At 34.4% G+C, this 72089-nt stretch overlaps 1 pseudogene; it reads right to left on the reverse strand.

The window, feature by feature from the left end:
- Positions 1–8493: 8493 nt before the first annotated feature.
- LOC106848598 (ATP-dependent RNA helicase DDX3X pseudogene) lies at positions 8494–17053 on the reverse strand (annotated as a pseudogene).
- Between the last annotated feature and the right edge of the window lie 55036 nt (positions 17054–72089).

Raw genomic sequence — 72089 nt, forward strand, 5'->3', positions numbered from 1 at the left:
ACTCCTAAAAAAACTGTGAAATATTTTCCTTTGCCAATCAATATTTCTTGAATAGGTAGGAGGAAGGAATAGTTCTGGGGACTCTATTTGGGGCTCCCCCCCCGTGGTTCTTGTTCAACATAAAGACAATTAAATTTTATTTACTGTCTTCTATCCATTTTTCTTTTTGACTTTCAATTGGTTTTTGTTTAATTAATTTTTTTATTGAGGTAACATTGCTGTCTAGCTTTATATAAATTTCCGGTGTATATTTTGAGTTCAAAGTCTAATTTCCATCCATTACCATACACATGTGCCCTTTTACTCCTTTCGCCCTCCTTCCTTATGCTCTGGTAACCACCAATCTATTCTCTGTATCTATATTTCTATAGGTATGTGTTTCTATCTGTATCTATAGATATATCTATCTATATCCAAATATACAAACACACATACATATGTAGACACGTATATGTATATATACAGACACATCTATATACACACACACACATATACACCACATCTCCTTTATCCATTCATTCATTGATGGGCATTTAGGTTGTTCTTAAGTCTTGGCTATTATGAATAATGCTGCAATGAACATAGGGTGCATATCTTTCCAAATCAGTGTTTTTTATTTTTTGGATAAATATCCTGAAGTGGATAGCTGGATCATATGGTAGTTCTATTCTTAATTTTTTGAGGAATTTCCACAATGCTCTCCACAGTATCTGTGCCAGTTTACATTCCCACCAGCACTGTATGAGGGTTCTCTTTTCTCCACAGCCTCTTCAACACTTAGTATTTCTTGTCTTGTTAATTATAGCCATTTTGAGGGGCATGAGGCGATATCTCATTGTAGTTTTGATTCCCATTTCCCCAATAATTAGTGACATTGAACATCTTTTGACATGCTTGTTGACCATCTATATATCTTCTTTAGAAAAATATTTGTTCAGATCCTCTGCCCATTTTTTAATTGGGTTGTTTGTCTTTTTAGTTGTTGAGTTATAGGAGTTCTTTATATAATTTAGATATTAACCCCTTATCAGTTCTATGATTTGTAAATATCTTCTCCCAATTGTTAGGTTGTCTTTTCATTTTGTTGATGGTTTCCTTTACTGTGTAGGAGCTTTTAGTTTGATGCAGTCCCATTTGTTTATTTTTTCTTTTGTTTCTCTTGCCTAAGGAAACAGAGTATTCAAAACGATACTGCTAAGACCCATGTTGAAGAGTGTACTGCCTATGTTTTCTTTTAGGAGTTTTATGGTTCCAGATCTTGCACTCAAGTCTTTAAGCCATTTTGAGTTAATCTTTGGGTATGGAGTAAAATAGTAGTCTTTATCTAAAATAGTGTAAGGAACTGATATTAGGCATGACGTTGTCACCTCTGAAATATCTATGGCACCAGGAAGAAGCACAACCATTAATTGAATCTCTTTCCGTATTTGCCTCTATTGTACTACTACCTCTAAATGAATATAGGCTTTCTTTTAGTGTACATAAATTATACATATTATATAATATATATATTTCACTATATGTATAAAATATATATTAAAGCCAGGTAGATATTTAAAGAGTCTTTGCAATATAGTAAAAGTAATACAGCTCTATTGAAAGGAAGACAGCTCTTTAAGAATGTCCTAAATACGTTAGCTAGTATATTGAGGAGTTTCAAATCAGAAGAGAATGAATGAAACAATTTTTTTCCATTTACTAAATTTAATCATGTTCTTTCAAATCGCCATGTTTTATCTCTTAACTAAATCCTGAGCAGATTCCACAATTCTTTAGTGACTTGAAGCTTTTAAAGATCAAACCTATTGAGAATAAATTGATTTAATTTTTCCCCTTCCTCAGGTTCAGGCCCTAGTTCATGTTTTATCTGGGACTCTAAATGGTAGGAATTAAAAGGGAAGTTTATGATTGGCTTTGAGTTACTGTTTCCATTTTCCCTCTTTAAGTCTAGGTTTTTCTAAATTATTGAGAAGAAAGGAAAAGGTGGGAAGGAAGTGTCTGTTTATCCAGCTGACACTTGCCTTATTCTACTTTGCTGTCTTTCATTCTCTGGCTGACACTGATTGCCCTTTAATGCCCTCTGTGCAGCACAAGTTCAAGTGCTTGCTCTTCAAAGGGTTCATGTGTGAGTTTTTTGGAGGGCCCTGAGGTTCCCTGCTATGAAGACCCAACTCTACCTAGACCTCCTCTACCAATCCCCTTACCTCCTGTCACCTCATGCATCCAGAGGCTTGTGCTGTTGGTTTTTGTCTTCTAGAAGACAACCCTCTTGGAAGAAATAATGGAAGCTCAAGCTCTTTTAATTTTGGGTGTGTCCACTTGCCCTCTGAAAAACTCCCTCCTTCTGACCTAGAAACACAATGCGGAATATTGGCTACTACTTTACAGTTTTCCTCCCTGCTCTGTGATCTCTCTCCAATCTCTTCTTCATTGCTGAGAAATGCACAGGAGGAGGTCAGCAAACCTTTTGCTTAAGCGGAAGTCCAGCTGACAGAAGAACTTTCAGTCTCTCCTTTTAGAGAACCCACATCCTCACACACATACATAAACTTGGCTAATGGGAGAGAAAACCATGCTCTTCTCTGAAGCTTGGACAGTACACCCTTCACAATTTAACTGCACTGATGGTGCATTTGTGTCTCCCTCTCTTCCACACTCCCCTCGGTCCTTTTCTCTTTCCTGGTATTTTGATAGAGCCTGGGAATTTAAGGAGTGTATCGTGATCACCTCTTAGTCCTAATAAAATTCCCTGACTCCAACTGACTCTTTATAAATGTGGTTAGTTTTGACACTTTATTGGCCTCAATTGTGTTTCAATGAGAAAAGAACTATTAAACACCCTGCTTTCTTGTGGAGATCAATATGTATTCTGGCTTTTACTTTGAACTATTCTAATTCGAATTTATATTTCAACTTTCTAAGTTTCTTATATCCCAATTAATTACAATGTACTGAAGATTTATTTTCTTTTTTAGAAAGTTTGTTTCATATAACCATGAATAAATAATGTATAATATGTGAATATATTATTGGCATTATCACTGAATTCTAGATTAGCAGGTTGAATTTATATTGCATAATTTAATATACTGGCACATTTCTTCTTTCTGTGAGAATTATTATGGTGCATAAACTGTTTAGTTTTCCCCTCTTTTAAGCTATCTTTGGCATCAACATAGATTTTTTTAAGAAACTTTGAAGTAATTTCTCTGTGTTGTGTAAGGAGATATCTGTTATTTTGATAAGTAAAACTCATATGATATTTAGTTTACAGAAATCATATAAATATGTATATATATATGTGCTTTCTCTGTAGATGTAATTTTCTCATTGCAATTAATTTTAACTGTTAGTTTATTTTTCAAGTAACATCATTAAGAATCATATTTTCAGTTTGTTGTTGTTTTATTGACCCCTCCTTTGGAGGATTTTGTTTTCATTGAGGAAAATCTAATTGCATTTGATAACGTGGAAGAAGAAACATACATTTTAATTTGAAAAAATCGATTTATTTCTGATAAATAATAGAATTTTAAGGCCTTAATGTTTGTATGAAAATGAATAGAGTTGATAGGTTATAAAAATATCCTAGTCTGCATATTTCTGATTAGTTGATATTTTAGAATTATAACTATAACACCTTATCACTTCAAATTAATAATGCCCAAATCAAATTTTACTTGAAGCTTCCTTAGCTTGAGATATGAATTGAAACCAACACTCAGTGATACTTGAGCCAAAAATCTTGTAAATCTTTAGAATTTAGCAATTTAATTCTATGTTCTATATTCCTTCAGTATACCAGGATACTTATGGGAATGAAATGATGATTATTTCTATGAGTGAAGATGCTAATTCTGAGAACATTTAAAAATCTCTTTGGATCTTTGTTTCTTTGAAATTGAAATTTTAGCATAAAATGAAACATTTCAATGATATTATATTAATGAATCTTTTATATTACTCATGACAAGGTGTTATATTTTCCCAGTATAAGAGCCTGATGTAGGCTGGTCATGCGTTTTAGTGAACTTATCTAGTGCAATGGTAGACTCAAAGATCTGAGTCGATTTTGTACACCTTTAGAGAGTTGACATGTTCATATGTTCATGTGTTGTTTTGTGTTTTTAGGATGTAGTTCCTAAATTTCAATCTGTTCAGTTTCTGATATTTGAAAAACCTTCAAAATCATTCATCTATTTATTTACCTGTCTATAACCTAACTTCTTTTGTAATCAGAAGTACTGGTTTTATAGTGTAGTATAATTCTGCTTAACAGTTTTAATATTGCTACTTTCTTAATATTAATCAATTTTATCATTATATTGTAAAGTCCATAGAAGTAGGTTAAATATATATTTTTCCAATTATTTTTCTTTTGGACTAATAATTTTCGATATACTTTATCCATTCACTTACTGTGCATTGTAAAACAGTTACATTTTCTTAAGGAAATCTTTCATTTAAAATCTATTTGAAAATAATACTTTAATCATCACATTACTTTGCAGAATTTTCTATGTATGACACACTTAAATAATACTAAGTCTACAACTGAAAAAAAAATCTTCACTCTAGAAAGGGAAAAAAACTAAAATTAAAACCAGGATCAAAACAGACAACCCAAAAAGTGGGAGAAAATATTTGCAAATCATATATCCAACAAGGGGTTAATCTCCGTAACATATAAAGAACTCACACAACTGAACAACAGAAAAACAAACAACCGATCAAAAAGTGGGCAGAGGGTATGAACAGACATTTCTCCAAAGAAGACAGACAGATAGCCAACAGGCGTATGCAAAGATATTCAACATCACTAATCATCAGGGAAATGCAAATCAAAATTACACTAAGATATCACCTTAGACCTGTTAAAATGACTATAATTACTAAGACAAAAAATAGCAAATGTTGTAGAGGTTGTGGAGAAAATGGAACCCTCATACACTGCTGGTGGGAATGCAACCTGGTGCAAACACTATGGAAAACAGTATGAAGATTTCTCAAGAAACTAAAAATAGAAATACCATATGGCCCAGCTACCCCACTACTGGGTAAATATCCAAAGAACTTGAAATCAACAACTCAAAGTGACTTATGCACCCCTATGTTCATTATAGCATTATTCACAGTAGCCCAGATGTGGAAGCAACCCAAGTGCCCATTGACTGATGATTGGACAAAGAAGATGTGGTGTATATATATATATACATATATAAAAATAAACACAATGGAATACTACTCAGCCATAAAAAAGACAAAATTGTTTCATTGGCCACAACAGGATGGACCTGTAAAGTATTATGTTAAGTGAAATAAGCCAGATGGAGAAGGACAAACACCAGATGATTTCACTCATATGTGGAAGAGAAACAAACACACAGACAAAGAGAACGGTTCAGTGGTTACCCAGAGAAGGGAGCCTGGGGGGAGGGCACAGGGGGTCAAGGGGAGACTTAGATGGTGACAGACAAGTAATAACGTACAACTGAAATCTCACAAAGTTGCAACCCATTATGAACCCCCAAAAAAGTCATAGCTAATGTGCATAAGAGCAGGCCTAGAAATACTCTGGTTTCAATGAATATGGAAACAATATGCCTTGAAGCAAAGATAGACAAATAAAAAATTAGTGAGTCATGTAAAAAACAAGACAAAAAAATTCCTCACTATAGAAAGGGAAACAAACTTAAATTATAGGTAAATAAGACATGCGCTAAAACAGTAACTTAGAAACAAAGGATATAATCAACCATTTAATGACCAATACTTAGGGAAATTTTATATTTATATTTGCTACAATAAGGGAAATCTGTTATATCTTAATACTAAACTTTTTTAATAAGACTGTGCTCTCAGCTCTTCACATGAATTCATTCATTTAATCTTCTCCATAATCCAGTGAAATAGATATTAAATCTCCCTTTTACAAATGAGAAAGCTGAAACACAGGAATATTATGTAATTTGTCTGAGTTCACATAGAGGGAAAAAAGAGCTGAGATTCACTCCCACATGGTCTGTGTCCCTAACCATTGCTCTATACCATCCCTCCATGAGGTCCTCAAGTAGATTTTATTCTTTATGTTTCTGTTAATTTTCAAATTGTTTCTTACAAGTGAAAAATACAGTCTCAAGCTTAAGGTTGTGTAATTAGTTCAGCCACAATTCAGCAAGTAAAGTCTGTTGATCTTTCAGACTCATAGAAAAAGTTTTATGACTTTGCAGAATATACATGAAAATAAACTTGTGCAATTGAGAAAAATTGCTTTTATGTCTATTACTACTTTTTGAGTTTACCTAACACTTTACTATAATTACTAGGGAAACAATATGTCCCTATTTAATGTAACAAAGTTTATCAAATTGATCATAAATGCCAGTGAGTCATTTATCATTTGTAATTCAATCTGTGGTTGGTTTGGGAGCTCATTGCACCCTGCATTTTTTATTTTTATTATTTTATTTCATTAAATTGTTTTTTCTGTAGTGAGAATGGAGGATCAAATAACAATGACAACTATGTTACAAGTAGTTTATAATCTTTATTTGCTTATTTATTGTCTTGGAAAAAGAATGCTGTCCTTACTAAAGTGTTTGTAGCTTGTAACGCACTGGCTCATTTTAGCTGGAACCTGTGCAAGATGCCAGCGCTGCATGGCTCTCTGCTCTCAATCAGGCAGCGAAATTTACCCAGGACCTTCTCCTAGGCGCTTCAGCAGTATCTCCAGCTTCTTCCAGGATTCAAATTAAGTCAAGTTTCTTTAGACACATTTCCCATTCCAACTAAAAAGGAAATAAGTATAAAAAGTTTTTAATTTTAGGTTTCCCATTCCTCAGTTTTAATTATAAAGGAAATTACATTTTAGTTCTCTAATATGAACAAAGAAAAGAAAAATTTCAGCTGAAGAATGATTTGGTATATATTCCAGACATGCCTGACCAAAAAATAAAAATAAAAGCTGGATAAAAAATTATACCTCTCATCTTATTCATGATGCAGAAGCAAGATAAGCCAGTGAAGCATTTGATCATTATGCATGAGGCTTTCTTTTTTCTTTCACTCTCTCTTTTTTCAGCTTCCGCTTTGTGGAATATTTTCTAAAATACTTAAAATGGAAACTAAAGCTGAAATATTTTTGAAGTGCCATTTAAGAAAGGATATTTGAAAATCATTAATAGCTCTAAATGCGGTTAACAGGGTGTATGTGATCAGAATAAGCAGACATCGGTGAACTTTTAGCTCACGATTAAGAGTTTTTAACTTCTGTCCTTGAATCTCACAATAACATCTCATTTCTTTTCATCCTCCTAGATTTAGCTCCTTGAGCTCTTTTCTGTAAACACCAATCACTTGAAATTGAATATCCAGAAGATTAGCCATTTCAAGAGTCATATGTCCTGCCTTACTAAAATATGCTAATATAGGAAATTCTAAGGGATGTAGTTTTTTTTTAATCTTTTGCTCTTTTCCATTCAAGGCAAATGTCACCACTAAATACTGACGCATTATTGCAGGTGTATTTTACACATATAGCAAACATTAAAAACTGTGATTTAGTTGAATTTTTCTTAGACTCCAAGATTGCTTCTAAAAATCATATAAGGCTAACTCACATTCATGACAGATTTATTAAGGACAAGTGATATATTAAATCCTTGGAAGTTATATTTTACATTAAAGGTAAATTAAAACCATAAATTAAATGTGTGCACAGATGAGCCCAGCCTTAGCAAACAGTAATCAGGTACTGTCTAATTTCCCTGTACTGGATAGATTCATCAGGACCCGCGAAATCTCTCTAGTAATTTTCTGTCTCCCCCATACGTCTGACATTTGCTTCGTTAGAATCAAGTCTCCCTATAATCACAAGGCAAAGCACATTCTTATATTAAGGAGAAAGGATGGCATTGCCATCCTAGTATTTTAATCTGGAAAACATATATCTGCTGTTCTCTACAATGACATACCTGAGAAGTCAAATAACCTCAAGAGAGAGGCTGACTTGAATAGAATTAAGTCAGTCTACTCCTTCAATGCTTAAATGGTGAATAGAGTTTTGTGTGTAAATGTGTGCTTAAGTTTAAAATGTATAGACTTTTAAAAAAAATTTTAGCCCAAGTTCAATAAATTTTTTTTTGTCAAAACAATTGATGTCTTGAGCATTACTGAGCCAACAGGATATCAAAATAAAAAGTGGCCTAAAATTAAAGGCACAGTACATTAACAAACACATGCTCTCCTCAGTCACAAAATTATAAACACAGTTTGGGATGGGGGTAGACAGGAGGGGAGTTTATCCAAACTACAAATCTTCAAACTACCCTCAGAACAGGGCTGCTGATTGTTCCTTCCATCTCTTCTTGTGACCATGACATCCCTTTAAAACAATCACTGGCGTATCATAATTGGCAATTTGCTGCAAGTTCTAAAATCCCCATAGCCATCTCCACTAAACTCCCTGTGGCTGCCGTGGCCTCCTCTACCACCCTAGCAATTGCCAACACAGCTGCTACTGAAGCTGACATTGCTAGCACCACAACTATGTAGATAGGCACCAAATCTTCCACTGAATCTGCTACTCTTAGAATGCCCAAGACTGCTACCCTTGCAGTGGTGTTCATGTGCCATATTATCTAAGGAAGATGGTACTTCTTGTTAACCTCCACAAGAAGATCCGACAAATCTTTATTAATATTTATGTTCCTCTTATTAAAGAACAAGGTGGCAAGGCCAAGTTTTCCTATATACCCTGTACAGCCATGAGATGTATATTTTCTTCAATATCACTTGGCAAGTCAAAATTGATAACTTGTTCCACGCTTGAAATGTCCAGTCCCCTTGCCACTACTGCTGTAATCACTAGAATTGGGCTTTTTCCTGAGGGCAACTGGAGAGGGCCTCTTCTCTACATCTCTGAGATCATTATCCATGGATACTGGTACAAGCACATCCTTCATGGGATAAGACATCTTCCAGAGAATATGCACTCTTTTTGGTCTCCATAAACACTAAGGTTAGTGAATCCTTTCCTGTTGCATTTAGGAGGTCAAACTGAAATGATTGTTTGTCTGACTCTTTGTATGTGATGTTCTCAGAGGTAAAGCCAATCTTCCCACAGCCAAAAAGATATATTCACCCAAGAAATCATGAGCAAGCATCTGTATTTTCTTAGAGAAAGTAGCACTAAACCCTCATAGTGTGGAGAACTTCCTTTGGTGGCATACTACTTGTTTAAGTTTTCTACTTATCTGAGCTTCAAAACTCACATCCAATATAAGATCAGCTTTACCCAACACCATGTATTTTCACAAGTCTTATCCAAAATTTCCTCTTTTCCTCATATCTACTAGGCCTCCTAGAGTGGCTACTAACAAGTGACATCCATGTTCTAAGTCACACATCTGTTGATCAATATCAGCACCACCATATACAATGTAAGGACTAACTCTAGATTGATAGGAAAATTTTCTGGCTTCTTCATAGATCGGTACTGCCAATTCTCCCTTTGGTGCTAATACCTAGGATATTAGGGATTGTTTGCAGCACCCCTACCTTCCATTCCCCTTTATGGCCCTCAAAGTCTCTCCTGGACTATCTGAATAAATCTAACTCAAGATGGGCAAGAGAAATGCTGTAGTTTTTACAGACCCTGTTTGGGTACAAGTCATCAAGCATGTTTTCTCTTTGATAATAATCATAGCATCCTTTTGCACTGGAGTCAGGTGAGTATAACAAATAAGCTTTATGTTTCCCACGATAATTTCTCCCATCTCAACATCACTGACACTTTCAGTATGTGGGGGATAGTTGTTGCCTATTGCCTCAATTGGAATATTGTATTTCTCAAAGTTAATCCCAGTGTTATTTCCTGAAAAAAGTCCCTGTACCAAGCATTCACTTGGTTAGAGTAGTTTTGGCCAATCATCTTACTCTGATCTGTTACACTGTGACTGTTTCCACCACGTTCAAATTTGCCAAAGCCACTTCTGTCACCATGACTGCCAATGCCATCATAGTCACTCTCCCAACGATCATCAAACTTCTCCTTTGATCCACTTTCACAATCACTGAAGAAGCTGGAATTTTCTCTTGAATCACTATGAGACTCAGAACTGCTCTAGGTATCCTTATCTTCATTAGAATTCCACCCTGTAGTGTCTTCATCGTAGACTCCTTTTGTAGCTTCTCTGTCCTTAGGTGAGGAGAAATATACACCCCTTGATGGCTGTACTTCCTCCACTCTGATTACTTCAAGACTTCAGGTGTGAGCCAGCAAACCGCTGGTCCAGCCTGGGGGCATTTTCCACCTCCACAGGATCTATCCCTGAACAGCATGGAGAACTCAGAACCTTCTACTGCTGCTAAGTGAGTGGTTTTGATTCACAGAGAAACCCCTCTCACCAGAGGGCTGTGGCTCTCTAAAACATGCAGAATTTTCTCCAACAAATGAGGTCTCCAGATATATAACTGTGTTCAAAAGAAATGTCTTTGAACAACTTAGGAGTCAAAAAAAGTTTTAAGACATTATCACTCAATGATTATACGCATGGCTAAGCAAATGATTTGATATAGGTGTGTTTTAATGCTTCATATGTTGTCCAAATGAATTCTATATTATTTGATTTAAAAATCATCTCTTCAGATTTGTTTAATTGATAATTCTCTAATCACTCTATCATTTCAGATTAAAATTGTTGTATATATTTCAGTCAGAAAGACTGATTGAGATTTTCAATTTTGTTTTTTGTTTGTTTGTTCCATTCTGGGTTACAGAGTGAATTAACAGTTTATACTTTTCCCTGTGATAAGGAGTTAAGTTTTTGGCTACTAAGTAAAGAATTGTGAATTCACTTAATAGTTTGCAAGTAGTACAATGCCACAGTGTAATACTCTAAATTCAAAACTATAATTTTAGAGATTGTTCTGAATTCCAATTTTGATCATATGGATTTGTATCAAATCACCACAGCAATATGGATTTGAGAATACATTACACAAACAAACAAACATCACGGCTAATGCTTCTTGATATATTCAAGGGTAAGTGTTGACAAGGGAAATGCAAATTCTTCACTCTCCTCCTTTTAAATACTGCATGTAAAATATGACATGTATAAATGTCATAGGTGAATAGATTTCCATAATCTTGATTTTATAGACAGAATTTTTCAGGTCTTAAGATACAATGCAAATAATCTATTTCTCAGAAATGATCACAGCAAAAGGCCTAAGGAGAAGACAAGCCATATACTTAGAAATTTGGTGTTTGAGGGCAATTAAGCATTCTTCGTAAAGAATATTTAAGCATGAGAATGATACACACTACTTCAGCATGTAGATTACCTCTGAGAAAGGAGAATGAGAGGGAGAAGAAAATCAGGTTTCCATTGTATACCTGAAACACTCATCTCCTTCCTTTTTTCTTCTTTCCTTCCTTCCTACCTTCCTTCCTTCCCTTCCCTTCCTCCTTCCCTCTCTCTCTCCCTCTCTCCTCCTTTTTCTCTTTCTTTTCTTTTTTCCTTGCATTAAAATAATAATCCAAAGAAAATATGATGATACATACTAGAAGTTCTGTTTATTTTTTCTAATTTTATGTATACTTCAATATAGCATGATATAAGTAAATAATCAAAATATTTAAATGAAAACAATGTATCCTAATCAGTATCTACTGAAATTGGCAGATTAACAAACAATATTTATATAATTTTAGGAGAGATACTCAAATGAGACTACCTTCACTACGTACTTTAGCTTAAGTTTACGTTCTGAACCCTAAACCCCCAAGTGAAACATCAAAACTTTCCTCCTTATGTTTATTTCAATGGATAACAAACATTCTGAAATCTGTATAGTGCAGGATTTTATTGGGAGGGATTAGTGGTCCCTTGGTCCCTTGAACTGACTAGTTTATTCTCCCAAACTTAGAAAGATGGAAAACTAGGTCCTCGGGCTTTAATTCTTCAAATTATAAAAACTCCCAAAACAAGCATACTAGCTATAAAAAAAATTAGCAGAGACAATAAAAGTCTACAAATTCTTCAAATACTTGCATTTCTAATCCAGTGAGTAATTAGACTACTGGTCCTCATATTATCGCTGAGTGGGAAGTGGATCAGTGAGGCTGTCTCCTAGAGATCTGCATATGGCCAAACTATTAAAACTATTTTCTTCACAGTCCCAGGACTGAAAGCTATGTCATCAGGTGCATATTTTTTTAAATTATGATTTCATAATCTTTTTAATCATTTCCCTCCCACTCAAAAATAAAAGGAAACTATCTGAATGCTAGATAATGGCTATGCAGCATTATTTAGGTTATCATTATTATATTAATATTATTAATACATAACAGATTAGTCTATGCTGAAGAAAAACTCCATAACATAAGTACTCCCAGGGCAATCGGTCAACTCCTGCTCTGAGCTATCATATTGTTAGTTTAATTCAATTTATTTGTCAAAATCAATTAAGTAATGTAGGGTTTTATCTTTTCTCTTCATTTCTATATCTCCTTGTTCGTGTCTTCCCTTTTGTTTTTTCGAGTTCCAGCTCCATTGATTGTCACTAACTGTTTGATCAAGTAGGAAATGCTTAAGCATTTTTAAAGCCCCTACTGTGCGCTACACAATGTGCCAAATGACTTTTACAAACATCTCATTCTTTTTCACTATTACAGGAGTTTCTTGGACTGCATAATCATCCAACATTTCAAATGAAGAATTTGAAGTTTAGAGATATAAAGAGTGTTGATCAAGGTTAAATACAGCAAGTTCTAGATGAGGGTTTGAATCCAGACTTTCTGGCTATAAATCTGTTACAGCATAGGCACCTCTCTTAACTTGTGTGCCTTTGTTAATCTTTTCATTTATTTCTGTCTTTCTATATAGTGATATAATCTGTTGTCCCAGCATTTGGTCTTTTAATTTCTTCCTTCCTTCCTCCTTTTTTACCTCCCTTCCTTTTTCTTTCTTCTTTTCCTTTTTTTTTCCTCCCTAAAGCCCCAGTACATAGTCGTGTATAGTAAGTCCTTCTAGTTCTTCTATGTGAGCTGCTGCCACAGCATGGCTACTGACAAATGAGTGGTGTGGCTCCATGCTCAGGAACTGAACTCAGGCCGCCGAAGTGGAGCATGCAGAACTTTAACCACTAGCCCATCAGGGGTGGCTCTCTTTCTTCTTTTCACCAGTCCTGACATGATAATAAATTTGTCTTCAAAATAAAAGTCTTTAGTATATGAGCTCTGCAGAGTATTTAGTGTATTTATAAAGAATTCTTATAGCATATGCACCACAAAATCCTGGTTCTTGATGAAGGGTTATTTCTACTAACTGCGTGATTTTACTGTCTTCTGAGCATTTGACAGAAGTTCATCAGCTGAATCACATAAACTGTATACACTGTGAGGTCAGTATTAGTATCCAATTTATTACACAGTGAGTGGGCACACAATCATAACATATAAATAATTTGTCTGAGGTCAGGCAGAGAGCCTGAATGTCAGTTGCAAAAGTAGTAAGAATGAAATGTGTGTCCTAGTCTTTCTGTTAAGCACTCACTTCCCCTTAATATTGATATGTAATTGATTTGGACTCCCAGGATTCATGAATTTTATGCCAACATGAATTATAATATAATATCTCTATGATATATTAAAACAATTTACTGAAGTTTACACAAGTCATTTACGCTCTGAGTCTATTCAAGATCCTATAACAAAATACCCCAGACTGGGTAGCTGATAAAAAATAGAAATTTATTTTTCACAGTTCTGGAGGCTGGAAGTCTGAGATCAGGGTGCTGGCATGGTCTAGTGAAACTTCTCATTGTGTTCTCACATAGCAGAAGGGGCTAGGGATCTCTCTGGAACCTCTTTTCTAAGGCACTAAACCCATTCATGAGGGTTCCACCATCATGACTTGAGCACCTTCCGAAAGTCCCACCTATTAATACCATCTCCTTTAGGGGCTAGGATTTCAACATATGAGTTTGGAGGGGAGAATAACACTCAGACCATAGCATCTACTTATACTCAAAAAAGCTAGAGGCAGGGCCAGCCTGGTAGCATAGTGCTTAAAGTTTGTCACACTCTGCTTTGGTGGTCCAGGTTCACGGGTTCAGATCCTGGGCGCAGACCTACATCACTCATCAGCCATGCTGAGGTGGTGTCCCACATACAAAATATAGGGAGATTGGCACAGATGTTGACTCAGGGCAATCTTCCTCACTAAAAAAAAAAAAAAGAATAAGGATTTGAATTCTCACTTACCTTATACTTAGTTACCTATAAGAAAGTTACTTTAACTCTTTGATGTGCTTCTTAGTATCTTAAAGATTTTTTTTCCTTTTTCTCCCCAAAGCCCCCTGGCACACTGTAGGTCCTTCTGGCTACAGCACGTGGGACATCACCTCAGCATGGCTTGATGAGCAATGCCATGTCCATGCCCAGGATCCAAACCGGCAAAACCCAGGGAGGCCAAAGCAGAGCAGGCAAACCTAACCACTCAGCCATGGGGCCAGCCCCTGATTCTCAGTATCTTAATCTAGTATACTACAATAACTTTTTTTATCTGGAGAGGTTGTTATTAAATGAATTAAATTACATAAATACCAGAATTTTAGCCAAATAGAAGGTATTCATTGATGGGAAGATTAGATTTTGCCTCTGTCTAATGACTTGTGCTTCTCTTTTTAGATCCAAAATTAAATCAGGTAATAGTAAATGCCTTTTTCATTGTCAATTGGTAAATTACAAACATCTGGAAAAGAAATTTTGTCTTTGTTAGTCATCCCTGAACAAATAATAAACAAATAATAATTGTGAGATTTCCAGTTCTGCATGTAAGGAGCCTGGAAGCCCCCCTCCATCCTAACAAGTAAAACATTTCTCACAAAAGTAAGCATGCTCTTACATAAGATTCAGCAATTGTGCTCCTTGGTATTTACCCAAAGGATATGAAAACTCATATCCACATAAAAACTTGCATATGGATGTTTACAGCAGCTTTATTCATAATTGCCAAAACTTGGAAGCAACCAAGATGTCCTTCAGTGGGTGAATGGATAAATAAACTGTGGCACATCCAGACAATAGAATATTATTCAGTGCTAAAAAGAAATGAACTATCAAGCCGTGAAAAAACATATAGGAAACTTAAAGACATATTACTCAGTGAAAGAAGCCAATCTGAAAAGGCTACATACTAAATGACATTCTATAAAAGCATAAAACTATGGAGACAGTAAAAAGATCCATGCTTGTCAGGAGTATCAGATGAGGAGGGATGAACAGGTTGAGCAAAGAGGACTTTCAGGTCAGTGAATATCATACTCTGTATCATATTATAATGATGGGTACGTGTCATTATACATTGGTCCAAACCCATAGCATGTACAACACCAAGAGTGAGCCCTAATGTAAACTATGGACATTAGGCAATAATAATGTGTCAATGTCAGTTTATCTATTGTAATAAATGTGCCACTCTGGTGGAGGAAGTTCATAATGGGGGGGGCTATACATGTGTGAGGACAGAGGATACATGGGAAATCTCTGTATCTTCTTCTCAATTTTGCTGTGAACCTAAAACTGCTAAAAAATAAGTGCTTTAAAATAATAATAATAATAATTCTGAAGCACATATATTTCTTTCTATATCCTACTGCCAATACAAAATAGGTAGCATCATGCTTACAAATTTAAGAATGAATATATTGTTATGAAAGTTAAAAGGATAAACTAAATTTTTTATACTATCACATTAAAGAAACTGAAAATCAATTGTAAGTAAATTTAGTAAAATATCAATATACATTTAAGATTCACTTTTCCAAAGTTATAGCTACTTATACATTTACAATTATCTTCATTTAAAAACATCTGAAGAGATTGACATATACTTATGTCAAAAACAGTGGCAGAACTAAGATTTGAGCTGTGGGTATATGTCCAAACTCAACTGCGCCCCTGCCCACAATATTGCACTGAATCCAGTGAAGTTACTTGAATTCATATGTTTACCACAGAATATACCCCATTTTCTTAGTTCCCAGCTCAAAGATAAATAATGCTCTCACTACCGAAGTAAAATTTTGTATCACTAAGTTTAGATTTTAACTACATTTTATTCTGGGAATTGAGTTATAGGCAAACCTTTACCTAAGCATTTCATTTATGAACAGTGTTTTAGCAGAGATTTCATTCACTGGTTGTTTCTCTATATCTGCAGTGTGAACACTACAGTGTCTACGTCAATACACTATAGATCTCCATAGGACAGAATTTAATAAAGAATGAGTATATTTTGGCTTCTGATACAAATATCAAAAAATGACTATGATGAGATCTTACCTATGAGATGGCCTTTAGAATGGAGGCTTTGAGAATTTGCTATTGTTTTTTATAGTGGTACTATTGTAGTAAACAAATGTGAAGTAGAAGGAGCAGAGAAACGGCATGATTGGGGGATCTCGTCAAGATGGCGCTGTGAGCAGACATTGAACTCACCTCCTCCCACGAACACAACCAGGTTACAACAATTTTGGGAAGAATCACCCTGGATTGAAAACTGAAAACTGGATAAAAAGAACCCCCACGACAAGGGACAGTCCTGACAAAGGCAGAAGAGGCAGTAACTCTGGCCAGAGAGGAAAAAAGCCACCTTTGGGAGCAGCGGAGCTTCTCAGCTGGCCAGGTGGGAGCCACACCAAGGTACACAGCCCTCCCTGGAGGAGTGAGGTCAGAGTGGGGGCAATACTGCTATAATCATCCTTCGGACTCAGCCCAACGGAGGCGGGGGGGGGGGGGGGTTCTTTCTGTCTGGCTTTGTTGGCTATCAACTGCCTGGAGGAAACCCGCAGAAAAGCTGTCCGCTGGCCGGAAGCCGAAAAGATCCGGGTCTTAAAGGGCCCACGCACAAACTCACTCATTGCAGCAACCTAACATCACCAGAGAGAAGGCTGACTGTCCTTTGGTGAAACAAGACTCACCTGGTGGGCTCTGGGGGCATCTTGGTGAGAGGAGGGTCCTCTCGGGAGACTGAGACATTGGTGGGGCCAGTGTTCTAAGCTGGTCCAGCTACACTGATAGGGACACCGGTGGGGACTACTGAGGTGCATCCCTTGGGCTGTTAGCCCCAGGGGTCTGCCACACCCACTAGCGCACAGATTTAATCCAGTTCTGCCAGGGCAGGCAACCCACCCTAGGGACTGGCCCCACCTAACAGCAAGCCCTCAGGCTACTTCTCAGCCTGCATTGACTGAGTGCCTTGATCCTCTACAGGCAGGCAAGGGTGTCTGCCTATGTGTGGCAGGGCCTGTGTGAGGACCAGGTGAACTGTGGGGGGCATTGAGGGAGAGGTGGAGGCCTCTGCAGTGGCATTGGGGTACACTCTAGGGAGCTGGGAAGTGTGCACGGACCAGGACTGTGTTGAGAGTGTAGGTGGTCCAGTGGTGGGTGAGGCTTATCAGGAGCAGAAAACCTGTGCTTCACAAATAGCCATAAAAAGTATCAGCCCCACCTTCCAAAGCCTGAAATAATTGAGTGCCCCCATGCCAAGGGCTAGCCCCACTCAGCTGCACTCCCAATAGAACTGACAACAGCCTTGTTGGCCTCAGGCCTATCACAACTGTATGCCCCTGAGCCTAGCAACCAGCTACACTGGGTACAAACCCAATTAAGAGGACAATTGCAATAAGAGTGTGCTGATAGACTTTGTAGCCAACAGTGCTGAGGCCCCCCCAAACTGGATCTACAAACAGCTGGCCAGGGAAGGAAAGATCACACTCCCTGGGTACCTGCAGTGGGAGCAACCCTGCCACAGCAGAAGGACACAAGTAGCCCACAAAGGGGTCACTGCTGGTTCTTATGGACTGGTGACGAGAGGGAAGCACACTGCTGGGCCTCATAAGGCATCTCATACATAAGGCCACTTCTCTAAGGTCAGGAGACATAGCCGACTCACCTAGTACAAAGAAAATAGCACAGAGAAAGAGGCATAATGAGGAGGCAAAGGAATACTTTCCAAGCAAGGGAACAGCACAAAACCCCAGAAAAAGAACAAAGTGAAACAGAAACTAGCGACCAACTTGACAAAGAATTCAAACAAAATATAATGAGTATGCTCACAGATATGCGGAGAAGAATGGATGAACACAGTGAGCACATCAGCAAAGAACTGGAAGATATAAAAAAAACCCAATCAGAAATGAAGAATACAATACTCGAAATGAGAAATTCACTAGAGGGACTCAATAGCAGAGTAGAGCAAGCAGAAGAATGGATCAGCGAGCTAGATGAAAGACTAGCGGAAATCACCCATGCAGAACAGAAAAGAGAAAAAAGAATTAGACAGAATGAGAACAGTGTAAGGGAACTCTGGGACAATATCAAGTGTGCTAACATTCGGATTATAGGGGTCCCAGAAGGAGAAGAGAGAGACAAAGGGGCAGAAAACTTATCTGTTGAAATAATAGAGGAAAATTTTCCTAACCTGAGGAAGGAAACAGACATCCAAGTTCAGGAAGCAGAGAGCTCCAAACAAGAGAAGCCCAAAGAGGCCCACACCAAAACATATTATAATCAAAATGTCTAAAATTAAAGACAAAGAGAGAATCCTAAAAGTATCAAGTGAAAGGCCACAAGTGACATATAAAGGGAAGCCCATCAGGCTGTCAGTGGAATTCTCAGTTGAGACCCTACAGGCGATAAGAGAATGGCACGACATATTTAAAGTGCTAAAAGGAAAAAACCTACAACCAAGAATACTCTATCCATCAAGGCTGTCATTCAGAATGGAAGGAGAGATAAAGAGCTTCCCAGACAAGCAAAAATTAAAGGAGTTTATCACCAAGAAACCAGTTCTACAAGAAATGCTGATGGGACTTATTTAAGTGGGAAAGCAATGACCACAAATAGAGATAAAAAAAAATTATAAAAAAAAAACCCAAAACAACAACAACAAAAAAACAGGCAATAAAATCTCTTGTAAGGTAAAAGTATAGTAAAGGCAGCAGATCAACTACCTGTGAAGGTAATATGAAGGTTAAAAGACAAATGTGCTAAAATCACCTATTTCAATGATAAGAGGATAATGGGTAGACACATACTAAACAGAAGACTATATAGGATGTGAAAAACATATAATGTGGGAGGAGGGGAGTGAAAAAGTAGAGCTTTTAGAAAGAGGTCAAGCTAAAGAGTCTATCAACTCAATATAGACTGTTATATGCATAGTATATTGAATAGGATCCTCATGGTAACCACAAACCAGAAACCTATAACAAGCAGGAAAAAAAGTAAGATTAAAAAAATCAAACATATTACTAAAGATAGCCCTCAAACCACAAGGGGAGAGAGTAAGAGAAAAAGAAAGGAACTGAGAAGAACTACTAAAACACCCCCAAAAAAGAAAAGGTGACAAAATGGCAATAAATGCATATTTATCAATAGCTACTTTAAATGTCAATGGACTAAAAGCTCCAATCAAATGCCATAGGGTGGCCAACTGGATAAAAAAACAAGATCCATGTATACGCTGCATACAAGAGACACAATTCAGACCTACAGCCACTCACAAACTGAAAGTGAAAGGATGGAAACAGATATTCCATGCAAATCACAAAGAAAAGAAAGTGGGCGTAGCAATACTTATATCAGACAAAATAGACTTTACATCAAAAACTGTAATAAGAGACGGGCACTACATAATGATAAAGGGAACAATCCAACAAGAAAATATAACACTTGTGAATATCTACGCACCAAACATAGGAGCACCTAAATATATAAAGCAATTATTAACAGACATAAGAGGAGAAATAGACAGTAACACAATAATACTAGGGGACTTTAATACTCCACTTACACCAATGGATAGATCATCCAAACAGAAGATCAAGAAGGAAACACTTGCCTTAAAAGACACATTAGACCAGATGGACTTAGTAGATATATACAGAACATTCCATCCAAAAACCACAGAATACACATTCTTTTCAAATGCCCATGGAACATTCTCCAGGATTGATCACATATTAGGCCACAAAACAAGTCTCAATAAATTTAAGAAGATCGAAATAATACCATGCATCTTTTCTGACCACAAAGGTATGAAACTGGAAATCAACTACAGAAAGAAAACCAGAAAAGCCACAAAAATGTGGAGATTGAACAAAATGCTACTGAACAATGATTGGGTCAATGAAGAAATCAAAGAAGAAATCAAAAAATTCCTGGAGACAAATGAAAACAAAAACACGACATGCCAAAATCTGTGGGATACAGCAAAAGCGGTTCTACGAGGGAAGTTTATAGCAATTCAGGCCTACCTCAACAAAAAAGAAAAATCCCAAATAGACAATCTAAAAGCGCACCTCAACATACTGGAAAAAGAACAACAAACAAAGCCCAAAATCAGCAGAAGGAAGGAAATAAAAATCAGACCAGAAATAAACGAAATAGAGAATAAAAAAACAATAGAAAAAGTTAACGAAACCAAGAGCTGGTTCTTTGAAAAGATAAACAAAATTGACAAACCCTTAGCTAGACTTACCAAGAAAAAAAGAGAGAAGGCGCAAATAAATAGAATCAGAAATGAAAGAAGAACGATTACAACGGACATCTCAGAAATACAAAAGATAATGGAGAATACTATGAAAAACTATACGCCAACAAATTGTATAATCTAGAAGAAATGGATAAATTCTTAGAAACATACAACCTTCCATAACTGGACAAAGAAGATGTAGAAAATTTGAGTAGATAGATCATCAGTAAGGAGATCGAAACAGCAATCAAAAACCTCCCAAAAAATAAAAGTCCAGGACCAGATGGCTTCCCTGGTAAATTCTACCCAACATTCAAAGAAGACTTAATACCTATCCTTCTCACACTCTTCCAAAAAAGTTGAAGAGGAGGGGAGGCTTCCTAACTCCTTCTATGAAGCAAACATTATCCTGATACCAAAACCAGACAAGGACAACAAAAAAAGAAAATTACTGGGCAATATCACTGAGGAACATCGATGCAAAAATCCTCAACAAAATACTAGCAAATTGAATACAGCAATACATTAAAAAGATTATACATCATGATCAAGTGGGTTTCATTCTGGGGATGCAGGGATGGTTCAACATCTGCAAATCTACCAACGTGATACACCACATTAACAAAATGAAGAATAAAAATCACATGATCATCTCAATAGATGCAGAGAAAGCATTTGAAAGATACAGCATCCATTTATGATAAAAACTCTAAATAAAATGGGTATAGAAGGAAAATACCTCAACATAATAAAGGCCATATATGACGAACCCACAGCAAACATCATTCTCAATGGAGAAAAACTGAAAGCTATCCCTCTAAGAACAGTAACCAGACAAGGATGCCCACCGTCACCACTCTTATTTAACATAATATTGGAAGTCCTAGCCAGAGCAATCAGGCAAGAAAAAGAAATAAAAGGGATCCACATTGGAAAAGAAGAAGTGAAACTGTCACTCTTTGCAGACAACATGATTTTATATCTAGAAAACCCTAAAGGGTCCACTAAAAAACTTTTAGAAATAATAAAGGAATACAGCCAAGTTGTGGGATACAAAATCAATGTACAAAAATTGGTTGTGTTTCTACATACTAACAACGAAGTAGCAGAAAGAGAAATTAAGAATACAATCCCATTTACAATTGCAACGAAAAGAATAAAATACCTAGGAATAAACTTAACCAAAGAGGTGAAAGATCTGTATACCGAAAACTATAAAACATTGTTGAAAGAAATCGAAGAAGACATGAAGAAATGGGAAGATATTCCATGCTCTTGGATTGGAAGAATTAACATTGTTAAAATGTCCATACTTCCTAAAGCAATCTATAGTTACAACGCAATCCCTATCAAAGTTCCGACAACAGTTTTTACAGAAATAGAACAAAGAATCCTAAAATTTATATGGAACAACAAAAGACACCAAATAGCCAAAGGATTCCTGAGAAAAATGAACAAAGCGGAGGTATCACACTCTCTGATTTCAAATTATACTACAAAGCCATAGTAACCAAAACAGCATGGTACTGGCACAAAAACAGACACACAGATCAATGGAACAAAATTGAGAGCCCAGAAGTAAACCCACACATTTATGGACAACTAATATTCGACAAGGGAGCCAAGAGCATACGATGGAGAAAGGAGAGTCTCTTCAATAAACGGTGTTGGGAAAACTGGACAGCCACATGCAAAAGAATGAAAGTAGACCATTCCCTTACACCATGCACAAAAATCAAGTCAACATGGATTAAAGACTTGAATGTAAGACCTGAAACCATGAGACTTCTAGAAGAAAACATAGGCAGTACGCTCTATGACATTGGTCTGAGCAGCATATTTTCAAGTCCCATGTCTGACCGGGCAAGGGAAACAAAAGAAAAAATGAACAAATGGAACTACATCAAACTAAAAAGCTTCTGCACAGCAAAGGAAACCATCAACAAATCCAAAAGACAACCTAACAATTGGGAGAAGATATTTGCAAACCATATATCAGATAAGGGGTTAATGTCCAAAATATACAAAGAACTCATACAGCTCAACAACAAAAAAACCAACAATCAAATTAGAAAATGGGCAAAAGTTCTGAACAGAGATTTCTCCAAAGAAGATGTACAGATGGCCAACAGGCATATGAAAAGATGCTCAACATCATTAGCTATCAGGGAAATGCAAATCAAAACTACAATGAGGTATCACCTCGCTCTGGTCAGAATGGCTATAATTAACAAGACAGGAAACAACAAATGTTGGAGAGGGTCTGGAGAGAAGGGAACACTTGTTCACCACTGGTGGCAGTGCAAACTGGTGCAGCCACTGTGGAAAGCAGTATGGAGTATCCTCAGAAAATTAAGGATAGATCTACTGTATGATCCAGCAATTCCGCTGCTGGGTATTTATCCAAAGAACTTGAAAACACAAAGGCACAAAGATACCTGCACCCCTATGTTCATTGCAGCATTATACACAATAGCCAAGACATGGAAGCAACCTAGGTGCCCATCAAGGGACAAATGGATAAAGAAGATGTGGTATTTATACACGATGGACTACTACTCAGCCATAAGAAATGATGAAATCCGGCCATTTGTGACAACATGGATGGACCTTGAGGGTATTATGCTGAGTGAAATAAGTCAGAGGGAGAAAGTCAAATACCGTATGATGTCGCTCATAAGTAGAAGATAAAAACAGCAACAACAACAACAAAACACATAACATTGGAGATTGGACTGGTGGTTACCATTGGGGAAGGGGGGGAGGGGGCAGGGTAAAAGGGGTGATTAGGCTCACGTGTGAGGGGATGGACTATAATTAGTGTTTGGGTGGTGAACACGATGTGATGTATACGGAATTCGAAATATGATGTACATCCGAGAAAAATAAAAAAAAATATAAAAAAAGAAATGGCATGATTTAAACTATAATATTTTTGTAAGACTTTACGTTAATCTACTCTGATTACATCTGGAATTTAATTAATTCATTTCATTTCAATACCTGCATTAGAAAAATGTCATTAATACAATATTTTCATTCAGATCACCAAATATTTATCGAGTGATGTTTGAGAACTGTGATCAAGTGCTAAACACTAGAGATTTTTAAATGAATGCCATGTTCTCCCTCTCTCTTTTTTTTTTCCTTTAACAGTAGTGCAATCTATTGGGGAAGATATCATAATAAAATTATCATGTAATTTCAGTATATAAAATGCTATGCTATGTAAATATAGATTATCAGTGGCAGATAAATACCAACAAAGTGATCAAAGTAGCATGTATGGGAAAAGAGACCTGACTAGTGTGTATCAGCAGAACTAGTACCTAGTCCAGGCTTTTCCATTGTCCTAATGCCAAATCTTGAGCAAATAGTTTCACAGTTGGTCAAGTTTATTTAATCATTAAATAATCGATGAGTAGTTAATATTTCTATTTAAATAATAGCTAATATTTCCTGGGAAGCTTCACTTTATATAAAAACCTACTCTGGCTGTTCCCATGAATATGAAGATCTTATTGAGTGAAAAATGAAGCCTTAGAGGTAGTATATAAAGAGAGAATAGTATCAAGGAATCATATCATCGCGCTCTACCCCCTGCTAGTTAATGTATTCGGCATGCAAATCACAATACAATTTTCTAAAATCCCAGAGGAAAAAAAAGTGTAATCGTCTGAAACGTGATTGAAAAATGGAAAAGACAGCACATGCATTCAGCTACCTACATGTAAAGGATAAGATTTTCTTTCTTCTTTTTTTTCATTGCACTTATCCTAGTTTCTGTTAAGGTAGTAACTATTAATAAAAATCAAACATGAAAGACTTTTCAAAGTGTGATTTCACAATACAAAATCAAACTACCCTGGATAGTGCTGATGCCTCTGTTTATGCTCTGATCTGGGTGGGGGTGTCATAACACCCCTTACTTGGGGGGTAGGACTGATAGGAGTGGAGGTACTGAAGGACTTCCCCTGAAGCGCGTGAGACTGCAGAGTAAAACTGCAAAGCTTTGCCCATCATAAATCAATTCCCTTTCTTGGAAAGGGTATAGACCTGCTTATACTGGCAGAACTATTTGGTATATTCATTATAAAATTTGTATCAGATAATCAGTTAAAACATGTTTTCCCATAAATGAATATCCCTTCCCTCTAAAATTTAAAAATCACTAGCAAACTGATTTTTATTTTACTTTTACCTGCAAACATGGAGGAGAGGGAACAGACAGGGTGTTAGACGTGTTCTTAAATACATTTAGTTCATGTGAAAGGAAGTTTTTTGTCTTTCTTGAAGATATTAATTGAACACTAGTACCCAAAGTAGCTTACCTTGTGACAAGATAAATGAACTGTAGAATGCACACAGAACCTAAGATGTACCTAATACATAAATGCCGTACATTGCACAAACTTCTGCACCAGTATATTCTCTTCCAAAAAGTGACTTTTGTGAGCTTTTGTCCTGTACTGATATTACTAGGATTATTGCAACATACGGCTATTAAATAGGAACTATATAATATCAAGGCACAGAATTTAAGGTAACACTTTTATAACTTATCAATTGGTGAAGATATTTACTGCCTGCTGTTTAAGAAAGTTGGTCCTGGGGATGTTATAAACCACTAGATCTTGACAAAAGGAGCATCTGAAGAAATGTGCTGTTACTCCCATAATTAGCTATGTGCCCCATGTGGGTGAATTGAGTTGTGCAAATTGGCACGTGATCGCAAACTAAGACCAAAATAGATCCAGGGCACAAGGGAAAGATATCAAACAGGGAGGATGAGAGAAAAGCAAAGAAGAACCCCTGTCTCTTTTTCCAATTGCTTTTCTGTTAGGTTTTCAAAGGAATTTGTGTTGGGTGAGAAAGATTTTTATTTTCAGATCCACAGATATATTTTCTTATATATATGAGAAACAGTGGGGGGTGGAAAAAAACATGAACTCAAGATGGGATGAGCAAGTCAATAGTATCTGAAAAGATTCAATGAATTGAAAGAATTGCCTGTTCTTAAACTACCTATAGGCTTGGCTAAATTAAATGTATCTAAAGAGAAATCACAATTCTTTCTATTTATGGAATATTTAATAACATCAAAAATATTTAATTGTATTTTATTTTAAACCAAATTGAACATTAAATCCTTTACAATATTTTTAATAACCTATTATGGGTCATTGTGTTATATTTTACATTTACTCTAAATGTGTGTAAATCATGCAAACACACACAAACACACATCCCTCTGGTTTGGATCTAGAGACTGATGACACTATACACACACTAGGTAGTTATGAAAAGCTTTATTACCCACATAAGAAGATTTCCGAGGGAGACCAGGGCTGACTCCCAAGGATGTCCAAAATTGATTTGAAAAAGCAGGAAAGGGTGACTGGAGTGGATATCTAGTGGTTAAAGTGTGAGATTGTGGGGAAGATTTCCTATATCAGGGCTGGGCTTGTGTGATCTGAACTTCCCAGGAGGGCCAAAGGAGGGAGCATTAGGCTTTCATATCAGTTTGCCCAGATCAGTTCTGTTCTACAGCCTGACTGTGGTCTCACTCTGTAAATGTTTCACGTGTGCTTGAGAAGAATGTGTTTGCTGCTGGTGTTGGATGGAGTATTCTATAAATGCTAATTTGATTAAGTTAATTGATAGTCCTACTCATGTCAGCTCTATCTCTACTGATTTTCTACCTGCTTAATTTGTCAATTTACAACAGAGGGGTTCTGAATTCTCTGTATTTTTATTTGATTCCACTTTACATTTTTTCTTTGTGTATTATTTATCCTTCTGGTTTTTTAAAAACAATTTTAGTGCTTGTCCTAGAATTGACAGTATGTATGTTTAAATAATGTATGTGGACCAGCAGACTTCACTGTAACACTTCATGGGCGGTGCTGCTCCTGCCAGGAGCTCAGCTGAGCTGGGTGACAGTGAGCTGAGCTGTCAGATGTCAGGGTGGCCAATTCAAACAACAAGCCAAAGAAATAGAAGAGTTAAGTCTTTAATCATTTACTGTAATGAGAAATAAGCAAGAGGGTAAAACTAAGGAAGCCCAGCTCTTCAGTTCCATTTGTCCCCATGGAACAGCACACCAGTCAAGGGACAGGTGGAACAGCACAGATGTGGATGTTCGGGTTGCCTCACTGTTGAGATGGTCTGGGAAGCCTAGAGGGCCCGGGCATAAGAGTGGAAAAGTACTGGGTACTGAGTCAGAATGGGGAAAAGTGTCTTCAAGATCTCCTGCCTCCCTCCTCCCCCATAAGGAGGCCTCTGCAGAGGAGCCTGAAGAAGACCTCTGACCAAGGCCTCAGATAAAGAGAGCTAGGGATGAAGGCCATGGGGCTAGGAATGCAGACGCATGGAGAGCATGACTATCTGGGGGGCTTCAGACTCTGACTACTCCTCCCTCCAGAGACTGCAATGCATGGGCTGTGCACCAAGTCTGGTGTGTGGTGGGCAGCTTGTCCTGTAAGACACAACAGGTAAAGTCTTTGTAATTGCCTGTAGTCAGGCCTGAATAATCACACAGGTTTTCAATCAAGAGCCAAACTCCTCAGTTACCTTTAAGAATTTATTCTCAATTCCTCCCTCCCTTACCTTGTGACATTGCTGTCAATTATATCAATTCTCCACAGGTTATATGTGCCCAGTATATTGTTGCTAAATTGCTTTAAACAGGCATTTGTCTTTTATATCAACAAAGCATAAGGAACATAAAATGTTTTATTTGTTTTCATTTATACCTTTTACAATCCTTTTCTTTACTTCATGTAGTTCCAAGTTTCTGACCTACATCTTATTTTTTTTCCTGCCTAAAGAACTACTTCTAACATTCCTTGCAGAGCAGGTCAGCTAGAAATGATTGCCCTCATTTTTTTCTGCCTTATTTCTCCTTCAGTTTTGAAGGATAATTTCACTGGATAGAAATTGGATATAGATTTCTAGGTGTTGTTTTGTTTTGTTTTTTCTATTAACACTTGAAACATTTCAATCCACACTTCTTTTTTACATGGTTTTTGATGAGAAGTCTGCTGAAATTCTTATCCTTGTTTCTCTATATGTAAAAATTTCTTCTTTTCTACATCTTCATTCAATATTTTCTCCTCTTTTTTTCTTCCTTTTCTTCCCCCTAGTGTTTGAATATGATAAGGCTAGTTTTGTTTTTCCGTGGTCTTTTTTTTTTACTCTTGCTTGGGATTCTCTGAGATTCTTGAATTTATGATTTAGTGCCTGTCTTTAATTTAGTAAAGTTCTTGGCCATATTGCTTCAAATATTTCTTCTACCTCTTCTCTCTTTCTTCTTTTTCTGGTATTCTAATTAGGTGCAAGTTACATATTTTTATTATTATTCTCATGATCCTACAGTTTTTGGATACTCTGCTCTTTTCTTTCTTTTTTTTTAAATTCATTTTTCTCTTTGTGTTTCTGTTTGGGAAGTTTCTATTGACCTATCTTTAAGTTCAGTGATTCTTTTCACAGCTGTGTAGTCTATTAATGAACCTGTCCAAGGCATTTTTCAGTTATGTTACCATATTTTTAACTTCTAGAATTTTCTTTAATTCTTTCTTAGCATTTTCACCTCTCTGTTACATTGTCTATATAGTCTGTCATGTTGTTTACTTTTACTTTTGGATCTTTAACATCATCATTTTAAATCTCCTGTCTGATAATTCCCCCATTTCATATCTGAGTCTAGAAGTTGCTTTACTTCTTCAGAATGTTTTTTCGTGGCTTTTAGCATGCCTTGTAATTTTTCTTATTGAAGATGACATGTTATATAAAGTACTAGGGACTGAAATAAATAGGTCTTCAGTGTGATGATTTATGTTAATCTGGCTAGAAGTTGGGCTATGCTAATGTATGTTATAGGTACAGGTACCATCAATATCAAATTCCTTTAGTGTCCTTATTTTCATCACCCTATGCTGCTTTAAGGCTTCCCTTTAGAGGAGAAGGAGTCCTCCCTTTAGAGAGAGTCTGTGTGTGACATTTCTTTTAACTATAATTCATAGTTGTAATCCTGGAGCCTCACGATATGGTGGTAGGAGTTTGGGGAGGGAGTGTTCCATAGTTCCATGATTTTGTCTCAGTCTTTTCATGGACTATTTCTTGGGGTGTGGCTTTCACAAGTGTTTCTGTTGCTCCTCAAGTGGTATAGGTTTTTGTCCCCCAGACTTCTATTCCCTTTCCTAACAGCAGCATTCACATTTATTTTTGAAGCTCTGTCATCTGTTGAGTTTTTTCCCTTTGGTAAGACAAGTAGGCTGAAGCTGAGACAGAATTCCCTTTTCCCAGGTGGGATAAGATTTCAGAATTTCCCTCTGGGGAGTTTCTTCCTCCTCATGTTTAGATCTTTTATAGGGAGAAGAATTTGGGTGGTTTTCCAGATTTCTTACACTCTCCCTCATCCTGAGCAGGCCCATGAAGGAATCTTCTCAGGTCCTCACCACGATCAACTGCTGCGAATCTTTATATAAAATTCTGCATATCTTTGGGAGTGGACCCCAAGAGTTTCTCACTCTTACACTATTCTTCACTCAGCCTACAGCAATTCTGTAAAATAACCATTTTAGTGTTCAAACCATCTTACTGATTCTAGCAGCTTCTGCTCAGGTAATAAAATCTCAGGATTTATATCTCTTCAGCTGTGCCTATCTTTCAAGATTTCAATATAGTGGTTTATCTAGCTACATCAAGTATCCGATGGGTCTCAGAAAAGCTACAGGTTTTCAGTTTATATAGCTTTTGCTTGTCATAAGGATGGTGACGACTTCCAGGCTCCTTACATGTTCAGATCTGATGCTGACCGTCCGGAAGAGCAGTTTTTGATTCAGATGTCCAAGCAGATCCAACCAATGGTGACTCAATAAGAATCAAACATCAAACCCACATCACTCCATGCACAGGAAAGTGTGCTTCTAGTCGATTTCATCAGAAGTCTTTGAGATTGGTTGAATTTCAGACCATTTGACCAGGAAAAATGCTATTCTAATTAGTCTTTTATCCTTTTTGATTTAAAATACAGTATTTACCTACTCTATGATAATAGTCCATGGAAGGTTGGCTTAGGAAATTAACCATTATAGGATACCATTGTTCATATGGAGAAAATATGCTTCAAGTTTCTCATAATTAGTGATAAAAAAAGTCTTGAAAATCAACTAGGCTATAAATTATAGCTTTCCTTTAGAGCAAAGCTATATCTGAAACCTAAAGAAAAGGTTAGAGGTTAATTCTAGCACTAAAATTTCTAAGAAAAAAGAGCTTATAATGTGCATTTCTTACTTCAATACATGATGATAATTATGTTTTGACTCAATGTCACTCTTAATGTCACTTATTTATTACAAATTTACTCATTTTCGTAGAGATGGAACATGGAGGTACATTGTTTAGTTGTAAGTGTATTTGTCTGAGGCTTCCGTTATTTCAAAGAAATCAATACAATTTATTGTAAGAAGAGGGAAAAAAGAGAAATAGAGAATACAAATCAATTGTACTATACTGATATGAATAACTAAATCTAGGGGGATAAATAAGTACATGTTCATATTCAGGAAAGTGCAAAATATGTTAGCAATAGGGAATCCCTTTACTCATAGATAAAATATGATTTTCATCTATATTTCACAATAGAACAAAAAACTCTCCACTCAAAACGAATGTCAGGATTTTATGATCTGCCTTAAGCTGAAGAATATAGAGAAGAAAATTCTTAAAGTATAAGGAAAGCTTTCCCTAAAATAGCTCAGGGAGTTACATACAAAATAAACCAGGGTGAATTTACTATTTGATTCACATAATCACTACTGTCAAATTCCATGGAATAGCATACATGACAAATTCCAAGCATAGACCATCTGCTATTTTTTCCTTGTTGGGTTCAGAGATGGAGTTGCCATTTTAGTAAGGTATCCTCTATAAGGCCTTCTTATTCCTTCTTTCTTCTCCTCACCTAGTTAAATGCCATCACAGGAAATTAACTTGCTAAGTTTCAGCAGCCTCTGATTTTGTGGAGGTTCTAGCTACCATAAGAGATTATCATAAAATGGGTTTATTTCGTCCCCAAAGACCAAAATTTTTGGAAATGCACCCCTATTATGCCTGAGCTGTGTCTCTCAGAAAAAATTGGGTTCTTGAATGTAGGCATAGAACAGAGATTCACAGAGCTGCCCCTCTGACAAAAGGAAATGACCTATATGTCCCTGTAACTCCATAACTGTTTTTTTAATCTTTATTTCCTATAACTTTTAATTTTTTTTCAAGTTTATTGATAAATGATTTACATACAAAAATAATCACCTTTTTTAGGTATATTGTTAGGCCAGTTTTGGCAAATATATGCAGTAAGGTAACCAATACCAACATCAGGATATAGAATGTTACCAAAAACTCAAAAAAATTGTCTGATGTCTTTTGCAGTCAATACTGTGCCCTCAGACTCTGGCATCTACTAGGTTCATTCTATGCTTATGATTTTGTTTTTTCAAGACTTTCATATAAATAGAATCAGACAGTATGCCTTTCTCATTTCGCTTTCTTCAATTACACAAAATTTTTGAGATCCATCCATTTTTGGGAATTCATGCTTAATAGTATTTCTTTTCATAGATGTACCACAATATGTTCATCATTATGCCAATTGATGGGTGTTAGTGGTGTTTCCAGAATTTGGTAGTCATGAAGAAAGCTGCTATACACATTCATATACAGATGTCTGTGGGGATACATATTTTCATTTCTGTTGTATAAATATCTAGGAGTAAGATCATGGGGTCACATCAAAAATATATGCTTAATTTTATAAACAACTGTTGAACCATTTGGCAAAGTGATTGTGCCAATTTGAATTTCCACTGTCAATATAAGAGAGATCCAATAGCTTTACATCCTATCAGCCATTGGTATCATCAGTGTTGTTTTGTTTATCTATCTATCCATCTGTCTACATCTATCTATTTGTATCTATCTATTACATCTATCTATCGTCTATCATCTTCATTTTATCTGTACTAGAATGTTTGTAGTGATATCTCCTTGTGGTTTCATTTTGCCTTTCTTTAAAATCTGAAGATATTGAATATATTTTCATGTGCTTATTTATAATTCTTATATTTGCTTTAGTCAGCTGTCTACTCAAATTTTTTTCTTCTTTTTGAGGAAGATTAGCGCTGAGCTAATATCCACCACTAATCCTCCTCTGCTGAAGAAGATTGGCCCTGAACTAACAGCCATGTCCATCTTCCTCTACTTTATATGTGGGACGCCACAGCAGAGCTTGATAAGCAGTGTGTAGGTCTGCACCTGGGATCGAACCAGCAAACCCCGGGCTGCCAAAGCAGAGTGCCCAAAATTAACCACTTCACTATGAGGCTGTCCCCTACTCAAATCTTTTGCTTAGTTTTTTTAAAAATTAAATTGTCTTCTTCTTATTGAGTTGTAAGAATCCTTTAACAGATATGTGCTTTGCAAATGCTTTCCCCCTGTCAGTAGCGTCTCTTTACATTTTTTGGAGTCTTTCAATGAGCAAGCAATTTTAGCCATGATGAAGACTAATACATATTTTTTCTTTTGGTTTATGGTGTCTGTGCCAAAGAAATATTTTCCTAACCAAGGATCACAAACATATACTCCTATGTTTCTTATAGAAAGTTATGGTTTCCACGCTTAATTTGGACCATGATCCAGTTTGAGTTATTCTTCTAAATGGTATGAAATAAAGGTCAGGGATTAGTTATTTTCATATGGATGTCCAATTTTCCAGCACCATTTGTTGAAAAGATTACCCTTTCTCTATTGCGTCAACTTGACAAATTTGTCAAAAATCTGTTGACCATGTATGTTTGCCTGTTGGGTTTTTTTTCTTCGCCTCTTTATGCTATTGCATTGATTTATATATCTATCTATAATCCAGTTCCACACTGACTTGGTTATGCTAGCTTTATAGCATATCTTAAATTCAGATGAGTTCCCCAATTTTTTTCACCATTTTTTTACTATTCCATTTTTTACTATTCTAGCTCTTTGGTTTTTCCCTAAATTTTTTTTTTTTGTATCAGCTTGTCAATTATACAAAAAAAGAAAAGAAAAGTTTAGGGGATAGTGCTGGAGAGTACATTGAATCTTTATATCAACTTGAGGAAAATTCTCATTTTCCAATATTGATTCTTCCAATCCATGCACCTGTTATAACTCCTTCATTTTTTTTGTTCTACTTTTGCTGCAGCTCCCAATCAGCCATGCGATCCAGAGGATAAACAAAAGATACACTTAGAACCATCTTGTCCCCATATAACCATTCTGTTTTTCACTCTCAGTACAGTATTCAAAAATTATGTGGGCTATTCAACACCTAACTGTAAAACAGACATTGTGTTAGATGATTTTGCTCAACTGTAGACTAACGTAAGTGTTCTGAACAGGTTTAAGGTAGGCGAGGCTAAGCCATGATGTTTGCTGAGTTAGGTGTATTTAATGCATTTTCAACTTACTATCTTTTCAAATTTCAATGGATTTATCAGGGCATAATCCCATCATAAGTCTATGAAGATCTGTACTCTCACAAATGTTTTGTAGTTTTTAATCATATAAATCTTGCATTTTACATTAAATTTATTAATTTGCTATAACTTCAGCTTTAAAATTAAATTTTATTTGATGCTTTTGTAAGTGAATTTATAAAAATAATGCCCAATGCTTATTCTCCTGAGGTAGAAATGCAAGTGATTTTGTATATTGATCTTTATCTTGCAATCTTATTAAACTCATTTATTAGTTATAGAATATTTTATGTAGAATCTTTGGTATTTTCTGTATAGATGATCAGATTATCAGTTGTCTGATAATAAAGTGAGCTATATGTCTCCCTTTTCAATCTGTATTTCTTTTATTATATTGTCTTGCCTTATTGTATTACCCATCACCTCCACTATACTGCTGAATATAAGTGGTAAGACCAGATACATCTTTGCCGGGTTCTTGATCTTAGGTAAAAAGCTATGTCAGTCTTTCTGTTTTTTCTTTCTATTAAGTAAAATGTTAGCCATAGGGTTTCTTTAGATGGATGTGTTTTATTGAGTTGAAGAATTTCCCTACTTGTCCTAGTATGCTGACAGTTTTTTCATGAATAGATGCATCATTTTGCCAAATTCTTTTTCTGCATCTATTAATAAGATTGAATGAACTCTCTTTGTTTAGACTATTGATATAATGAATTATATTGTTTTGTGATCAAATGTACTAACCTCACACTATTGACATAAATTAGAATTTGTCATGTTGAGATACCTTTTGTTAATTATTGGCTTTAATTTGTTAATATTTTAAGGAATTTTGATTCTATGTTCATGATTAATATTATCCTGTAGTTTTGTTTTCTTTCCTTGGTTTGGTGCAAGGTAATTTTGGCCTCAAAAAATGAGTTGGTAGGGGGTCTCTCTCCTTGTATTTCTGGAAGAGATTGTATAAAATAGATTTATTTCCTCTTTCAATATTTGGTAGAATTCATCAGTAATATCATCTGGGTCTAGAGTTCTTTGTGGGGATGTTTTTGTGAATTCAATATGTTAAAAGACATGGAAGAATAAGGAATATATATTTCATTTTTAGTGAGCATTTTAATTTGAGTCTCAAAAAATTAATCCATTTCATTTATTTTATCAAATTGATTGGTATAAAGTTGTTCATAATATCCCATTGTTTTTCCCATAACATTCCCTTAAAATTATTTTAGTGTCTATAATATCTGCATAAATGTCTGCTTCTCATCCTTACTATTAATAATTTATGGCTTCTCTCTTGTTTTTATTAACAATCTGGCTATTGTGTTATCAATTTTACTAATCTCAAGGAAAATGTTTTTGGTTTTATGGCTTTATCTAATATTTTTATGATTTCAATTTCATTGATGTCTGCATTTATGTTTACTATTTTCTTCCACCTGCTTAAATTGCTTTATTCTTATTTTTCTATTTTCTAACATTAAACTTTATATAATTGTTTAAGAACTTTTTTCTTTTCTCAGACAAGCATTTAATTCTATGAATTTCCACATAGAATGACTATAACTGCAATTCACAAATAGTTATGTTTTGTTTCACTTTTATTCTTTGCAAATATTTTCTATTTTGCTTGTTATTTCTTCCTTGAGTCACAGAGAATTTAGAAGTTTCTTGGAGATTTCAAGAAACCTTTTGATTATTTATTTCCAGTTGGATTTCTTGTGGTTGAAGTATATTTTTATATGATTATAATTATTTCCCATGTGGTAAAGTTTTTCATGGCCTACTTTTGTGAATGTCTCACATGGCCATGAGAAAAATGAATATTGTGCTGGTGCCACTATTGAATGGAGTGTTCAAGTCAGTTCATAGTGTTGTTCACATCATTTATATCATTTTGGTTTTCTCTCCACATGTTCTATCACTTACTAGAACAAAATTCAGAAGTGTCCCATTGTAAGGGTGAATCTGTCTTTTCCATTCTACTTGTTTGACTTATCCTGAAGCTCTCTGGTTAGGTGCATACACCTTTTAAATTGATATGTCTTCCTGATCTATTGACCCTTTTTTAATTTTATCATGCTCCTTATTATCCCTTCTTCTGAAGTATACTTGTCTGATATTCACATAGACTCTCTAGCTCTTTTTTAATTAAGATTTTCATTTTGTGCTTTTTTCCTACTTTTTTAAAAGTTTTCTTTTCTTTTTATTTTTAAGGTGGTTTTCTCGTAGACAACATAAAGGTGGATCTTGCTTTTTTATCTAATACTATAACTTTTAACTGTGGTAATTAGACAATTGAAATTAATGTAACTGTTGGTATATTCATGTTGAGGTCTAATTGTGGTTTTATTGGCTCTAACTTTTCTTTCTTGATGTATTTGCTTTTTTAGCTCCTTCATTTGGATTACTGCAGATTTTTTTTTTACAATCCCATTTACCTCTACAATTGGTTTATATGATAGCTCTTTATTTTTTCGTGGTTTCTCTACCATTTATACTATACATACTTCTCAGAGCTTATCTTCAAATAATATTTTACCGCGTCTGGTATAAGATTCCTATGATAATATACTTCCATTTCATTTCTTTTTCTGCTTAGTGCTAATGTTTGCTTGCATTTAATTTTTGTTTTACAGAAATAAACATTTTATTTATGTTTTCACTCTACAATGTATTACTTCTTTCTCAATTATATTTAAAAGGGATTTTTTTAGAAACACTGTATGATATTTACCTAACTTTTTACTATTTCAATGCTCTTCCCATTTTTTCTCCAACATCTAGAGTTCTATTTGTTATCAAATTCTATAAGTTAGAAGAATTTCCTCTAACATTTCTTGTAGCATAAATGTCCTGTAAATAAGTTATCACAGCTTCTGTTTATTTTTAAAAAACCCTTTAGTTTTCTGTTACAATGGAAAGCTTTTTTTTTTTTTTGAGGAAGATTAGCCCTGAGCTAACATCTGCTGCCAATCTTCTTATTTTTTTGCTGAGGAAGACTGACTCTGAGCTAACATCCCTGCCCACCTTCCTCTACTTTATATGTGGGATGCCTGCCACAGCACAGCTTGCCAAGTGGTGCTAGGTCCACACCCAAGATGTGATCCAGCGAACCCTGGGCTGCCAAAGCAGAACCTGCAAATTTAACCACTGTGCCACCAGGCTGGCCCCTACAATGGAAACTATCTTAACAGAGAATAGAATTTTAATTTGAAAGTTTTCTTTTTCTTTCTTTCATTACTTTCAATTTACTACTTCATTGTCTGTGGGCTTATATATTTTCTGAAGAGAAGACTCTTGTAGCTCTATTTTTGCTTCTATTTTATGGTTCTGATTTCTCTGGCTACATTCAAGATTTTCTATTTACTTTTGGTGGTTTACAGTTTGAATATATTACCTAGGTACATGCTGTGTTTCTGTGTTTGCTGTTCTTTAGGCTTCTTGGATCTAGGTTTTTCTTTCCTTCTATCTTGCTCTCTCTCTTGTTTACTCTTTAATTTCAGAACACTCTTGGCTGTTATCTCTTCAATTAATTCTTTTCCCTTCTTCTCCTGAAGTCATTTACTGATACTCGATAGTCAGTGTTTGACTTGTAATTGGAGGAAGGTAATTCCCTGTTTTCTTTGTCATACCTCAGGCTTTAGCCTGGTCTATGTGCCTCAGAAGGATGAAGTGTTCTATGGATTTTTACTTCTCCCATTGTGGGAAGCAGTACCTTAATTATCTGTTGGATGGTGGAGTGGAGAAAATTTGCCATCTCTCCTCCAGCAGGAGCAGATATCTATTTTGGGTTGTAGCATTCTTTTCAGAAGGAGGTTTCCTCCTCCTCCTCTGGAGTCATCGGGGGTTTTTTGTTTCTTTGTTTCTACCTGTTCCCCAGAAGCAATGGATCTTTATATAGACCCAGGAGGAAGGATGGATAGTTTGTTATGCTTATCTCAGCACATTGAAGTTTTTGCTTTATGATGCAGAAATCACATAAGAAGGGATGTTTTGCTCATGTCCCCGCAGGCAGCTGATGATCTTTGCAGACCTGCACCACTTATGGTCTTCTCTCATCACCCTTGCTCTAATCTTTCTCGTAAGCTCAAAGTGAAGGCCCCTGGAAAAGAGTTTGTAAGTGACTGCCAGCTTCCCTTCTCTCTGGGGAAAAGGTCTCAGCAATTCCAAAATGACACAGAAACCCACATTTGACCTTTAAGAATTTTTAAAACATTAACTGCATTCTTTTATCCACCTGTATGATCCCCCCTTTCCTCTTCTTTATGTGTTTATCCAGTCATCAAATTGTTTATGCATCCCATCTATCTTAAAATGAATATTACTCTTTGGAATTCAGTTTAATTGTATGCCTTGTGACCTCTGCTCTCTTTTGGGCTCAAAAAATATGACTTTGTAGATAATCTGACCGTTTCTCATCATTAATATGGCACCAATATTGTCTTGTGGAGAATCTTAAATGGAAGCCTAACTCTTTGTGTCTGGATTTTATGCTTTTGGTATCCACTACATAACAAATAATTAGTCCTCCATGACTACTATAAAATTGAATGTGGTGATAGGAAAAAACACAGAAATATATACACATTTATGTAGTAAAGATACAAAATGCATCCTTGTTTGTCCACACATATATTTTAGAGTAGATCTTAAAACCAGTGAGACAAGCAGAGAAAAAGTTCTGAAAATTATTGAACATCCATTCTATTTATAAGCAGGATTCATCATTTCCTTATATATTACTGTCCTTTCATAGTGTTAAAATTCATGAAGTTAAGTATGGCAAAATGTAGCATTTTACAACTTACTGTATATATTCTTCAGTATTTTTAGTTTTTAAAGATTCTTATAGTATTCTTGCAAGGATATGAACTTGTACCACTTACCCTTCTGTTTGCCCATTTTCTTTATGTCTTGCATTGTTTTTTAGATAATGACAGAAAATCCTTTGACATTATGACTCCCTCATACATAATAATAGAAATATTAGGTAGAAAAGATAAAAAGAGTCTATATTCCTTTTACTATGTCATTCTGTCACTGTAAGATACCGCTTTCAGAGCATATAATTGTATGTTGCTTAACGACAGTGATATGTTCTGAGAAATGCATCGCTAGGTGATTTTGTCATTGTGCAAACATCATGGAGCGTACTTACACAAACCTAGATGGTACAGGCCACTAGACACCTAGGCTACGTCGTACTAATCTTATGAGACCATAGTTGTATACGCATTCCGTCATTTACCAAAACCATGTTATGGGGCGTGTGACTATCTATTTTACTATGTACTTTCTCATAAAGATCAATTAAATGTGCAGTATTTTAGACGAAAACAAAACTTAGATATCTGGTAAGTCAATTATTGTTATTTCAAATTCATGCAAATGAAATAAGAATCTGAAAAAATTAAACATGATTTTTCAAAACACGAAATAAGCCGTACACCAACTAAGACAATTCAAATTTAAATATCAGATTAGCTCTCTATTAAAGAATATTCAAGACTTCTCACTATCAGAAACTGAACTAACTCACACTGAACAGTAGTTTTTCTGCTGAATATATCCGTTATTAAAAAGATTATAGCAGTTAAGTACAAAGAAGATATGGTTAATGGAGGGAAAAATCAGCATCAGTCATAAGACTCAGGTCTGCATTTCTTTAGTAAATCATTTTACTGAAAGAATGCATTTATTATCTATTAAGATAATATGACTTCAGTGTTTCATAGTATAAAGGCAAACCTACCTAACTGCAGAATAAATCAACTAATAGTCACTATCACTATAATTTTAATCTTCAGGACAGGAATGTGGGAAAATAAATAGATAGGTAGATTCATAGAAAGAAAGACATGTATCCCAATGTGACTCACAGTTTATTCAATTTTGAATAATAGTAGACCAATTTCAAATAATTTATATTGTTTTCATACAATATTTACTTTATTCTTTGGCAAATAGAAATGGCAAGCAATAGGATATATTGGAGTATATGAAGAAGCCATTTGGTGTAAACCTAATTCAGCCTGACTTTGTTTTTCCAAAAAGGCCTGGAGTGGCCATTGAGCATGCATTGTATATCTGCTTTAAACATTTCCTATGGCAAGAACAAAGGCCCTTAAGATCAAGGTGCAACTTCCTCCCACCTCAGCATTTCCTTAGGGATAAGCATCTTTCCTTAAGCTAGGAACTGATTGCTGAGCTCACCTGTGACCACCCAGCTCACCTGTGACCACCCAGCTCGAGACAATAGACCTGCCACTCTGCTGTGTCCACCGAAACAGCAGACCTACGTGCTATTTCCATCAATTGCTGTGCTGACAGAGCAGTCTCATGACTATTGTAAAAGCGACATTTCAATCATATGTGAAACATCCTCTTTGAGGGTATATAACCACTCTGTACATCCATTTCTTTGGTGCCCTTCCTTCCTTTGGGAAGGAAGGCCCCATGCCATGGTCCTCACATTTTAGCTCAGAATACACTCACCCAAATTTTCATTTATAGATTGGTTATGGATTATTTTCATTGACATCTCAAAAAATATTGTACATAACTGTTTATTTCAAGCTGATGAGAAATACTATTTAAATAGGTTTTTACAACATTACATTTTTAATTACAAGAGACTCACTTGGATATTCAGCAGCAATTGCTCATGATGCTAGAGAATTAAAATAAATAAAATACTAGAAGAAAAATGATACTATCAATGTTCAAAATTGTGACTTTTTAAAATTAACTAACTCATTTTTTAAATATAATATTTTCTAACTAAACTGTCTAAAATCAAATGCTTCTGAACTATTTCCATAAAGTCACTATATAGGATTTGTTATCATGGTGACCCTGAATATTAAAAGAGGAAATAAAATAACCAACTTCCTCCAAAATATCTTCTCAACCTTTCTTTGGTGTCTTCTAATATGTGCTATTACATCTATTATTTGGGTTGTTTGAATAGCAAAGGGGGAGATATGTACATGTCTGTATTCCTATTTGTTATGATAGCTTGTGGGTCAGCATATTTTGGGCCAGCATAGTGTGTCGCCAGGCTCATTCAATTAGATGTCCACTGTCAAGTGTAAATTCCTTTCTATGTAAAACAAGTGCCTACTTAAATAGTCCATAGGTGAGGCCCCACTCATGGGAAGCCTAATTGTTTTGCAGGATTGAGCATGCATTGAATGTTTAAGTGTTATGAAACAGTGATGATCAGAAACATCACATCAGCTTACTGTGAGTAGGAAAGGGGATTTTGGAATGAGGCCTTGGGAAAACGGGTCAAAGGCAGAGAACTAACTAAGCAGCAAAGAAAAGAGGAGCTTCAGAGTGAAAGAGATTCATTTTCAAAGTAGTAGTGTTACCACCCAAGAGGGGTCATCTGCTCGCTGCAAGATGTGCCAGTAGTCAGGAGGCAAGGTGCTAAGAGAGAAAGGACTTTATTACAGCTTGCTAGCAAGAGGGAAGATGGCCAACTCCTGTCCAAAAGAACCATCTCCTGGAACAAAGACTACAGGCCAATTTAATATAGGGGGGCTGGTCTCCGGGTAGGGGAAGTGGCTGGTTTCTGGGTGGGGCAGACATTTGGTCCCAGTTCCTGATAGCCCTTTGTTTTACTAGATATGCGTCAGAGAATGAAGCAACACCCTATATACCCTGATCTTTCAGTTGTCATTGATGATGGCTATCAGTATGGGCTCTCTGCCCTGGGGTCATCACATTCCTAGAGAATTCAGAAGAACAAAGTTATCATCTTAAAGCAGTTGTGAGGGGCCATGAAATCTACAGAGCATGTCTGGTCTAGTTAGTCAGAGGTCATTTAAAGTTACAATAGAGTTTTTTTCCTACAATATGGCTTCCCTTATGTCAAGCTTGTGTTGAGCCAGTATCAGTAGCACTATGATAAGTCTGCTCGAAAATAACATGTCCTGGGCCAAAAGTGTAATTGATCTGAACTCAAGCTAGAGAAGTCCACATAGATTTTGACATCTTATTTGGTTAGTTTTGAAAGTAAATAAGCTATAAGCTGCACATTACTTATGTTTGGGAAGTTAAAACTCAGTAAGACAGAAATGGTAAAATCCCCAAGCTAGTCCTTTTGGTGAGCTTAATTTAAACATTTCAAATATATGTTAATGCAATTATGGTTTCTACATCATGGTAATACAGATTTTATGCCCCAGTGACCTTTTATTTCAGAGAGTGTCGAGAAATAAGGGTTTTAAATTATTGATGATATCAAGTGCTACAATTCAGTTTCATCTCATTTGTAAAGCTATAAGGTTGGATTACATGCTATTATTATTATCTCACAATTCGTTTCTTTGGCTCCATTAAAGCAATTATATTATGTCTTCTTGGAGAATGGAGAAGTGCCTCTCTCTATCTGTAGTGCCAAAATAAGCCTCTTTCACAGTATACTATGTTCTTAGAGCCTGCATATGATTTAACTCACAGATAACAAAATAAAGTTGTCATAAACTAAACAGTCTCATCCTTGGGACATTACAGAGACTACTGATGCCAGTTAACTTACAGAAACATCCTATTTTTTTTAACAAAAGTCCAAACTTTTTGTAAGAGTAGTCTTAATCTCCAACTATCTTATAAACATAAACAGATACTGACTTTCTGGGCAATTCAATTAATCCAATGAAATCATCCTTTTATAGATTTTTGCCAAAAAAATGAATAATACAAGATGATCATTTTGTAAAATCTTGTAAGTGTAAAGTAAGTTGAGGAGTTAAGAAAAACTGGAATAGAAAAGTCGTAGAATAGGATGTATAACAGAAAGAAGACTGACTCTTATTCATCTCTACCCTGTCCTCATAACATATAGTTATTTTTTAAAAAGATAATATTAGTTTAGACATATTGACTTCGGGGTAATGGCGATAATTTTGTTAAGAGCTATCTAAGCAGAAGTAGATGTTTGGAAAGCATTGGTACAGAGCTGGTGGTTGAAGATATTTAAATAATTGCATTCACTTTATATCATCATAGAAATCTAAATATCTGTTTATTGGTCACTTCTCTCCATCTATGCAGGAGTTCTTTCTGTTCTGTGAACACATCAGAAATGGTACTAATTTAGGAAATTTTGATTATTATTCTTTCAACTTCTTTAATTTGTTGCTCACATGTCATCTACTCAATGAAGCACACTATGATCACCTTTATAAAACTTCATATGACATTTCCAGAATAGTATTATAAGCAGCTCCACAGGTAGTATGAGCAGCTCCTGTTCCCAGCAAAACAACCATAATTTATAAAATTTTATTTTAAGAGACAACATTTAAAGTCTCTGGAAATGATCCTAAGAGTTATATACCTAAGTTAATAAGTAAATGGAGAAATTTTTATTCCAGAAAATCTATGAAATCTTCATAAAAACAGTGAAAGTCTATCACATTTGAGTCAAGATCCACTTCCTCCCCACCCCTCCAAATTTCTGTAATAAAAACTCACAGAGCACAAGAACACAAAGTTCCATCTTCATTCAGCACCTAGCTCTATTCCAGGAAACAGAGACTGAAAGGTGTAGAGCTCCATTCCTCTAAGCAGCCTGCATCTGTAGGGCAGATACTCTTTCTCAAGGATGGCAGACTAAGAATATTAGGCCCTGATTATGTTTTCTTCAGCTTGCTGGTATAATAGAGGCTTCATGCTGGATGGAGCAAGCCAAGAAACCCAGACACTGGCATCCTATCCAGGACTTCATTTGTAAACTAAAGATGTCATTCCAAGAGAAGCAGTTACTTTCCCTGCCCTTGGTCTGGAGACTAGTAAAGAGGTTTCATCCACGTGGGAAGGTAGACTGTAAGGATAGAGACTTCTATAGCTCTCTCCTCGGAAATGAACTTTTTGTTGTTGTTGCTGGGAAAGATTCACCCTGAACTAGCATCTATTGCCAATCATCCTCTCTTTTTCCTTTCCTCTCAAAAGCCCCAGTGCATAGTTGTATATTCCAGTTGTAGATCCTTCTGCTTCTTCCGTGTGAGCTGCCACCACAACATAGCTACTGACAGATGAATGGTGTGATTCCGTGCCCGGGAACCAAACCCAGGCCACCAAAGCAGAGCACACTGAACTTTAACCACTAGGCCATCAGGCTGGCTCAAGAACAAACTTCTTTAGGAACAGAGTTTGGGGAAGTTCAAGCCTAAGAGTATTGTTGAAAACAATAGCTACATTGTTGTTAAGAAACTAAGAGGAGGCTGGTAGCTCCATGAGAACAATGATCTAAACCATAGAACGTCTTGATATTTAACAAAGAGAACAAGGAAAAGAAACTAGTGGAAAAACTCTCTGAAGATGGGGCAGACTTCAAAGATTGGCCTCAAACACTACTTTGGGAAGGAGCCTATAGTTAATTGTATCAACAAATGTATAATAATATATATTATATTATTATATATAATAATATGTATTATAGAATATATAATACACTGTAAAGCAATTTATTATCCAAGGCATTGTCCAAAAATAAACAACAAAACAAAGTATATAATAAACAGCCAGCAATTAGTAGAGGCAAACAACTGGGTATGATAGCAACAGAAGCAGATCGCTTAACAGAAAGATCAGTGAAAGAGACAAAAACAGCCCTGGAGAAACCACTGTCATCTTAGGGTAGCTGTGCACACATCCAAGGCTGTGCCAACTGAGAAGCAACATTAAAGACTACACACGACATGGGTAATATACATCATTAAAATAGTTCAGCCAAGTCACTAAACAAACAAGCAAACAAACAACAACAGTAAGACCCAGAATTGGTGGGTCATACATAGAGTTACTGCTTCATATCATCTAAAATGTTAAAAATGTTTTCAACAAAAAAATAATGAGAAATTCAAAGAAGCAGGAGAGTGTGACCCATAAACAGGGACAAAAGTATGAAACAGAAACTTCCTTTGAGAAGGTCCATATGTTGGATTCAGCAGACAAGACATCAAAGTCACTATTATAAATATATTCAAAGAACTAAAGGAAAGCATGCTTACAAAGTATAGGAAGGTATGATGACCACATCTCATCAAGTAGACAATGTCAATAAAGAGATAGAAAATATAAAAAAGAATCAAATGGAAATTCTGGAACTGAAAAATACAATAACCAAAATAACAGATTCACGAGGTGCTCAAGAGTTGATTTGTGCTAGCAGAAGAACGAATCAGCAAACTTGAAGATAGAGGAATAGAGATTTTTCAATCTGAGTAACAGAGCAAAACAATAAATACTAATGCAGAGAGCCTCAGAGAAATATGAGAAACCAATTGGTACATGACTATGCTAGAAGTAGAGGAGAGATCATGGGAAGAGCAGAAAAAAATCAGAAGAAATAATAACTGAAAACTTCCAAAATTATATGAAAAATATTAATTCACATACCCAAGAATTAATCCACACAATCAAATAACCAACTCCCAGCAGGATAAATCAGAAATTCATATCCAGACTAATCACAGCAAAAATGTTCAAAGACAAAGAAAATTTGGAAAGAAACAAGAGAAAGATAACTCACCACAGCAAATCTCAATAAAATTAATAGCTTAATTTTCATTTAAAAAAAATGGAAGCCAGAAGACATATTCAAAGTACTGAAAGAAAAAAAATAACCCTCCCAACCAAAAATCTTATATATGGTAGATCTATGTTTCAACAAAGAAAGCAAAATAAAGAGCTTTCCAAAAACAAAAATTGAGAAAAGTCATTGCTAGCAAACTTTTATTACAAAAAAGTAATGATAGACGTTTTTCTGGCTAACACAAAGTGATGCTTGACAGCAATTCAAGTCCACTGATGTAAAATACAAGCTAACACGCAAATTCAACTCAGCCCTGGGCCCCTGTCACATACCTACCAATCAATTCCACTTATTTTGGCCTTTTTTATTTTAACTTAAAAAGACGTAACATCCTGCACATTTTACTTATTTATATATATTGTAGCCTTCCTCTTCCTTCGACAATATAAATTACGTGTGGGCAGGGATGTTCTAGCTCTTTTTTTTTCTGCATTGATATTTTTCAAGAGCAGAGAAAAGGCTTAGCATACAGTAGTAGCACTTTCAGAATATCTTCCTCAAAATATATGGCATATTAAAGGGAGAATGATAGCTTCACATGGAAAAGGCCAGGAAAAACAAACAATTGATTAAGGTTAACACCATCAGGGATGAGAATGTTGAGAAGAGAGAAGAATCAGTTTGCACTGTTCCTGCCAAGAGGGCATTGCCAAATTCTGGTCATGAGAAAATGTTGAGTACAAACACATGGAGGGTCATTCTACAGGATGCAAGCCTGTATTTTGTAAGATTGTCAAAGATGTAAAAGACAAGGAAAGACTGGAGAGAAATATTCCAGAAATAACTAGATTTATGAGACATGACAACTAAATATAATGTGCTTTCCTGGCTGGGAACCTGGAACAGAGTAGAAAAGAGACTTTGTTGGGTCAGCTGATGTAATTTAAATGAGATTTGGGATGTTGGTTTCCTGATGAAGAGTTTTGCATCATATGGTTAGAGAGTTACCCCAGTTTTTAGAGTATGCACTACAGGCAGTACTCATATGTGATAAAACATCATATTTAAAGTATATATTCCACTTCCTCAACTCTTCTGTCTTTACTGTGAAAGGAGGAAGGAGAGACAGAGAAAAAAAGAAAGAGAGAGAAGGGGGTGAGGTGAGAGGGAGAGAGGGAATATAATATGCTAACAATTGTGGTATCTGGGATAAAATTCTTGTGACTATTCTTTGTATGGTTCTTGCAACTATTCTATTGGTTTGAAACTACTTCAAAAAAATAGGAGAAGGTAGTAAAATGATTGAATACTTGACTTCTATAAATTATAATACATGACGGAGAGTAGACATGGGAGTGCAACCTAATATGTGGAATGTCCATGTTTATGAGAAAACTTGGAAAATAGGAAAAGAAAAAATAAGAAATTACACAAATGAGAATATTTATCAAAATAGAAGACTATAATAGATTTTTCCAGTATATGAGTATAATAAAATTGCCAAATTTCACTAAGATTTCAAGGAAAACATTCGCAGGTGATATCTTGATGATGTTCATCTGTATCTCTATTTTAGCAGTTGAGCCATTAATGTGCTTTAGACTCAGGGATCTAGGGAAAGAGAGAAATGAAAGGAAATTCTCTAATACTTCATCAGAATAGAGATTTATCTGACAAGAGCTTATAAAAACCAGTACAATCGCGTGATACCTTTTATTCCAAAAATAAAATGACATGGATGCTCAGCGAAACTTGGTTGAGAGATGATTTATCTTTTTTTTTTTTTTTGCCATGTCATTTATGTAATTAGGTTAGTTTTCTGAGATAAGAAATTGAGATCCCCTCACATCATTAAAAAGCACTGAAGCAGAGATATTTCCCTTCTCTCTTTTCTTTCCCTGATGAACTCTTAGTCATTCTTTAATAATTCACTAGTATTTCTCCTTCTAAGGATTGCCTGGTACAGTCTGACTGAGTTCTCCGTGTGTTGCCCTGCTGCACGTCTCTGTCTGTATCTGTAACATAGCACATAACTGCATTGTGCGGACAATATTCCCACGCTCCTACAATGCAAGTTTCTCAAAGACGGATAATAGAGATAAGCTCAGACATGAGAATATGACTGGTGCACAGTAGATATTGAAATCTTGAAAGATGAATGAGTGAAGAAAAATGAATAAATCTAGCACAATGTTCCATTCATAGTTTTTAAATCAGTAAAAAATGTTGACTGACACGAAATTGAAATATCAGCAGGTATGCTCCAAAGAGAGGAGGGATTACCAACTCTCTACTCCTCACATCAAATATCTCTTTTATTCTGTGAGTGAAAGCACACTTGGTACTCTGACCTTCTCAGAAGAGCACTGCCCCACTACATCTTAGCTTGATTTGTGGTTGTGTCTCTTGCTCTCTATTGCTCAAAGACAGGCATTGAAAGTAAGAAAGAGTAAAGAGAGTAGTGTGAAAAAACTAAATTCAACTAAATACATTTTAAAGATCTTTTTGGCTTTATTCAGTGATTCATGAATCAGGCAGCATCCAATCTAGCAGATAGAAAGGAGTTCCAAGGAGATGTACAAAATGAAAACTTTTATAGGCAGAAGGGAGCAGGACAAGGAAGTTATACTAGGCAAAAAAGTGGGTTGAGTATTGCAAGGTTACTTTTCTTTAGGGGCTGGCAGGGGTCTATCAGGCAGATGATCTGACTAATGCTGACCAAGTGATTCTTGATGGACTGTTTTAAGATTCTATTTCTGGGAGAACCAAAACCATAATTAAGTTAAGTCTTGGTTTGGTGATGTGGGGCTTCCTGTAAGCACCTCCATTTTGAGCCTGAGTCATGTTTTCAACACAGGGAATCATGAAAATCAGGATACCTATGTTTTGCTTGCCAACTAAGGATTGAAGTTTTCTAGAAAGAAATGAAAGAAAAATTTAAGACATATTAATTTATTTGGCTGAAGAAAAACGATGTAATTAATTATAAACTGAACCTCCATTAAGGTTTAGAGTAAATCATTATTACTGAATTATACAATTGAAGCTTGTTTAAATTACAAATGGCTGATGGTAGTATTTGCGTAACTATTTTGTATCTACTTAAAGATCACTAGCTCCAAGTTTTCTAAAGATGAAGGGAATGCAGGAATACTCTGAGTATTATACTTTCATTTGATAAAAGTTTTTTTAGACAGAAAGAAGTTTCAAGCTATATAGCTATGTTTAAAACATTTTATTTATAAGGAGTCATAGTGTGTATTAAAGCAGATACAATGTTAGATCTGAGGAGAACCCAAGGATACAGGTGTGGACTACATTAACGTGTGATGAATGTCAAAGTTCAAATGGTAATACACCATATCATTTCTCAGATATACTACAATTGAACTAAAAGTATCATCATTGTCTTCAACCACATGGGAAACATCAAAATTCATGAAGAATAAATGGTTTCTCAGAGAGAGCGTAGGGTAACTCAGTAACTGTGACTACACTTGAGACCGATTTTTTAACTGAATGTTTGGTTAATTGTTCCATTAGCTTTTTTTAAAATACAAAATTTATAGTTCAAAAGAATTTATAGTATTAATGTGTTTTAAGAATTGTTTGCTTAAAACAGGGTCATTTAGCAAGAAAAACAAAAGAAGCAAACAAAGTCCACTTTTCAGATCTAATAAGGGCACTAATATATGGTCAACTGTAAGATCAACCAGAAAAATCGCTAATATTTTTCAACACCAGTTTTAAAAATAATCTAGACTATATCATAGAAAGTGATTCTGAAATCAGAATGATATGTCTGCACACACATCCAAGCATATATCCAAAAAAGAAAAGCAATGTGGGTGTCCACCTGTGATTAATCAGGACATATTACAACTAATATAAGTTTTAGAGTGTTAATTGCATTTCTGGGTGTTATATCATTCCCTAGGCAATAGACAACGTATAAAAGAAGAAAAATATTTTACAGTTAATGCTATATAATTTTGTTAATCATATACTCTAACAGTGTTTCTAATTGTATTTCCACCATTTGAAGTTCTAAATCAGACCATATTGCAGTGGTTAATCGGGGTTTCGGAGAGAAGTGACTCTATGGTAATGAATGTGTGTTTTTATAGGGCTGTGGATTACAAGAGTACACACATTTGCCAAAGCTATCAAAATATAATACTTAATATCTGTTTATTTCACTGTATGAAATTTACTCCTTAGTTTTTGGCTGTCAAAGAAATAACACAGAGGATATTTTAGAAATTTTCTACGTCTCGACTCAGAAGAGCATACATCAAATCAGTGATAATAATCCCAGAAACATAAGTGATGAAAGGCAGGAGTGATAGTTTTCTTGTAAAGAGTAAATCCCAATCCTCCTACCATGTACCAGATTTCAAAAATTAAGGCTTTATTTTGCTACAATATACCTGTATTGAGTCTATAACTTTCTCTTCATACGTAAATAGATAATTAGGGCCCTGATAATAGAAACGCATTTTCTATTAGTCCAAACTTCTCTCAACAGTAACAACACAACTCTTTGTTTTGTGCGGTAAAATGCGTACACCCTGGGTTTGATACATTGGAGATACATTTAATTAGAGTTTGGGCGTGTATGATTTCAAAACTCAAAAAGATGATATTGGTATAATAATAGAAGGTAAACCAATTTTAAAACGTTTTCATTTTCAATCCTGCTATATTTAAAGCCACTAGTGAAAACTCCTCCATGCAAGATGAAATATGACAACTTGAGATTAAATTAGAATATGAGAAACAGTAAAAAGGTTTTTTCAGTTTTGTAAGATTCTTGCATTAGGTGTCAAAACAATACCAGCAAAAATTTTAAATAATGAACAATGGAGATCAAACATGATAAATTGCCTTCCAAAAGAGAATGCTAAAGGAAATAGAATAAAGTCCCTCTGAAAATAAAATGCTGCACATTTAAACATAGTACTATTTTAATGTCATCTCTGTAATTTCACATATCATGCTGATAGATGCCATATGATACTTGACATGGCAAGAATTTCACAGACCACAATCTAAAAAACAATATTGTAATGAAAATTGAGGCAAGCTGCATTGCTGAGCCAAAGTGATTTAGTTTCCAAGAATTCAAATAAGCAAAACTCTTCTAGAACTTATTTTTTTAATTAAATATAAATAAATTAGAAAGAAGTATATCTTCCTAATTTGGTCATATTTTTGGAAAGGTCAATTGCAATTATTAAGACATGGCATTCATATAAAATAAAATAATATATTCAAATATGTCTTTTGATTAACAAATGGTTAATTGCTTAACTTCTCAGAGAACTTGAATAAGTAGATATTTAAATGCATTCAAACGCTTCTGTGTTTTTGAGCAGTTGAGGAGAAACAATACAGAAAATTACTCAGATACATGTTTGTATTTTTACTTGTCTAATTCCTTTTATCTTTAAGTTTTTTCTTATCCCAGAGACGATACTTTTGATTACATAAAATGGATTAGTAATATTTATTTCATGTGGTTGATCAAAAAATCAGATGAAAAATATGTAAAGTTTTAAGCAAGTGCCTGGCTATAGTGGTAGATTAATAAATGTTAATTTCCCTTCCCTTTACTATTGTTTTGCAAATGTGTAAGGATCTTTGAGAACATTTATCATACAAATTTCGAATATTATGAATACACTTAAGAAATAATTTTTTCTTCAATATTGTATTTATACTGCTTAGTTAAACATAAATTAACACCAAAAATGAATTATAGATAATACGTTTCATAAGGCATGGACAAAGCCAGTCAATATAAGAGACATTTATGTAGCACTTGTATACTGGAATTCTATTCTTTCATTAAATAAATTAGTTATTTTCTCAGAAAATGGGATTAAAAAGCCATAAGATAAACTCATGACATTTTAATATCAATATTTAGATTTAAAGAGTGGTACGGTAAAACTAACATGGTTTAATTCATAGACAAAAGTAACAGAATATCTAACATTAAACATTACCAAGTGATTTGAAGATACTGTATTATTACAAGTTTTAAGACCTCTGGTAATTTATTTCATGAGATTTTTATGTTTCCTTGAGATTCGCCTCTGATTTATGGTTACAGTAAACTATGCTTATCATGCTATTTTTTTTTTTTTAAAGATTTTATTTTTTCCCTTTTTCTCCCTAAAGCCCCCCGGTACATAGTTGTATATTCTTTGTTGTGGGTCCTTCTAGTTGTGGCATGTGGGACGCCGCCTCAGCGTGGTCCGATGAGCAGTGCCATGTCCGCGCCCAGGATTCGAACCAACAAAACACTGGGCCTCCTGCAGCGGAGCGCGCGAACTTAACCACTCGGCCACGGGGCCAGCCCCACTTATCATGCTATTTTTGATATTATAGTACATAATGATTTTAAACTAACACTTTACACAGATTCATATGCATAGAGAACTGGTTTGATAAGGTGCATTTCTATAAAATGTGCATTTGCTTTAGTTGATTAAAGAGTTGAATATAGATTATATCCCTTCATGCCACTATTATTTTCATTTGTAACTGAGATTTCCTGAGCAAACCGAGAAATATAATTTAAGTAGGAGAAAAAATATTCAATAGAAAATTCTTTAACAGTTTATGTTTCTACTGATATTTCTGTTCAGATAAGTAGTCTCAACTAATCCCCTTTCTCTCTTTAAAATATCTTAGAGAGTGGGTCTTAAGATCTACTCACAAGTGCTCATCACAAGAAAAAATTTTGTAACTAGGTACAGTGACAGATGTTAAGTAGACTTACTGTGGTGGTGATTTCCCAATAGAAACAAACAGCAAATCATTATGTTGTATGCCTGAAACTAACATAATGTTATATGTCAATTATACCTCAATAAAATAAAAATATAAAATAATAAAGTATTTTAAAGAAAGGCATTTGAAATACACAGGGAAGTTATTCCAAATAGATTCATCATCTCAAATTCTCTAAAGTTTAATTGTAACTTTACTTTTGAAAATCATAGAGAGGAGGTTTACTTATTTAATTTGTCATTTTCATTTAGCTTTTTGAAATATGCAGATTATGACAGCTTTCTTAAAATGTACTGATGTTTGGTATCAAGAAGTTCTATTCTTATATTATTTGAGAAAAATTAGTAAAGATCATTTATGTTAAATTGACTTTTTAAAAATTGCTTTCCACAGAAAAGAAAGAGATCCAGAGATGTTACATAAAACATCTGACTATTGTTTAAGCACATATGTAGATAACTTTAAATGACATTAAAGTGTTTTTAAAAAAATATTTTCAAACATGAAAGAATTTGACACATTAAAAATAGAATCAGTGGGGCCGGCCCCATTGCCAAGTGGTTAAGTTCTCGCACTCTGCTTAGAAAGCCCAGGGTTTCGCTGGTTCGGATCCTGGGCGTGGACATGGCACTGCTCATCAGGCCACACTGAGGAGGTGTACTACATGCCACACCTAGAAGGACCTGCAACTAAAATATACAATTAGATACTGGGGTGACTCAGGGAGAAAAAGCAGGGAGAAAAAAAAAAAGAAGAAGAAGATTGGCAACAGTTGTTAGCTCAGGTGCCAATCTTTAAAAAAAAAAAGCATACAATCAGTAAGAAACACCTTAACTTGCATTGTGTCACATTACATAATGAAAACTTTTGCTTACAAGTTTATTTTAACAAACCGTGACAAATTCTGTTAGGGTAGTGTATGTAAAGAGAAAAGAAGCAGGAGTTGGAAGAATGAGTTTAGATTTGACTTTCCAGGTAGTTGAGTGTGTTCATGCACCTTACATGTGCTACATCAGAGGATTAGTCTTCTGCTCTATAAAGTGAGGATTATACTATCTGCCTCTACTAGTTTGTACAGGTACCAAAAGTAAAATAATTAATACAGTGCTTTGGAAGTTCAGAGTTAATGTAAATATGAGGCTGTGTTGTTTCTAACGTGCTGTTCACCAAAATAATAGCACACAAGTGGATTCCAGTTTATACCTAAATATACAGCTGATTTCTAATACCTTCATATGATGAAGTGTTCTGAATTTATCCCCTGTTGATGTTGAGGTACCCTAGCATCAAGAACTTACTGACCAAGAATGAAGAGTACAATGATCCAAACCTGTTGATCATTCTCAGTTTTCTATAACCTATGAATAGGCAGAATTTTATCCTACGTCCTATTATATTTTAAGCCTTTGGGCTTTAATGTTATCATCAGCCTCTCCTGCTTTTGCAAACCAACTGGCCACAATGATTAGAATGATTTTGAGACCACCTTTGGCCTTAGGAGAAATTTTAAACTAATTCCTGCTGTCGTAGACCACAATACTTGGTACCAAGCAGGACACAACATTATTCCTATGGTGAAGAATTATAAACCATATTAAAATACCAGAGGAAAGTTGCAATTTTAAACTATAAATGTGGAAAATTAGATCTCTTGAATAGTATCATAAATAGACTACTTAATAGCAAAATAACCATTTCTGCCAGAAGTAAAATAAATGCTAAAGCATATTTCATTACTCTCATTCATTCAAACCAATTTATTGATCACATACATTAGCTTTATGGACTACTAAGTCACGTATCATATAGACCTTTTCCTCTGGATCAATGAAGAAGACAACTAAAAATCCTACCAACAGTGAGGCAAGGGAACTAATGGAAATATGCTCAATATGAATAGGATCAAAGAGGAGAAACTTCTACATGAGGAACTAAAAGTCAGAAAAGACTTTTCCAAAAACACACAACATGTTTCTTTGAGTTTTTAGAGTGAGGATCAATTATTTAGATGAATAACTAACTAGAGAGACTAATGAACAATTAGAGAGATGTCAAAGAGTAAACCACACTAAAGGGAACCAAGGTCTGATGCAGCATGGTATGTTAAGAGAAATGTTTTTTTATTTCTTTAATTTTCATGATGATTTCATTCTGTTCTGTTAAATTCAAGTAAATCAGATTTAGTACTTCTAGATATATTGTAGAAATGAAGATCACGATTTAGATGTTCAAAACAGATATATAACATTTTAATTTTCTGTAATTGATCTGAGCTCACAGAAAGTATATTCCAGTGTTTTATATTGTAAAAAAAAAAAAAAATACAAAAAAATAAAAAAGGACATAATTTTAAAAATTGTACTGGTTCAGTGTTGTCACACAAGTAGTGGAAAAGGGCCTCCAAGACATGGTTCCTCCACTGAACCAACTTTTAGGTTGGCAAAAAATGATAAAATCAATTTTTGGAGCTCTAGCATCTAATAAAAAAGTTTACAGTAACCAAGGAGTGCTTAACAAGTTTCAGTAAGAAAGCACTGTGACATACATGCACCAAACAAGAGAGGCTCAAAATATATGAAGCACACACTGAAAGAACTGAAGGGAGAAATAGATAATTCTACAATAATAATTGGAAACATCAATACATCACTTTCCATAGTGCATAGAACTCTAGACAGAAGATTAACAAGGAAATTAAGGGCTTGAATACTACTATAGAAGAACTAGGCCTAACAAACCTATATAAAACCCTCCAGCCAACAACAGTAGAATAGACACTCTTTTTAATGCATATAGAGGGGCAGGCCCCGTGGCTGAGTGGTTAGGTTTGTGCACTCCACTTTGGCGGCCCAGGGTTTCGCTGGTTCGGACTCTGGGCACAGACATGGCTCATCAGGCCATGCTGAGGCAGCATCCCACATCCCACAACTAGCAGAATCCACAGCTAAGATATACAACGATATACTAGGGATTTGGGGAGAAAAAGCAGAAAAAAAAAGATTGGCAACAGTTGTTAGCTCAGGTTCCAATCTTAAAAAATTAATAAATAAATCAATAAAATAGAAATAAATGCACTTAGGGTATTCTCCAGTCTAGACCATATGTTAAGCCACAAAACATCTCAATAAATTTAAAAAGACTTAACCCATACGAACTGTTTTCTGAGACCACAATGAAAAGAATCTAGAAATCTAGAAACAGAAGGAAAACTAGAAAAAAAATGTGGAAATTAAAGAAGAGATTATTAAACAATGAATGGGCTAAAGAAGAAATGACAGGGAAAATTAGATAATACATAGAGACAAATGAAAAGGAAAACAGAGCATACCAAAACTTAAGGAATGCATTGAAGGCTATATACATTCAGAAATTTAGAGCTGCCGATACCTACATTAGAAAAAGGAAAACATCAAATCAATAACCTAATTTTACACCTTGAGGAACTAGAAAAAGAAGCACCAACTAAACCCAAAGCCAAGAGATGGGAAAAATAATAGATTACAAAGAAATGAAGCAGTGAATAGAAAAAAAACTTGAATCAATAAAACCAAAAGTTGGTCTTTAAAACAGAATTGACAAACCTCTGGCTAATCTGACAAAGAAAAAAGAAAGAAGATGTTAACAACTAGAATCAGAAGTGACAGTGGGCATATTACTACCAAACTTATAGAAATAAAAAAAGATTATAAGAAAATTCTATAAACAGTTATATATGTATTGATAAATTAAATAACATAGGTGAATTGGATACATTTATAGAAACACAGCCTCAAGAAGAAATAGAAAATCTCAGCATCTTATAATGGTAAACAAGTTAAATAGGTAATCTAATATAGCAAAACAAAGTCTAAAAGCAGATGGCATCACTGGTGAATGCTACCAAAAGTTTAAAGATGAATTAACAACAATCTTTTGCAAACTCTTCAAAAAATTGAAAAAGAGGGAACACTTTTTAACTCATTGTATGAGGTCAGCATTACCCTGATACTAAGACAGATAAAAAAATAACAAGAGAAAACTTACAGACCAATATCCTTTATGAATATAGCTGCAAAAATCGTCACCAAAATATGCCAAAGTAAATTCAACAGCATATTAAATGGATTATACATCATGACTAAGTGCAATCTATCCCAGGAATGCAAGGGTAGTTCAACATAAGAATATAATCAATGTAATACAACACATAGATAGAATGAAGGGGAAACACATATAATCACCCAAATTGAGGTAAAAAAGTCATTTGGTAAAATCCAACACCATTTCATAGTGAAAACTAGGAATAGAATAGACCTTCCTCAACATGATAAAGAGTTTTTGTGAAAAACACATAGCTAACATCTTGCTCAGTGGTGAAAGAATGAACGCTTTTTGCTGAAAATCAGGAGCAAGATTAAAATACCCACTCCTACCTCTGCTGTTCAATCTGTCTCTCTTTCTTTCTTTCTTTTTCTTTTTCTTTTTCTTTTTTTCTTTTTTTGGTGAGGAAAATTGGCCCTAAGCTAACATCTGTGCCAATCTACTGCTATTTTTTATGTGGGGTGCCATCACAGCATGGTTTGATCAGCGGTGTGTAGGTCTGTGCCCAGGATCCAAACCCGTGAATCCTGGGCCACCAAAGTGGAGCACTCAGACTTAATCACTATGCCACCGGGCCAGCCCCTCTGCTGTTCAATCTTATACTGAAAGTTCTAACCAAAACAATTCAGCCAGAAAAGGAGATAAAAGCCATCTAAACAGGAAAAGAATAAGTAAAATTATCTCTATTCACAGATGACATAGTTTTATTTATAGAATATCCTAAAGAATCCACAGAAATATATTACAGCTAATAAAACAAATTAATCAAAATTCCAAAATACAAGATCAAAGAAGTAAAAGGGCACATGTGTACGGTGACAGACAGCAATTGGACTTTTGGTGAACACGATGTAATCTACACAGAAATTGAAATATAATCATGTACACCTGAAATTTATATAGAGTTACAAACCAATGTTACCTAAATAAAAAATTAATTAAACCAAGTAGATGTAACAGACATATATAGCACACTCCAGCCAATTACAATAGAAAATACATACTTCTCAAGTACCCAAGAAACATTCTCCAGGATAGACCATATGTTAGGTCACAAAATAATTCTCAATAGATCTTAAAAGCTAGCAGTCAATAACAGAAGGAAAATTGGAAAATCCATAAATACGGGGAAATTAAGAAATACATTCTTAAACGAAAACGCTTAATAGGGAAAAAAACTCACGATTATTTCAGCTAATGCAGAAAAAAATAATTTGACACAATCTAACATGTTTTCATGAGAAAAAACATTCAGAGAACAAGGAAGAGAAAGGAATGCCTCAACATGATTAAATGTATTTATGAAAAACCCACCATAACATTGTGAGGTATTAATTGCACAGCATTGTGAATGTATGAAACGATACTGAACGTTCACTTTAAAATAGCTATTTTTCTGTTATGTGAATTTCACCTTACTTAAAAAAAAGATGAGATAAAAATTTACATTTTTTGCTTATATCTTGAAATTTTTGAAGTTTGTAAGTGTTGCAGAAGTACGATATAACCAAAACATTCAAATATAGTCTAGAGGACTCGTGATGAAATGTAGGAGACTTCTGATAGGGGTCCTCTTCATTTGCACCATTGTCTAGGATCTGCCTGTTGTCTGACAGCTTTTATTTGATCTCTTCATTTTCATAAATTCATTCTCTGGCTAAGAGTTCCTTAGAGTATTCATTCTCTTATGTCGTACATTTGTTCTTCTCTGCTCTATTTATCATCTATCATTTTCGTTGATATATAAGAAAAAAGTCACATTTCCTCTTATACATGAATTGCAAAATTTTACGTATATATTAATCAGATGCTGAACATATTGGGCAAGAAACCTTGGGTCTTAATATATCACATTAAATGCACAGATTTAGGTATTTACTAGAGGAAACAGTGTTTGTATCCAAATTAGTAATGAATAATGAGAGGCTATGAACTTCTGGGAAACAAAATCTATTCAGATGGTTTTTCTACAAGGACAGTCACCCACAGGTGAGAATCCTACTGCTTTTCCTGTTTGTTTTACTTGTTTTTCTATTTTTCCTAATGATTCTCCTTCTGCCTTATAAGATATTATGTCGCTATCGTGATGGATGACAGCAAATCGGGAGGAAAATAGAGGACATTAGAATGATACAGCTTCAACGATACAAAGATTGTAAAAGTGTCCTGCCTATACTCAGATTTTGTAAGAGAAATAGATTGTTCCCATCTGGTGATAGATAAATTATCAATAAAAATATTTCAAGACTCTGTGATCCAAATCAGTCATCGCCTTCTCTATGCTATCTGAGATGTCACGTTGGAGATTAGTATGAAGGTTAATTATCTTAATTACAAAAGAAACTTACTCTTCACTATATATCTACATTATATATATATACATTTATATATACACATTATATATTATATATACATTATATATAATATTATATACACATTATATATTATATATACATTATATATAATATTATATACACATTATATATTATATATACATTATATATAATATTATATACACATTATATATTATATATACATTATATATAATACATTATATACATTATATATTATATATACACTACATATTATATATACATTATATATACATTATATATAATGTATGTATATACATTTTATATATAATGTAGATACACTAAAGAAAATAATTTGGGGAGTATTTCTGATTTTGTATAACTCTACACATGATGTACATCTTGAAAAAATAAGAAAATATGTTTTTTACTTACAAGTGAATTTGGCAAATTATATACAATGTGCTCTTTAAATATTTATGAGAACTGCTTTAATATATATTTCACTAATTACTTAGGGAATGATAATAAATGTTAAAATATATGTATTATAACTTGTCAAAAAAAGGACAAATATAAAAATATAAAGCATATCCACACTTTACACACTTAAGTAGAAATGGAAAATTAAATTGCATTTTTCTCCCTATATGTCAGAATGTTTAAAGTTTTAAATGATGTCTTAGGAATAAATGCTATGAGACATTAAACAATTATTGAATTAAAATGTTCATTTTTGCTCATTTAACAAATTATTTCAGTAAACAAAAGCAGCATTTCATGAATGACAACTTATGTAAATAAAGTACAAATGTTCTGAAGTAATTGATTGATTTCACATGAATGAACATTTCACCCACTGAGTGAGTAATTTTTATGTTCTCTGAATTTTACTGACAGGATTTAAAAGATAATGCCATTGAACAAACTTTATCCTTCCAAGCTCCACATCTTTAGAATAATGTATTCAAGAGCAATGAATCTCATATAATATAAGAATGAATGGATATATAGAAGCATGCATCCATGCACATGCAAACACATACACATATTTATGCTTAGCACCATCACAATATTCACCATGGAAGCGTTTTCTTTCCCGCTACTCAAGACTGATTGATTCACCCCAAACCTCCCACTAAAGTTCACAAACATTATCTCTATTTCTTCACTTCTGATTCAATCCTTGAACCATCGTAATCTAGGAAAATGTTCTTTTTATACTGCTATCTTAATCTCTTATGGAGGTTACAACTGAGATGTGGGACTAAACACACACACAAAATGGAAAGTTTCTGGAGTAAATCTACTCTAGCTGTGATCCATCCATCTACTCACCCACATACTTATAGTGACAGAGAGATCTTAATTTTTTCCTGGTTGGCAGCAGTGGTAGAAAGAGAAACATCTTTTCTAAAAATTAAAACAAAGGCCTGAAGAGATACTGTTGTTGGTGAGATTGCGAATGTCAATCCTTTTCAAGTTTTCTTTATGGAAGAAAACATGTTTTTCAATCTATCGCAAAGTGTTTTTTGTAAAAGAAAATAATAGAAAAACAAAACAAAATGAAAGATAAATGGTTAATAATTCTTGTTTTATTATTATTAACAGACAACATTATACTGTTAAATTGTTAGTAAACCATATAAATACTTATTCTCAATTTCAATACTTGGGTTTCAAACTATGCCTAACCAGTCCACGAACCACTGCTCTAAAATAGCTCTATTCAGAACATTTTTTTTTTGTCACATGTGGCTGTACATTGTAATGCATGGGGATTAAAAAGCAGTATTGATATCTAGGTTGCATGAGTTGGAGACATCAAAATCCCACTTTCAGTAATGGATTAACAACTAGATAGAAGGTTCAAACAAGACTACAAGCCAACTAAACCTAATGGACATCTATACAATACTCTAACACAAAACACAAGAATAAACATTCTTCTCAAGTACCCATGAAATATTCCCCAGGAGAGATGATTCCATATATTAGCCCATAAAATGTCTTAATAAATTTAAAAGTATCGAAAACATACACAGTATGTTTTCTGACCACGACTGAATAAAGTTTAAAAAAAATTGAAAGATATTTGGGAAATTCACAAATATAAGAAAATGAAACACATTTCTAAATTATAAATGAGTTACAGAAGAAATATAAAAGAAAATTAGAAAATAGTTTGAGAGGAATAAAAATGAAAAGACTACATACCAAATATTACTGGGTTCACCTCAAACAGTGTTTAGATGGAATAGCTATATAAGCTTGAAAAAGAAGAATAAAGCTATAGGATTAACACTTCCCAATTTTAAAATTGACTATACGACTACAGTATTCATGGCAGCCGTGTACTGCCACAGTGACAGATAAAGAGATTAATGAAGTAGAATTGAGAGTCCAGAAATAAATCTATATATTTCTTATTTATGGTAAAGTGATTTTTGGCAGAGTTCCAAGGCATTTAAATGGGGATAATGAAGAGACTCTCCCAAAATTGTGGTGGGACAACTGTTTATCCACAAGTAAAAATATGCAATTGGATTCTTATCTCTCACCATATAAAAACACGAAATCAAAGTGAATCAAAGACCTACATGTAAGTGTTAAAACTGCAAGATTCCTGGAAGAAACATAAGCATAAATCTTTGTGACTTTGGATTAAGTCACAGCAGAAGTACAAGCAACAAAAGAAAAAAGTAATTTGACATCCACATAATTTAAAACTTCTGTGTTTCCAAGAACCCCATAACGAAAGTGAAAAGATAACACACAGAATGGAAAAAATGGTTGAAACATGTATCTTATAAGGAACTACTATCTTGTGATACAAAAATAAAAAGACAAATAATTCAATTAAAAATAAACAAGGATTTAAACAAACATTTCTCCAAAGGGGGCACACACAGCAGCAACAAGCACATGAAAAGATTCTCAACATCAGGAGTCAGTAAGGAAACACAAATCAAAGCCATTTATGACATACCGTTTCACTCACTAAGATGGTTTTAAAAAAGGAAGGCACTATAAAAATTGCTGGCAAGGATGTGGAGAAATTGAAACCATCATATGTTGCTGTTGGGATTGCAGAATGATGCAGCCACTTTGGAAAATGATTTTTTGGTTCCTCAAAATGTTAAACATAGAGTTACTATATGACTCAGTAATTTTATTTTATTTTTTTAGTTTGATTTTTTCCAGGTTAACTGATACATAATTGTCAAATACAATTGTATGTATTTAAGGTGTAAAACATGATGATCTAATAGAAGTATACATTGTGAAATTACTACAATCATGTTAATTAATACAATCATCACCTCACACAGTTACCATATTTTTGTACGTATGGTGAGAAAATTAATATCTACTCTTTTAGCAAATTTCAAGTATACAATGCAGTATTATTCAATATAGTCACCATGCTGTACATTAGATACCAGATTTATTCATTTTATAACTTAAAGTTTGGACCCTTTGACCAACATTTTCCCATTTCCTGCAACCCCCAGCCCCTGGCAACCACTATTCTACTCTCTGCTTCTAAGTTCAACTTCTTTAGATTCCAAATATCAGTGAGATCATACAGTACTTGTCTTTACCTGACTAATTTCACTTAGCTTAATGTTCTCTATGTCCTTCCATGTTGTCACAAATGGAAGAACTCTCTTCTTCTTTATGGCAGAGTAATATTCCATTGTGTGTGTGTGTGTGCGTGTGTACAAATAATCACATTTTCTTTATGCATTCATCTATTGATGGACACTTAGGTTGTTTCCGTATGTTAGCTATTGTGAATCATGCTGCAACTAAATTAACATAAGAGTGCAGATATCTCTTTAAGATCCTGATTTCAATTCCTTTAAATAAATACCCAGAAGTGGGAATGTTGGATCACATGAAAATTTTATTAAATTTTTGAGGAACCTCCATATTGCTGTCCATAATGACTGTACCAATTTACATATCCATCAACAGTACATAAGGGTTCCCTTTTCTCCACGCCTTCTCCAACACTTGTTGTTTCTTGTCTTTTTGGTAATAACCATCCTAACAGGTATGAAGTGATATGTCATTGCAGTTTTGATTTGCATTTTCCTGATGATGAGTGATGTTGAGTACCTTTTCATATACCTGTCAGCCATTTGTAGGCTTTCTTTGGTAAAATGTCTATTCAGGTCCTTTGTCCATTTTTAATTGTGTTATTTAGCATTTTGCTATTAAGTTGTATGTTTCTTAAGTATTTTCTATGTTAACCCTTTATCAGATATATGGTTTGCAAATATTTTCTGTCCCATTCCTGTATTTTCATTTTGTTGATTGTTGCATTTGCTATATAGAAGCTTTTTAGCTTGATGTAGTTCCATTTGTTTACTTTTGCTTTTGTTGTCTGAGCTTTTGGTTTCATGACCTAGCAGTTTTAGGTATATTCCCAAGAGAATTGAAAACATATGTCCATACAAAAACTTGAGCATGATTTTCATAGCAGCATTATTCATAATAGGCAAGAGATAGAAACTACCTAAAAGTTCATCAATGCATGAATGGGTAAAAGAAAATGGGGTGTATCTATACAATGGAATATTATTCATCCATAATACAGTGATGTACCGATACATGTTACTATATGGATCTTCCTTGCAAAGATTACTTTTTGTGAAAGAAGCCACAAAAGGCCACATGTTGAATAATTACATACATATGAAATGTCCAGAGTAATGACATATATAGAGAGAGTAAGTACGTTAGTGGTTGCCAGGCGTTGGGAGGAGAGAGGAATTGTGAAGTGACTAATAATAGGCATAGGTTTTATTTTCAGATTGATGAAAATGTTCCAGAATTAGATAGTGGTGATGGTTGCACATCTTTGTGAATATACTAATAAGCACTGAATTGTACCTTTTTAAAGGGTCAATTTTATGCTACCTGAATTATATTGTAGTTTAAGAAATGAGTAAAGGAGTGAAAATGAAAATAAGAATCATCTGGACCTGAATTAAAACTAGAACAAAAACAGCAATTTTAAAAACAGTGGAAACAAAAAGAAAAGTTATTTGAGACAGAACAGCTAATTGCAATATATAGACCTTGTTTAGATCACCATCAAAACAAATGAACTATAAAAAGGCATTTGGGGGGCAATTACAGAAATTTTAATATTGCTGCTAATTAGTTGATGCGGAAGAATTGTTGTAAATTTATTTCACCAGCATAATGATACTGCGGTTATGTAAGAAAATGTCCTTATTTTTCAGTTTTATATTGACGTATTTAGAGATGAAATGTCATGATATCCTAGATTTACTTTAAAATACTTCAGTGAAATGAAATAATAAGGAAAAAATGTTCAAAAACATGCGTAATTCTTAAATCTAGATGATGCATGTATGATGGTTCATTTTACCATTGTCTGTTCTTTTATGTTTGAAGATGTTCATAATAAAATGTCTTCAAAATGACAAACTATGAAACTTTAGAATGCGAAACAATATTAAAATCTTGAATTCTATTACACAAAAATTTCCATAATTGACAATGTGTCTGCTGTTTTAAGGCTCTATGGTGTTTGTTTCTATGACATATGTGAACAATTATTGTCAAAACAACAGTAAAAACAAACTACAATAAATAACCCTGACCTTAACATTTCTCACTCAGAAAATGCATACAAACAACGTCCCTTGGAGACACACAACTTTACAACAGAGATCCAGTCTTAGGTCATTGACCTTAATAGCTCATTCTCCATCCCCAGCAACATCATGCTTTGTTTTGTAATGGTTTATCTGTCAGTCTTAGGATTTTAGTATTGTTTGATTAGAATTTCACTTTAAATGCATGATGGTCTTAGACTTATCACTTCCATTCTCTGCCTCAGTTTTCTTTCCTGACAGGAATATTCTGAAGATACAAATGCTATTTAAGATCTAAGGACAGTACTTATTACTGCAAAATTATTTCCTCACTTTTAATTAGGTCTCAAAGTATGCCTAAATTTCTGGACCTAGCTTTAAAACAAGTTTACAAAGAGTAAGTTAAACTTTCATATCATCTTGAAAAATGCCTTTTATTAAAATACACTAGTTTTTTTTAAGTATCCAAGTTCTGACTTGGAAAATATCTTTATCATAAGAATAGATGCTCAGATACCAGCATCATAAAATTGTATGCATGATATTCTCTTCAGGAAAGTCAAGCAATCAAAAGAAATTATTGAGTCTCTCAAGTGCTGCAAAAAGCCAGTAACTCTTTTCTTCTTGTGCCTTTCTCCTAAACTACAGTTTATTCTTCTGTTATTAGTTTTTCTTCAAATGACATCAAATACACCTCTTGCATATCACTCTTGCAATAGAAATAGAACTGAGAAAGTCTGTAACCTTTGCTCCTTCCTAGCTCAAGCTTTTCTGTCAATGTAAAACATTTACCCTCCAAGGTGTTAAAGATTCTCCCAGAAATCTTTAGAGTTTATGTGCATAAAAGTTTGCAGGAGTCTAAAACAGCATCAAAAGAGGTGAGAGGCATTAACCTGGGCAAAAAAAGGAAAGAAAAATACCAATTACTGATACTTTTGGAAAAGTTTAAAACTCAATATGATCAAATATCTTAGGCCTTGAGACATATATTAAAATTTTCATCAAGTTATTTAGTACTTCATTTCAACATAATGTCATTAATAATGCTGAGAACATTACCAATAGTGAAGTTTAATCATATCATGAAGAAATTGGAAGCAATAAGATCAGCTATCTCTGTTATATTCAGAGTAAAATTCTCAGCCCATGAAAAGTTGTACATATATATTTTTTAATTTTTTAAGGTATGCTTTTTTATATTTTTTAATTTTGAGGGAAAAATAGTGAGAAAATTTTTTTGAGAAAAATGATGTACAAAATGACTGAGCAAAGTGGTCTGAATTAGAGATAGGAAAGTAAATATATACCATTCAATTAAGATAGTCTAGCTCTGAATTTAATATTCAGTTAGGGAGTAGTAACAGTAGTACATCAAAGAGACCCTACACCATGAAAGATCCATTATAGAAAAGACGCTCTATATAACTGGAGCTGCTTAAAATATAAAATATTATTTCTAACATAAAAGTCATATTCATGCAAATAAGTAGGGAGGTTTCTCTACAACCTCCTCTACAAGATTAAAGATGGCAACATTCTTTGATACCCGTCCCATCAAGCATTGTGTTCGCTCTCTTCTCCTGCGATCTGAGTGGGCTCTGGACCTGCTTTGACCCACAGAACATGGCAGAGTGGACGTTGTGTCAGTTTCCTTGCTCTGGCCTTAAGAGTTTGACAAGTTCTACTTTCTGTGTCATGAAAGACTTGCTCCTGGAACTTGCAGCTCCTGTGTTAGAGGTCTGGTTACCAACTAGAAAGAACATGTGGAGAGATACTGAGACTACACGGAAGGGGAACTGGACCCAGTTTTCAGGCCTCTCTGCCAGGATGCCAGGCATAGAAGTGAACGCATCTTGGATCCACAATACAAGTCCAGCCACCTTCACTACATTACATCCCAAACCCAATCAAAATCATGTAAGGCAGAGCTGGCCAGCAGAACTGCTCACGTCACTGAACCACAAAATCATGAGATATAATAAAATCATTGCCATGTTTATCTGCTAGATTTGGGGGTAGTTTGTCATGCAGAAAAAGACAATTAGAACAGTGACCAGACTCATTCAAACTTGCTGTTCAACCACCTTCATCATTAAGCTTCTACATCATTGTCCACATGACTTGCATCATGCCAGCCATTGCATTCATCTCTTCCTAAATAGCAAGGGCAAAACGCAACGTGCTGGACACATCCCCTCCATAATGCCATAATCCAAAATTGAAAAGTATGACTTAGCTCCCACATGTGGAAATATGAGAAAATATTTTTGTATTTCTGCAGTTAGGGCTTTCAGAGCAAATCTTGCTGAAACATAAAACCTGGACCAAAAGAACAAGACTTAGATGTTAATGTACAACTATATAGATAGCAATGACTCCAGAAAGCTTTGCTTAACTCCAGATGTAAGTGTTTATATTTTAAGGGGTTTGAGAACAGCAATCATGGAGACGTCCCAAGTTTTGCAAAACTGAACATACAGCCATATCTCCCATCTGGAAATATTTATTTACAGATCAAAGTGTTAAAAATCCTTCCCATCAAGTTTCCAAGGTGATTCTCTTAGAAGGGGAGGGGTAATAGCTGCCTCTTTCCTCTAGACAAATATACCAACTTTTGTGTGTGTTCCTAGCCTAAAGTGTGGACCTCTTACGTACATATATGGTCATTTAGTTCTTATCCTGTCTACTCAGGTGTAAGAACTGGATATGGGAACCACATACATATTATTTGCCTGTAAGTAAATAATAATAATAGCCTGCTCTACTTCAGAAACCTCACATGTAAATTCAGGACATTAATTGATCTAGATATTAAAAACCTAACACATTTATTAGCCGGAAATTAGCTACGAGGTCATATCTTGCTCCAAAGTTGGCTGGGATCTTTAGCTTGGCTGCCAGCAAAGGCTAAAACTCCATTACTATGTAAAAAGGTAAAAATTATATCAGGGCAAAAGTGGCAATTTTGGCCACAGTGTAAAATAGATATATATCACTGTTAGAAATACAATGTTTACACTATGACAAAAACAATCAAAATTTCTTAAGCTTTACTCTTGCAGTTATCATGAATTTACAATACATCTTTGATTCAAGCTACACTTTTTCACATTTTCATAGTTTTTTGTCGGTGTCAGTTCTTCTGACTTTTGTTTCCTTCTGGTGTCTGTCATATCACTACGTTAACCCATACTGAGTCTTTCACCATTAAGGATGATGTTGACTGTAAGTTTACTGTATCACCCATTATTAGGTTAAAGAAATTCTCTTCTATTTCTAACTTGTAAAGAATTATTATCAGATGTGGACACTAAGTTTTGACAAATGCTTTTTTAGATGATTTTTTAAGTCTGTTAATATCATAAGTTAAAATGATTAATTTGCAAACGTAACAACAACCTTGTATTCATGAAATAAATCCTGCTTAGTCAAGTTGTCAAGATGTCGAGATGCATTTTATGTTTTTGTTGATAAGGTTTTGTTAAGAATTTTGACATCTATATTTATAAGGAATACTGATTTTTAGGTTTATTTTCTTATAATGTCTTTATTTTGTTTTGGTATCAGGGTAATGTTAACCTCATTGAATGAATTGTCAAATATTCTTGTGATGGTTAATTTTATGTGTCAACATGTCTGAGCCAAGGGATGTCCAGATAGCTAGTAAAACATTATTGCTGGGTGTGTCTGTGAGAGTGTTTCTGGAATGGATTAGCATTTGATTCAGTAGACTCAGTAAAGAGAATCACCCTCACCAACGTGGACAGCCATCACCAAAAGGCTTGATGGTTTGGATGCAAAGGAAGGGTAAATTTTTTCTCTCTTCTTGAGATGGGATGGCTCCCTTGACTTGCCTTCAGACATCAGAGCTCCTGGGGACCTTTGGATTCCAGAATTTACATCATTGGTCCCCCTGGTTCCTAGGCCATCGGCCTCAGATTAGATTACACCACTGGCTTTCCTGGGTCTCCAGCTTGCAGAGGGCAGATTGTGGAACTTCTTGCCTCTGTAACCATGTGAACTAATTCCTATAATAAATATCCTCTCTATCTATCTATCTATCTATCTACCCTATTGGTTCTGTTTCTCTGGAGAACCCTACCTAATACAATTTCCTACTAAATTTTGTGGATGTGTTTGAATAAAATTTGTACTACTTCTTTTTCAAATGTTTGGTAAATTTTTCCATTGAAGTTACCCTAGGCTGGAGTTTTCTTTGTGGGAAGGTTTTAATTACAAATTAAATTCTTCTTAACAGATAAACAATTATTCTTGTGTAAGTTTTGGCAGTTTTGTCTTTCAAGGAATTTATCCACACTTCAGCTAAATTGTCATTTTTGGTGTTGCAGTTTTATTCCAAAGTTTGTACCCTAAATTGTGGCATTCATTGTCTCTAATCCAAATTATTTTCATTTTATTTTACCTCATTTTATTTCATTTCAAGACATCTGACATCTTTATTGTAATTTTAGCTGGGGTCATTGGTATGGTTAATACTTATCCACAACTTTTATAGCCACTATATGGTTAGAAATAAAACAGATGTGTTTATATAAGTATTTTAAAGACAATTAGGAATGGTGTAGCATTCTTGCCCCAAGAAGTACTTGTTTTTGAAATCAAAAGATATGAAGTGTGTTTGATATTGACTGATTATGGCTTGATTAGTACATATGAGTAATAATTAATTTAGCAGGTGTAAGAGCATCAGGGTAAAATTTAACAAATCATATAATTTCTTTATATGACATATAATTTTATAATTTATTTAAAGTTTACCTGTTCTATTTTGAAAGTAAATAGCTCATTAGTGTTTCATCATTAACCATATTTTAGATGACTTATGTGTCTTTAATTAAAAATGTTTAATTCAAGGGTGCAGCCCAGTGGCGTAGCGGTTAAGTTCATGCACTCTGCTTCAGGGGCATGGGGTTTGCCAGTTCAGATCTCCGGCTCAGACCTACACACCACTTATTGAGCCATGCTGTGGCAGGCATCTCACATATAAAGTAAATGAAGATGGGCATGAATGGTAGCTCAGGGCCAATCTTCCTCAGCGAAAAGAGGAAGATTGGTGGTGAATGTTAGCTCAGGGCTAATCTTCAAAAAACAAAAAATAATAATGTTTAATTAAAAAATCTTAGACTATTCTCTATCAAATAAACATCGGATCATTGATAAAAGGATAGAAACTGTCCATAATAAAGAAATAGCCTCAAATGTCATGGAATTTTTTGGAAAGAATAAATGAATAAAATAATTACCTAACAAAAGCACATGTATAATATGCCATGTTTAAAATTCTCTATATGTAGTAGAACAATATGCTAGAGGGAAAAACAAAGGAAAAATTTGGTTTGAAGATTTTAGTAAGTGCTTTGTAAATTTCTGTTTGGGAAGATTGGGGAAATGATTTCAGGTGATCCAAATTATAATTTCAGCTAGAGTTATGTCAACCTTGGAATGTAATCATTACAAACAGTACAAGATTGGATTTCAATGCAAATACTAGCAAAAATTGCAATAATAGGACTCATCCATAGAACATGAAGAAAACCTTTCCTTAGCTCATAGAACAAGTTGCTTTTAGAATAAACAATTAGACACAGTCTGTACCTGAGCTCTTCTAGTTTAAAGCTCACATCACTAGTTTCTAGTTTCTATCCTTGCCCTTGACCTATCAGTTGCTGTCATGCCTGGGTTGTAATTATTAAAAACTCTTGTGTCTCTGACATTTCCCTCATTAGTAACTTTTTAATTTTAAAATAATATTCTGCATTAAAAATATACGGAGGTTATTTAGCCTCTACAAATATGTATTATGTCCATGGGATATCAAAGAAAAGTAATGAAACATACAGAATTATTAATAAACATCTCTAATTTAGTAGTTAATATCCTGGAACTCTGGTGAATTTTTTCCATTACTAATGTAAATATTCTCTTCCATTTTCATTAATCATCTAAATAGAAAAAAAATAGATTTTAACCTTCTTAAACCCTATTCACTAAAAATTTGGAGACAACTAAAAATTTTCAGTCCTCTTATGTTGTGTATAGTATAAAACCACACTCTTTCAGACTCCCTCCCATTTAATCAGCTGTGTATTTAAGCATGAATGAAATAATATCAGAATTAGAATCTTATTCTAAGGAATTACCACAATTTTAGAACTATCACAAATCTATTATTAAAAGAAATCATAAAGTTAGTATAGTGCCTTAATCTGAATAAACTTTAATTTTATTTCAGCAGAATCCTTAAAATCGATTTCTGATAATATATTTTTTGTTTTGATGTGAATCATTTCAACTGTGGTCATGAATTAAGGTGATTTAAAAGTGAAAAGGTATTTGCAACCTTCTTACTTATAAGTGATTTGTCTTGGTCTTCTGGACCTTAGATTGTATAGAGAATATCAGTAATTGCAAAAGAAGGAGAATATCAGAATTATTAACAAAAAGCAGGGCACGGTTGTACAAATTTACATGATGTTCTTCTTTACGTAAGCTACAGCTCAATTAATATCTTGAACAACATATATATACCTCTAGGGGACAGGACCTTTATTAACCTTTATTAAAAATAAAATAAAGACTAAGACCACAAAATATACAGTTTTTCATGAAGAATATTCAGCAACAGAACAAACTTTTAGATATGATTCTGTATTACCCATCATATATATGCTTTTATCAATATTATTCTCAATTCGGTTAATAATATCAGCTTAAAAATTAATCTTACAGTAGAGATCTTGAATCTTTTCATCATCACAATTAAATTTATCATGAGTTTGCAAATATGTACATATTTACTGACTACAATATCCATTTCAAATGTAATTTTTACTTCAATAAAATTTCTGTTCTCTCATTTGATGTCCAGTGCAACTAATGTGATTATTCTCCCACTGTTTCATCAAAGCAATTGAATCAATATTTCTGGGTCATATCTTCCTAACCTAGAAAATTCAGCCAGGAATACTAAATTACAGTAAAAGTAAGTAATTGTTACACTTTTATTTTTAAAGTCAATTATCTCATTTCAGAAATTTATCCTTTTCTATCATATCTGAAGTATTTCAAATAGCAAAGAGAGCTTATGTTTTAAAAATAATGTTGCATTTGATCAAATTCAAGTATGTACTCACACTTTTCAGAGTTTAAGTGAACCTAGACACCGATTTGGAAAAAATAATTTCAACCTCAAAAAATAGCCACGTTTTCATAACTGTCGTACAAAGAAAAGGAGCACATAAAGAAGGTGACTAGAGATATAATATATTTCCTGGTAATCATTTCAGTCCTTCTTGAAATAAATGTCTATACCATTAGAAAAATATTTGTAGGAAAAAACCTCTTTCACCATTCCTATGTGTTTTAACTGTAATTTTAATTTGCCCTAAATCATACTGCTGTGAGTGTATGTGCATGTATTCATATGGTAAAAAGAAAATTTGTTTTTCTCTATGGTGTGGAATATGGGGCCTGAAAAGAAGAGACACAGGTAAATTTTATCATTTAGGATGTTTTCAGTTGGAAGAAACAGAATCTAGATCATGTGATTGAAAAACCTAATGTAAGGGCATCATTTCCAGGTATGAATTAACATACTGTTTCAACAATGTCATCAAAAGCTAGATTTCTCTGTCTGTTCTAACTACTCTCAGAATGTTGACATTATCCTAAAACAGCTTCTGTAAGTACATTTTTTGAGGTCCAAACGGGACAGAGAAAGATTTTCTTCCTCTTTCATCCAACTTATGTTCTGAGTTTAATGCAGTTGGAACAAGTTAAGTCACCGCCCCTGGAAGAACAAATTACCATAGAATATGTATAGCAGAAGAGAAACGTGGCAATATGTATTAATCTGCTTGAATTAGGTCAATCATGGCCCAGCTTGCAAAAGCAAATAGTCAATCTCATCTGAACTGCTTCAGTACCACAATGAGGGAAAGATGAAATTCTGGGTACAGAATTACAATGACTGAGCATAAATGTATTCAGATTATCAGTCCCACAATATATTAACATGAAAAAAAATTTAATAATTATTAGAAATCAACCAGATGAAAGCAAAATTATACAACCAAGTGATTGTAAATATAAAGAAGTTTCTTCAAAAATGCTGTTTGAACAACTTAATATCCAAACTTTGACCTCAACCATATACCATGTACAAAAATTAATCTGATATGAATAGACAAATTCAAAACCTAAAATTATAAGGCCTCTAGTAAAAATCATAAAAAACGTATGTTCATTCCCTGAAAATAGAGAAAAAATATAGATAGAATACAGCAGGCAATGATCACAAAGGAAAAGCTGGGTAAATTATACTTCTTGAAATTAACAATTGCTGTTCTTCAATAGGCACCAATAAAGAAATGGATAGTTAATCCACAGATTGGGACAGAATATTCTTAAGACATGAATTGGACAAAAGACTTATATACAGAATCTATAAGAAACATTTACAGCTCAACAAGAAAAAAACAAACTGCTAAGAAAAAAAGAGATAGAATTAAAATACATTTTACAAAGCATTTTACATGAGAAAGTGCTCAATATCATTATCCATAAAGGAAATGACATTTAAATTCAAAGTGGGTTACCACTATAAATCTGAAGGGACAAATTTAAAA

This window comes from Equus asinus, chromosome 11 (genome assembly GCF_041296235.1).
Source record: "Equus asinus isolate D_3611 breed Donkey chromosome 11, EquAss-T2T_v2, whole genome shotgun sequence".
Lineage (NCBI taxonomy): Eukaryota > Metazoa > Chordata > Mammalia > Perissodactyla > Equidae > Equus > Equus asinus.